This window comes from Lampetra planeri, chromosome 2 (genome assembly GCF_965212315.1).
Source record: "Lampetra planeri chromosome 2, kcLamPlan1.2.h2, whole genome shotgun sequence".
Lineage (NCBI taxonomy): Eukaryota > Metazoa > Chordata > Hyperoartia > Petromyzontiformes > Petromyzontidae > Lampetra > Lampetra planeri.
The window spans coordinates 12,991,603-13,044,228 of NC_136108.1; the positions used below are offsets into that span (position 1 = coordinate 12,991,603).

Genomic DNA, 52,626 nt, shown 5'->3' on the forward strand with positions numbered 1-52,626 from the left:
AACTTTCCTCGCCCAACGACGATTGTGCCTGGGACTTAGAAACACGTTTATATTACCGTATTCAAATAGAACGTAACCTGCAAGCGAACCGGGCACAATGGAATAAATTGATTTCTGACGGACTGGAAATTGGACGTTTCCTCCATTCACAGCCAGTAACAATCAGCACTTTACCGTGAAATAAGCACTTCCGGCGGTTCCGCTACTGGACGAGGGCCTCCCCACGCCGTGCCGATTATGGGGGATCATTTGACCATTCTCCACCATGCTGACGAATACAAATAGATTACGGTGAGCTATTTCATGTACGCTACTTGAAGGACCGGCACAAATCAAACCCGTCTCCCAGTTCTGGCTCAGCAGCAGGGTGTCTCTCATTTGCCTTTGTGATTCGAGGTAACAGTGTCAATTCCACATTCCCATTGCTGGGGGAGAATCAAATCAACGTTTTTCAAAGCGGGTACCGACTTTAACGACCCCAGAGATAAGATAACCCGATTCGCCCAACCTGAGTTTTTAATTCCATCCATAGAAACTATGAACTATTTGAAGCTATTTTTTTTTAAATCAGCCAAACACTCTAAACGTACGTTTCTAAACGTGGAGAGAAAAACTGGAGGACCCGGAGAAAAAAATCTATACGACCACGGGAAGAGAGACAACGCAAACTCCAAATATACAGCAGCAGGCGTCAGTGTCGGGATCGAACCCACGACCTCCTGGGTACCAGGCGAGGTGGTTGACTAAAATCCCGTGGTGCTCATTCATCATCCTCCAATAAATGTTGAGCAGAGTCCACTCCAGCTGGGATTTTAACTGAAGTCATAAAAATAACCTCCACTAAAGTCGCGCGACGTTGTACTGGGGTGAATTTGACTGAGTTGATCGCCTAAGACGAGTTGAACTTGCAACCAATTCATAAGCTGAGCTAAAGAGTGTTTTGAGCTCATCGTCTGCCACGCTGACGCACGCAAGTAGTAAACAAACATTGCACGCTGAACATTCTTACTGTTCAATCTTGATTTGAAGCTTTCGTGACTGCAGAAATCCACACTCTGTGGTTCTTTCGGTAAAGTCGCGTAGCGCTTGTGTTGCGATCGAAACGTCGTGATATATTATTTTTCATTTAATTAAATTTTTCTACCTACGTGACTTTACCGAAAGAACCAAAGAGTACACGTACCGTCTACCTCGTGTACCACCTGCAGACTCGCGTGGAGAGAAGTAGTGTAATTAAATCTATAAATATCCCTGCGTATGGTGTAACTGAATCTGTAAGTTATTTTATTGACATTTAACAGAGCATGCTTAATATGTCAACACGTGTGCAGGCTGCGAGTTACATAAAACAATGTCACGGAGGAATGCTGCTGCTGCTGGAGGGAACAAGAGAGCCGAGGCAATGACTGACGACTGCGTGGTTCATGGCTCTTACATGGGGGGGGGGGGTTAGTCAATGGCCTGCACCAACAAATTATACCCGCGCGGGGTAATTACCAAGCACGTGTCACGGCACAACACACGGTGTGCTCTGTGCAGGTCCCCCCCCCCCGTATAGCCTCACTCGCGTGCACGTGCACGCGCACTCCGACCACGTTCACGCGCGGTCCTAAGCAAGCGCACACGGTCACGCTTTTACGAAAGTTCACACTGACGCACGCACGCACGCATAGATATTAACAAGTCACACTTACACGTCAAATATCCGCCACCCCCCACCCTCCACCCCCACCCTCCCTAGTGGCGATGTTTACACACACCACCAGGTATTTATTTGAGGCTGAGTCGATCTAGGAGAGGCCCGGGACCGATTCAGATCATCATCACTGGTGTTGGCCGTGAGCGGGAATCGAACCAGGGTCGCCGGGTTCATAGCGCAGCGCGCTAACCGCTACACTACCGCTCCCCACAAACACACACAGATCACACACACAGCTACACACAGATACACACACACAGAGCCACACACACACACAGCTATACACTCACACGCGTCCGCACCACGCTGTGTCAATGTTAGCCCCGTGCTCCTGCGCCGTGCATGCGTCTCTAGGCGTGCCTGCCTCTCTTCGGCCACGAGCAGCGCAGCTCGGATTTGATTTACTGACACATTCCTGCGCAGAAATGCGCCCGAGTAAAACAAAGCTGACGTCTTAAGTGCATTACTGTCAGTGCCTATTTGTCCTCCTCTAAGAGCGCCTTGCATTCGAAGGCTGGGCAGCCGCCACCCTGCTCTGATGATTGTGATGGTGTTGCTGAGATGGTGTTGCGGTGATGATGTTGATGGTGTTGCGGTGATGATGTTGATGGTGTTGCGGTGATGATGTTGATGGTGCTGCTGTGATGATGTTGATGGTGTTGCGGTGATGATGTTGATGGTGTTGCGGTGATGATGTCGATGGTGTTGCGGTGATGATGTCGATGGTGCTGCGGTGATGATGTTGATGGTGTTGCTGGGATGATGTCGATGGTGTTGCGGTGATGATGTTGATGGTGTTGCGGTGATGATGTCGATGGTGTTGCTGGGATGGTGTCGATGGTGTTGCTGGGATGGTGTCGATGATGCTGCGGTGATGATGTTGATGGTGCTGCTGAGATGATGTTGATGGTGTTGCGGTGATGATGTCGATGGTGCTGCGGTGATGATGTTGATGGTGCTGCTGGGATGGTGTTGCGGTGATGATGTCGATGGTGCTGCGGTGATGATGTCGATGGTGCTGCTGGGATGGTGTCGATGGTGCTGCTGAGATGGTGCTGCTGGGATGATGTTACTATGATCACCCACGATTGTACAGCAAACACCACACCCTTTCACCCCCCCCGCGCCGTCACCCCCGCTGGCACACGCGTGATGTCACGACGTGCACGGCGGGCCCTGTTTCAAACCTCGTGACGCACGGGTCCCTGGGACGTTAACGTGCCGCAATTATGGGCGCCCATAACTCACGCCGCGAGAGAATGCAGCTCGTTATTTTCTCGGTTGTTTTTCTTCTTCTCCTGCTCAACTCCGCGCGCTGTATCGCTGCCGAGCTGTAATGTTGTTCCCCTTTGAGAAAATGCCACGAGCCTCGCATGCTCGCACAGAGTGTGGCGCATCAAACGAACACCTTGCCCAGAGTTATTCTCCGTTCATCACTTTTTGCTCGATATTTGAGTGCGCTGGGCGGTCCGGTGCCTAATGACACGGTGCAGAGCGCGCACGTGTGTGTGTGTGGGTATGAGTGTGTCTGCATGTGTGGCGGTCAGGGCGCTGCGCTACGAACCTTGCGAACCGGGTTCGATTCTCGCTCACGGTCAACACCAGTGACGATTATCTGAACCGGTCCCTGGGCCTCCCATCAAATGAGTACCTGGTGCGATGTGTAAACATCGCCACTGGGGAGACAAAGGCGGCCGGGCGTGGTTTTGACCACCCACCCCATCGTGTGCCGTGCCGGCCTTTATAGGTGCTCGCTAACAGCAATTGCCCCCGACAGTCTGTAAAGGCTACACGGGGGATCTTTGTGTTTGTTTAGATAGCGTACGGGAAGACACCTGCTCCGGCTGCAGGGATTTGGCGTCTGTTTGAGTTCAGGTTGTACGGAGCACCTATATAAAGGTCGCGACCTTTACAGCTGAACACACACACATTCATACGTACGTACAAAACAAATACAATTATGCACAGTTTATTTTGTCAATCCACTACTGGATGAAAGCCTACCCACGCCACGACCGCAGAGGTCATTTGACCATACTTCAGCACGGTGAAGTAAAGGGAGTGAGGGGGGGGGGCAGGCAGCATCAATGGTTCTGATATTTCTCGCCGCTGGTGTTAGCCGTGGCCACGGATTAAACTCGGGTCACCGGGTAGAGCAGTCCATTTACCACTAGGCCACCGCCTCCAACCATCCATACGTGATGTGAAGGTTTTTTTTTTAATATAATTGTTTTATTGGCGTCATTCATGCAACTCGCATCTCTAAAGCCTGCAAAACGCGTAAAGCGCGCACCTTTTCCCTTGAGGCGCGGGAAACCACAGACGAGCAGAGAAGCAGCCAGAAGAGCCGAGAGTAACATCTGCCCAAGCTCTGCGATCCTATGTTGGGATATTTGGCCGACTCCAATGGAAAAGGCGACGACTGGTGGAAGAGCCTCCACTAGAGGGGGCTCTATAGCGCCCATCTAGAAGGTGCAGCTACACACACGTGGATGACATATCCTGCTTGTTTCAGACCAGCAGGTTGTGTATAAACATTAACTACCTCGCCTGGTATACAGGAGGTCGTGGGTTGGATCCCGACACTGACGCGTGTCTTTTTAAATCCTTTATATTAAGTTCGCTTGCTTGCTTGCTTGCGTGCGTGCTTGCTTGCTTGCTTACGACCGTGCAAATCTTTCGGTCGTTTTTTAACCCACTTCCCGTGATGCAATCGAGCTGACATTTTCCACACAGACTCGTTGTACGAGACAATTAATGTTCGTGAAAAAAAATTCCCAAAATTTTACACTTTTTAGGCAAATAAAATGTATTTTACATATATTCAAATAGAACTCATTCATGGCTTTGGCTGAACGTCACAGTGTAAGAGCCCAGAGCGTAACCCCTCCACAGGCCGTGGCGGAGTAGCGCAGTTGGTAGCGCCCTCGCTTCCCATGCCAAAGGTCGCGGGATCGATACCCGCGTCCTCCACAGGCGAATATATTTTTAAATCCTTTATATTAAGTTCGCTGCCACGCATATAAAGAATTTATAGTGAAAAACTTTGTTTTTACGGGTTATACTTATTAAATCCTTTATATTAAGTTCGCTTGCTTGCTTAGGACCGTGCAAATCTTTCGGTCGTTTTTTAACCCACTTCCCGTGATCCAATCGAGCTGACATTTTGCACACAGACTCGTTGTGCGTGACAATTAATGTTCGTGAAAATTTTTTTCCAAAATGTTACACTTTTTAGGACAAAAATATTATATTTAATTACCAATTGCTTAATGGTGCAATGCAATCATTTGACCCATAGGTGGCAGCCATCTCAAGCCAGAGGACGAGAGGGACTCGAGCCGCCACGCATATAAAGGATTTATAGTGAAAAACGTTGTTTTTACGGGTTATACTTGTTAGAGATTGCGGTGTCTCTTTTCCAGTGGTCGTGTGGATTTTTTTTCTCCGGGTCCTCCGGTTTTTGCCTCCACGTTTAGGCAAATTCTTCACAGGTTTCGACTTTTTGACGCTCCTCAGCAATGCGCTGCTGATGAGTTTCATACACAGAGGTAATCCGCCGACTGGTGTCAGGACGGGCCGATGCCGGCGCTCAACGGAGAGTCAAGAGTTTAAGAAGAAATGTTAGTCCGCTGATTGACTTAAATCTGTGAGGCTAATGGGCATAAAAAACGTAGTTTCCATCGTTGAGGTTGATCAGCTCCATGTGTTCTCACACAGCGTGTGTGTATGGGCTGAGGCTTGTACATTCAGAGCTATGTGTATGTATGTCGAACTTATTTCGCACCGTATGTAACCAACCGTGCTAATCGGAGGTGCGGGCAACACAGACAGACACAAAACCGCATGGAGAGACATACACCCACGGATAGACACAAAGACATACACAGTGTATGAACACATACCGTACACAGAATACATAACGTTGTTGTGAATACGTTTGGAGAAAGTGTACATCATCATCAGACTCGGCCTTACAATATGTTTGCTTGTCAAGCTAAGAACAGAAACGTGGTGCGGTGACTCTGGGGGGTTATCATGGCCGTGTCGAGGCACAGAAACGTCTCTTCTGACCCCCGAGGTTCGAATGCAGCTTTCAGTCACCCGTGATTAGAAACTTAATTTGGAGCTTTCGTGACTGCAAGAATTACTCTTTGGTTCTTTTGTTAAAGTCACGTATAAAGATAAAAATGTTATCCGTCTCTCTGTTGTATTACATTACATTTCTACGTATACTAGATTTGTGTTTTCTATTTCATTTATACCTGATGATGATTGCTTGTGTTGCAATCGAAACGTCGTATACTAGTATTTAATTTATTATTTTATCTTTATTCGTGACTTTACCGAAAGAACCAAAGAGTCACCCGTGATTAGATCGGCCTCTCGGGCGTGGACAATTTCTCGTCTCAGCCCGTTCACCAATAAGCGTGCACACACACAAACACAAATATGAAATTTGGATTCTAGATTTGAAGCTTTCGTGACTGCAAGGATTCATATTCTTAGGTTTTTTCGGTAAAGTCACGTAGGTGACTTTACCGAAAAAACCTAAGAATATGAAATTTGGAGTTTACCGTAATTCGGATTTGTCCAGCTCTGAGAGTGCCAATAACATTCTTCATCTATTCATAGTAAAATAATGCAATGTGTGTATATGTTTATCAGTTGTATCGATAAACACGAACGCTTTTTGCATATAAGAGGCGTGTCCCGAGAGTGGGATTAGATCAATTTAAATGAGCAATGTGCCGTCATCACCGGGCCGCCGTGCTCTCACACAAGGTGATACACTGCTCACTGCAAGGGCCCTGCAACGTGACCACCTGAGTTACAGTCACGGCCATGGCTGCCAGGTGACGGCAGTGAAAGACGCCTCGTGCTCTGCCGTCAGGCGCTGTCACGAATCGCGTGGTGAGCAATGAGCAGCGCGGCGCTTACCACGAAATGAGGCGATCAGGGCGCGCGTAATGAGATAATGCGCGATGGAGAGAGAGAGAGGAGAGGAGAGCTGTCATTTCTCTCGTTAAGCCGGGGGTCTTGCAAAAAAAAAAGCGGAACGCGGTGCGGTGAATGCACTCGTGCTATTTTGCCCCTGGTCTAGGCTCTCTAAAGCCACTAATTTCTCGGACGTAGATTGGCAGCACATATATTTACCGAAGTTACAGCCTGCTCCGCATGCAGTGGTCAAACACGTTTTCGCACGTCCAATCTTTTTCGGGGATAGTGTTTTTTTTGTTAATGCGACATACATCTCACGGGTGGCGCAGAAGCGCTCCACTTGGAAGTGTTGAGCTATCTGGCTGTTGTCGATGGTTGTGGGTGCGAGGAGGAGGAGGAGGGGGGGGGGGAGTTGTTGTAACCAGCGTCAAAATCAGTGAGATGTCGTCGTTCTTTATAACGTCCAGCCTGTGTGTTTTTTTTTCATGCGGACTTTCACCACTTCCCACAAACAGATTATAGGGCGCGAATACGGGGATCACGCAGACATAATCACAGCTCCGCGGACAGCTGTTCGAGGCAACAGGCGGACGTCGCCTTTGAAGTCAAAGACTCCAGGTGATGATGGCTGATGACAAACGGGCACGGTGACGGCTGTTGCGAGCTGAGGGCGGGAACCGAACGAATGCAAAAAGGCAGCGGTGGTGGAGGCGGTGGGGAATTGGGTCCCCAGGGCTGCGGGCCATGCAGCGAGTTTGTCTCGTGAGTCAACATTCGGCGAGGAGCAGCATCAGGTTGCCCCGACCGGGAGCATCTCCACCCGCTCACGTGGAAGAGCGAAAACGTGCGTGGGTGGCTGGGTGGGTGCGTGGGTGGACAGGCGAGTGGGTGAGTAGATGGGTGTGCGAGTGAGTGGACGAGTGATTGAGTGAGTGCGTCCGTTGCGCGTGTGCGTGAGTGGATGGGTGGGCGGGCGGTTGAGTGGGTGGTGAGTGATTGGGTGGGTGAGTGAATATTGGGTGGTTGAGTGAGTAAGTGCGTGAGCGAGAAGTTGAGATAGAGGGCGAGTGAGTGATTGATTGGTCGAGTGAGTGAACGGGTGAGTGGGTGAGTCAGTAAGTGAATGAGTGAGTATGTGGGCAAGTAGGTTGTGGGTCGGTGAGTGAGTGCATGAGTGAGTGGGTGGTTGAGTGGATGGGCGAGCCAGTGAGTCCACAAGTGGGTGAGTGAATAGGTGGGTGAGCGAGTGGGTGAGTAGGTGGGAGATCGGGTGAGTGCGTGGGTAGGAACACGTGCTGAACTGTTTTAACAGTAATCCAATATTTGTCCTGTTCAAGCCAAGTCAAGTTTATTTGTTTAACCAGGAGGTGAGAACTCAAGAGACCAGAATGAGTCTCATTTGCAAGAGTGACCTGGGTCACCAAAATAACAAAAGGAAAACAAATAACAGCACAAGCAATGAAGGAAATGCGAATGCATCGGGCAGCAAGCACATAGGTCGCGAGTTATCGGCCTCTACGCCAGTCTGCTGTTCTCAAATCATCTCGCTGAGCTGTGCGATCTGAACCGCGATCAGTCCGGCGTGATCATTCTAACTTTGATCCTTGTTGAGTGCACTACTTTGCGTGCTACTGTTGAACTAATGTTGACTCGCATTGTGTTTCTGTGCCGTTTTCTGTGGTTCCTGGATTTATTTCCAACCCCCATGTGTGCTTTGGTACATAACCTTTCTCGGGAGTTATGCGTATGCTCTCTCACAGCAGGTTTCCAATTTTCTACCTATTGTTTTACGTATGGCTGTCTCTCAATAACCTTGATTTATCCGGTACATGACCATTAAAATCCTACCAAGGCTTGTGGCCTTTTGGAAATGTGTGTCCGTATTTTTTGTCGTAGACCCTGTATTAGTCCAGGGAAATCTCTGCGAGTCTCAAGAATAGTTCAGCATCGGCATGCTACTTCACACCGTACATAAAACAATCACGAATTGGCTGAAAACATCTTAATATATAGCGGACCGCAGAGCTTGGGACAATGTTGGCGGCACGTCGCTGCGCGGCTGCTGCCTTGCCGCTTGTCTGTGGTTCCTCTGCGCACCTCTGAGTCGCTTTCTCGCTTTTCGACAGTGAGTGAACACTTTGGGGGCGGCGCGTTACAAGTTGCAATTGTTATTTACCATGTGTATTTTAACAACAACAACGAGAACAACAACAAACAAATCTCAACAACATTCGTCAAGCTCACTGCCTTAAAATACTATGTAATAATGTCTTACTGGTCACGTTGCAGGGCTCTGGCCCTTCTTCATAGCACGTGTCCTTTCTAAAAGGCGAGACCTCGACTGAGACCAAACGTCTCTTTTATTTCAAGGGTGCATGGGTCACAGCCAGGGGAAGGTTTTGCGTGGGGGAAAAAACGCGTGTCTAGAAACATCTCCACGTAGACGAATGGAATGACACTCCAACGATCCATGACGCAATCAAGGCGACAACCCAGTCGCTGCACTGCCACCTACTGCCCACCTCAAGTTAGGAATCTGGCGGCATGTGATCTCTTCGTGACCCACCAACCCCGCCACCGACGCCCTGTGTGGTTGTAGGCGTGTGCCGCCACCATCACCACACGCTCGGCTTACGTTTGACGTATCCTTGATCTGACTGGACCCGGGCGCTCGTGCTGATTCTGTGCCGGGACTGGGCCGTTCCTGGACCCTTCGCAATGAGCCCGATTCACAGTGACCGTGGAAATGGCATTTGTGAACAGGGCTCTTTGGCCACATTTAGGGAAAACGGCCGTTTGGGGAGTCCTTCAGCCAGCAGTGAATTCATCCTGCCTGATGATGACGACGCTGCTGCTCAGATTCACCCTCCGTCGCTTGAGTTTGGCTGACCCATCATCATCATCATCGCCATTGACTTTATTTCACCAGGTGAGAACCAATTGAGGCTACAATTTTATTTTCTAACGTGCGAGTTGGGTAAACAGTAGACATAGACATACAGAGCCAAGCGATTTCAAGCAGATGTTCTGGTAAGAGGTAAAGGGGCAGTCCTGCAATTGCTTGCTCAAGCCACTGCTGGCAGTCGGGCCTCCACTAAAGAGAGCTTTAGAAATTCCCTCGACTGGGTATGTTGTCTACTCCTTCACTCTGATGTCTCGTAAGAGATGGGAGTACGAACTCTTTATCCCACCACACGCCACCTGTCGATCGACTAACAAGAGAACTTTGGCGAGTTTAAACTTTTTTTCTGAAACATGTCAATGGTTGTGTCAGAATGTGTGTGGGCGTTTGTGAGAGTGAGTATGTGTGAGAGTGTGTGGGGAGTAGGAGTGTAGTGGTTAGCGCACTGCGCTACGAACCCAGCCACCCGAGTTTGATTCCTGCTCGCGGCCAACACCAGTGACGATTATTTAAACCAGTCCAGGGCCAACCCTAGGTCGACTCAGTTCCAAATGAGTACTGAGTGCAGTGTTTAAACATCGCCACTAGAGAGACAAAGGCGGCTGGGCCTGGTGTTTGCATCCCACCCCCTCATGTGCTTGCTGGCCTTCAAAGGTGCTTGCTAGTAGCACTTTCTCCAACAATCTGTGAAGACTATACGGTGGTGCTTTGCCTCTGTGTGAGAGTGTGGGTTTGCAGGCGAGAACGTCATCATCGCTTGCAGCTGGGGTTGGCATTGTCCCCCCCCCCACCCCTTTTCCTGACGCCAAAGGGAAATTGGCGAGGTTTAAAAATGTAGCTCATGCAGCTGCATTGGCTGCATTGGGTATGCAGTCCAGACTTCCCCAGAAACACTGGCTAAGGGAGGAGGTGTTATGGCAAGCTGAGAAAAAGAGACAGGCCAACTCCCATCCATTTAGAACATCCCATGTTCGAGAATGAGGAGGCTTACCGCAGCCTTCGTGCAGAGGTTTCGAGAGCCATCTGGTCCTGCAAGGATAAATGGTTGTCGCGGGTTGGTGAAAAGATGGAAATTGCCTAAGCAGCTCGCAATCGCAAATCACTTTTTTTTCAATTCCATCAAAAATATCATGGAGTGCCACACCCATTACCACCCTAAAGTGAAATAGTGGTGATCCGATCTCTGACCCCAAAAAACAGGTTTGCAGATTTGCTGAACATTTCTGTGAGGTCTTGGGGGAGGGGAAACTCCTCAGTTCAGATAAAAACATCGGGCAAGGTGGGTTTGATCCTGCTGGGGTGCCAGTGCCTCAAATATTAGAGGAGGTGGTGCCACTTCCTGTGAGTGGCTGACTAATGTGCCATCTGTTGAGGACGTGCGAAAAGCAATCGAGAGCCTGAGACCAGGTAAAGTGCCGGGCAAAGATAACCTCCCAAGCCAACTGCTCACGGAGGGTAGCAATCATGGGCAGGTTTGCCCTATATTCCATTATGATAACTGTCTGGACCACAGGGCATGTTCCGCAATATTTAAAGAATGCTCTGGATGTGCCCCCCCCCCCGCCCATTGTCCATCGGTTACCTAACGGCGTGTGGAAGTCACCTGCCTACGATCCATACTAGGATTATCCAGGCTGTATTTTGTAAAGAACTTACAGATCTTTGGAAGATCTGGACAGCGTCCCATCAGTGAGCTATCCGGTAAGTAAGGCTACGTTGGCTAGGGTAATGGAGCCAGCATGCCTAGCCACCGCATGCGCAAGCAGCTTGTGTTTGGCAGATTGAGGGTGCTAAATGGACGCGGCATGGGCTAGAGAAAAGATGGGATGATGTGGTACAGGAGGATATGGAGCTGATGACTGGCACAGGCGATATCACGATTGACATCTGCCAAGATGATTCGTGAAAGACGTTCCTGGGCAGTTAGAGTCAGTCGCTCTCCAACAACAATTGAGGATGGAGTAGCGAAACCCACAACAATGAGCGGAGCACCGGGTGGCTAAAATAAAACAAGCTGGCACAACGGGGAGCACAGGTGGTGCATCTGTCAATCATCTCAGCGAGTCAACCTATAACAACTGGGTTCGTCCTGTGACCTCTTGCTATCGAACCATCGAAGCTTCGCGTGGCATCTCAATATGCATCTGGTCTGGCAACTGCGCTGCGGTGATATCACCGTCACTTAGTGGCGAATGGCAGCTATTGTTATTGTACCAGATTGGGGGTTGAACCAGGTAGAACCTGCCCGCCCTCGAAGCCACGCAGCCCCGCGCGCGTGGGAAAGGGGCGCAACTGTGCAATTTTGTGCAAATTGCCGGTTTTCTCTCGCATTGACGACTCCATTGGAAATTATTCACCTAATTCCTGCCCGAGCACTGCTAGCCCGTGGCGTGTGGCGGTGTGCACTGCGTCTGCTCCCATACTTAGTCGCTGTTGTTGAGATGTCACTTCTCATCCGCTCCACTGAGTCTCAGGCTGGAGCCGACTGCGTGAAATCACGCGAGGCTCTGTTGTTGCACTTAATGTGCAGAGGGTTCTTTTGTTGATGCACACGGATAATTGATTGCTATCTATTGGGCGATGAAATGTCCCAGCATCTCAAAAGTGCATCACATCTCATGTCAATGTAGTTTTTCTTTTTATTAGCATATGTGCCCCCCCCCCCCTGATGGCAGCTGTCCCTGGGTGGCACAAAGGTGAAGCAGGCATCGGCCTGCTAAGTGCGAATTATACATTTGGAAAATTTGAACCGCGACTCACTTGGACCACTTTTGTTGCATTGCGCTCGATGATGTGAAACCACAGCCGCTAAATCGCGAGACGTCGTGTCGAACAACACGCGATAGTACGACCCGAAAACACGAACGGGAGAGCAATGCCGATGATCCTCGTAGCAAGAGTAGCCACGCATGCTCCGGGCCCCGCACTTTCAAGGGGCCCGCGCTAAATGCTTTCAAGCTATCAATTCCGGTTCAGTGATTCTGCACTTGTTCTATTACTATAGTACTATACTGCCTTCAATTTTTATGAACGACTGGGTGTTTAAGGTTGCCGATTTGTCGTATTATCTGGCTGTATAGCAAATTTAAAAAATACAATTACTTTACTATGCAGGTAAAAAAATGTGTTTTAATATTAAAAAAAAACTAAATTTAGGGCCCCTTTATAACATATGCTACAGGCCCCGCATTATCTTAATCCGGCACTGCGTGAGAGTGGCGACAACCCACACCGTGCGTGGCCTTCTGGCGCGGCTACGGGCGCAGCGAGGCGCGCGTGACCTCTTAATGCAGCGAGGGCCACTTTTGTTTTCAAAGACAAAATGATCAGAATTTGAGATGATGACAAGATTGTGTAGTCTGCGTCCGCCGATGCGTGGTATTTTCGCCTCGCCAAATATGCGAGGCAAAATTGGCGATTTTTTTTGGGAGGGGGGGGGTAGCAAATGAGGGTGGGGGGCAACCCCCCTGAAGCTCTCTCCAGTCAAGATGTTGATGGAATCTCGGCAGCTTGGACAGGTCCACGTGTGTGGAAGGGATCAGGCTGGGGGTGGAGCCGGGCGAGGAGCCTTGGTGCAAGCCGCATTCATGGTCTGAGCCCCCAGTGCGTTTGCTGCCCATAGGGGTGATGATTGATCGAGTTCACAATTCGATTGTACGAGTCGATTGCATCGTCTTGTTTTCATTTGTCCCGTTTCTCAAAGAAACCGTTGTGTTCGATTCACGTACAATTATTATCATCATCAGGAGCAGCAAAGGTCAATCCACTGCTAGATGAAGCCACCTCTGCTCCCCAACCACCAAGCTACCGAATTCGTTCAAACATTTAATAAACATACCATCTTCTTGGTTCTTTCGGTAAAGTCACGTAGAATGGAAATAATAAAATAATAAAATAAAACATAATAAAATATTTTATTATTTCCATTCTACGTGACTTTACCAAAAGAACCAAGAAGATGAATCCCTGCAGTCACGAAAGCTTTAAATCGAAACATACCATCATTGACTGTTATGCGCACGATTCAATGCACGTCTCGTAAGAATCGATTTCAATCGAATGATCGTTACATTTCAAAGTAATTGGATCACGTAGATGTGCGACGCTTCCAAACCCCCTGGACTGCGAGGTGTCACGGAAGCGATGGCACAGCAAGTGGGTTCGTGAGCCCATCTGTGATGAACCGCACGCGTTATCCCGTAACACGTGTTTTTTTTCATCGACGCAAGAATATCGATTATAATTTGTCGTAATTACAGCAACAACACACGACTGCAATTTACAGCCGTCTCATAACACAAAGGATAATGTTACAACTATTCTCTGGGTGCTCCGCTCTCCTCCCACGCGTAAGACACTCCTGTAAGTGAAACATTGACCAACCGTCGCCAACCGTGCAGCGCCCGCATGTCGACAAACACATTCCATAACAAACTCACAAAAATCTCAATTCATAGAAAATCCTTTGGGTGGTAGGACACGGGGACAACCTTCCTGAAACCGCCGGCACTGCCACGGCCAAATGGTGTGGTTTGGTAGCATTCGGCAGCGATAGCGTTTGCCGGTGTCTGTTGTTGTCGTTCCCCCCCTCCCACCCTGACCCTCGCCCGAGCCCCATCTCGCGTGCTCTTCGGCCGCGGTTCACGGCGTGTGACAACAGCAGTAGCAGCAGCAGCAAGCAAGCAGCCGGAATGCTTTGCCAACGACTCGGCTATCGCGCAAAAAATCCCCAGCGTCACCGCGACAACATCCGACTCGGCGGATGTCGCACGCGGCTCGGCACTGCGGCAGTTGCCTGGTCCGGCGTTTGATGGTGGCGCTGTAAGGATGGAGGTGGCTGAGATGGGTGGTGCCGTTGTGATGCTGCTGGGATCATGGTGGCGCTGTAAGGATGGAGCTGGCTGAGATGGGTGGTGCTGTTGTGATGCTGCAGGGATCATGGTGGCGCTGTAAGGATGGAGGTGGCTGAGATGGGTGGTGCCGTTGTGATGCTGCTGGGATCATGGTGGCGCTGTAAGGATGGAGCTGGCTGAGATGGGTGGTGCCGTTGCGATGCTGCAGGGATGATGGTGGCGCTGTGACAATGGATCCTGTTGTATGATTGATGATGATGATGATGCCGACACTGCTACGATTCGGGCATGATGGACCTGTTAAGATAGGAATGAAGATGACGATGATGCAAATATGCTGGTGGAATGATGGTGCTGTGATGCTGCTATTACGATGCTGTGACTATGATGGTGCTGGAATGTCAATGATGATGAAACGCTACATCGTGAGGTTGGGAAAACAGTTGATACGAATTCAAAACAGTTGATACGAATCATGAGTGCAGCACGGCAGGAGGACCGATTCAGTTGTCACAATCGCACATTATTCTGTGTAGAAGTCACTTTTGTGTACATTATTACCTTATCTCGTGATTATAATCCCCAATAAATTGAAGAAAATAACGATAAAAGGGACAATACACTCAAAGACAAATCAAACTCCCAGGGTCCTTTTCTGCTCACACGTGCCTTTCCTGGAGGGAACTCCACACACTCCCATGACGAGTGGAACAATCTTTATCACCGGTGAAATCTCTCACAATGGTGCAAATGTTATCCAACCTGGTGAGATGAAGTACAGTACTGAGTAGACTAACGACCAGGAGTTGAACTCGTACCCTCCTGATCGTGAGTTGGGGATCTAACAGCTGTTACCCTTTCAAATAGTATGGATCTATCACGGGTTAATTGGCCGTAATGGATTTTGAGAGAAACAAATACTTTTTTTTTATCAGGCATCATGGAGGCAAATGTATTTCTGACTCGTCTGGCGAACAGGAAATACTAATGGTTCGTCAGGAATTAAATAATAATTTGGAGAAAAAATGGACAAGAGGGGTGAACGAAGAATTTGTGAAAGGTACATTAGAGGAATGCGCGTTCGTGATGGGGAGATCTTGGGAGGAAGAGATCTGATCGGGCTGGCGAGCTCTGTGTACGGGGAATGGAGACGTGGGGAGAGATCACGTGGAGCGATGCTGGTTGCGAAGGTGGAGCTGGAGTGAGGCGAGAGACCTGAGAAGGTGAGATTGGACACACCTGGATGGAATCAAGGCAAGAGTTGTATAGAGCTAACATCGCAAAGTTGTACAGCATTGTCAGTGTTCATTAAAAACAGGTGAAGTTTCTCCATTACATTGCTTATTATTTCAGAATTTGCCGAAGCTTGAAATGCTGGAATCTGGCTCCCCTTGGCAGGATAATTTGATGGCATCTGACATTGTCAGTGATCACACTTTCACAGCAAACTGACGAGACGTCTCAAGAAAGCGTGCACCATACAAGAGGTGCGTGCATTTTAATAAATGCAATGCTGTAACATTTTCTTTTAAAATTTTAAAAGACCTCCCATTCACTGAGCAGTGACATTGATGTAGTCACCACCCTTTATCAGTGTCAACAGCAGTAGCCCCAAACTAATGTTTGGGAGGCCCGAGGCTTAAAACCCAAGTGCTTTGACTACCGCCAGTTAAATTCTTTTTACATAGGCTATTATTTGTCAACGCCTGGTCCAAGTCGCATTTAATTTTCTCGGCTCACGATCTCCCGTTGTCCCTGCAGGCATGCTGTGGACACGTCCACCAAAGGGGAGGTGGAGAGTCGATTGGAAACACTATGTAGTTGTCTTTTAGCAGAAATAAGTCGTTGCGAAAACACTGACATCTACTTATTAAGCAACTAGCTCGTTTGCTCACCATACACATTCACTTTGTCAGTGTCTCCCTGCCCCTATGAGACTTGAGCAGTGCAAAAAAAGTAAGAACCTGTGTCGATGCACAGTCAGGTGGTCACGTTTGTAAGCAACTACCTGGTAATGTTTCAATAGTGGAACTTTTGTCAGATTGCGAGTGGTTTAAAGATGTAGGGCATTCTCTCACTTCAAAGGGTGCTACTGCTCTTAAAGATGATAGCGATGTCTTTCATATACCACCCCATAACACCGGGGCATCCCAGAGCGCGTAACATCTCATCTCAACATATTTGAAAGGGGACCCCCCAGTACCACATGGAGTTGTGGGCACAAAGTAACTCAGCACGTGACCTGCAATCGAGGATTGGTCCGTCAGTAGGAAGCGATATTTAAATTGATTAATCTCCGCATGACGATAGCACAATTGAGATTTAAAAAAATATGGGGAAGTAAAAAAGACAAATGAAGAACACCAGTGTGCGTTTCACACTGAGTGGTATTTATTTGTATTGAGCCTAATGGAATCATCTATTAAGTTAACCCCATGCTGAAATATGAACTCATTCTGGATGCCACAGGTTAACACAGCTCGCCTTAGTGATAACAAAATCCAAACTATCACACAATATGTAAAATTTATTTGGAAATAAAACACTTGCAAATGGAATACATAATATAAATGACGAGGCATTACAAACAAGTGTATTAAATTAAATGTTATTTTTTTTGTGTTTCCACTGCACCATTTTCAAAAAAAATTTTACCGATCATCATGGGCAGTGCCTTACCTGTCACCCATGACATTTATAATTACCACAACTTCTTACAAATTCAAGATTAGTTAACTCAATTTTTGCAGCAAATTTAAGGTTTTCATTCCAAAGGATAGTTTGCATCAATGCTGAACCTGTATTTAAAATACAAACGCATGTCACATTGCACCGTCAGTTTAAATAATTACACCTCCTATCAATACATATATGGACAGGGATTTCTAAGTTTAGCTCAGGATATAAAACAGATGTCATTCACATACGCATGAATACACGTTAGATTTTTTTTACATAGTACTGTCGACCAATGACATGCTCTAACATGGTTACAAGACTTGTTTGCTTATATAGTAAATGAATACTGCTACTGGGCACATTCAGTTCACGACTATGGCATGCACGACGATACTGAGGGCACCGTTTGCTTAACCTCTAGCGCCCCCTCGTTGTGCTTCGGTGTGGAGTCACGGGACACACGGGGACTCAATTTGCGTGGCGCAAGGACCTTGCAGTGCGTATTCCGGCAAGCGGCGGTTATATTTTGTAACATTTCAAGGTTATGAAGTTTTTGATCTTATCTAAAAGCCAATATGTCCAATATTGTGTTCGGCGTATAAATACTACCCCTTACGAAACAAGATTTAACTTATTTTCGGGTTTTGAAATACATCTTTGTTGGCTCAATTGTATCCCAATTGTACTATAGGCATCATGCCATGCGATGGAGAACCATTCAAACCATTGCAGGAGATTTTAATGAACATGTAAAAACGAATCACTGTGACCTGCTCTTGAAATCTCTTAAGTTACCCCGTAGCTACACTAGAGGGCGACACTTCCCCACCTGCCTTGCTTGAGCGAAATTAAGTGTCACCATTTGTTGTTGTTCCTGGGTAGTGTTATTTCCTCATTGCTTATGCCTCAAAAGTACAGAAAATGGCTATTATTACCCACAAATTTTGCTTTTGTGACCAGGACAGTGATATTTTGAAATGTACCTGTTTTCAATGAGAAAACGGGCGAATTTTTGTCTTTTCGTTCACATAAAGTCAGAAAAAACCCAACATGAATCTAAAGTAACATTTATTTATACTAAAGTAATACAAAATTTACTACAAAAGATTTAGACACCAAGGCGCACTACCACAGGCGGGACTGGCCACAGCAGACCGAGTTCTCTGGGGAGGAACAATCTCGAATTACTAACTACTTAGTAATTTTTGTATCACTTCAGTATAATTACATGTTAAATTTGATTCATGTAGTTTTTTCTGATTTATGTGAACGAAAAGACACAAATTCGCCCGTTTTCTCATTGAAAATAAGTAAATTTCAAAGTATCACTGTCCTGATCACAAAAGCAAAGTTTGTTGAGAATAATAGCCATTTTCTATACTTTTTAGGCAAAATCAATTACGAAATAACACTTACGACCCAGGAACAAAAATTGTGTTACATAGTGTAATCATTGCATGAGATTGGAGCTGATATCATTTCATTTTCAGGACTAGATGTTAGCCCAAATGAAGGGCAAAACCAATGAAAATGTGTTTTATTAGTGCAGTTATTATATAGCCAGACTGAGACCATTAACCTATGACTGGCTGCCCAGATTCAAATCCAGAAACTCAGCAGGGCCACCTGAGCCACTCGACTACCTCAAAAAATAAATGTTAACAATGTGGTGAATGTATCAGAATGTAATGGTTGGAGGGGTCACCATGAACCCATATAGTAATACAAAAACACGTATATGCACGATTCGATTAATATAGCGATCTTCAAAATTGATGCATCGTTACTCCTGTTAATTTTTGACGGTAAAAAAAAAGATTGACGATAATACATTATAGCCTGATTCACTTGTTGCTGAAGTCATCTTCGTTGTTTTGCTTCATCTGCCCATGGTCACATAAACAACAATTCACAATGAAAGTGTTTGTGTTAGATCGCGTAAGTATGAATGTGTCGTAACCCTCCACCACCTGACACAGCCAATTAGTAAGGGATTTGTCAGGTAAACAAAACGCTAATTAGTTACTACTTCAGCCAACTGGTATGTTGGAGAATAAATCCAGCAATATTGGAAAAGCACCAAGGTTATGTATTTTGGCAGTTTTATCACTCAATGAATATTAGCCCTATAGTGCTATCATAGCATCATCAATTTAAGTGGGTTTGAAATAAGCAACACACATTACCAGGCCACACAACGACCATATATGTGGTTACGTTAGGGGAGACACAAACAAACCCCCTTGAACTACGCTACCTGATAACTTCAAGTCTCCTGAATTAAAGTGAATAATACTTTTCAAAGTGCAAAAGTTAAATACCAATCCTGAAACCGTTCAGTAATTCTACACAGTACCAAAAAATGGTGAGACGGCATCTTTTAAAAAAGGACGTCATTCAAAAGCACAGGATTTTCCGCAAGTATGGAGAATTTTTACTGGCGCAACAAAGCACGTGAAATATTTAAATGATGCCGATGATGAAGTGAAGAGATGGGCCATGTGGCGCATCCTTTCACAGTAGCTTCTTGATTCGGCGATCCGCTGCATTGATGCGCGAGGTGGTGCGGTCCACCAGCGAGCTTGTGTCCTCCAGAAGTTCATTCTGCCGCTCCACCTCAGCGCCCGACTCAAGTGCCAGTACCTTGATGCCTGTCAGCACCTGGCGCAGCCGAGTTGAGGATGTCAATCACTGTCATTGGCTACATTTAGAATTTCATTCAAAACGCCTTACACCCTCTCAAAATGTTCGTGAGATGAGCCACTCCAACTGTTAATGTGAATAAAATGGCACACCCTTTATATTTAAATTTAACATTTTTACACCAAAACTTTGGCTGTCGCGGGGGTTACATTCTTGCAAATATCCGCAATCTGCAAATCCGCGATCCGCAAACTCAAAGGCATATGAGAAAAATAGGGTTTGGTTCACAGTTCATAATGACACATTATCTCAAACATGAAATGGGAAGTATGATTAGAATTGTTTGTTTTAATATAATGTACCATAATATACTGTACACGTAAAAGTAAATCCGAATATAAAGTAAAGGTTAATGACATGTATAGTCAATATTAAGCAGTTTAATACCTGATAAAAAATACTTACTATGAATGATGATTATGGCGTGTGAATTCTTACTCGGGATCGCGAGCAGAGGGAAATTAGTACAGTACTTATTTACGATGCACACTATCGGAAACTTGTGTTCAACCGCAAATGGTCGAGCCATTGGGGCACACTCGGCAAACTGCACCTCAATAAATTTGGTGCGAAAGGTCAAATCCGCAATGGGAAATTCCGCGATGAACAAGGTTTTGGTGTATAACTAAATCAAGTTTACAAACGACATTACTGTTTGTTAAATGCATAAAACATCCTTTGAATAAGATGTCACAGGACTGCTTCTGAAATTTCTTCAGGGGACCTTTAACATACACATTAGGGGCAGCACTTTGCCATAACACAGAGAGCGGGTTAATAGGTGGCTCGCATGTTTACCTGATTCAGCTGGGCTGATTCCGCATCACTCACTGTCTGCCCTTTCTGCACCTGAACTTTTCCTTCAGCTTCTGAGGCTTCGTCATCACCACCCATGAGGCCACCCAGCCACCTGCCAGCTGCAATGAAGATGAAGAGTCGTATGACACAATGAGGCTAAGCACGCGGTGCCCAAAGACCAACAAATACTTTATACTGTACTGTATTCTCATGTAAGCATATGTAGCGTATTCGTCCATCAACCAGAGAATAAACTCGCACCACTGATGTGCTAAAATGTACGTGTAATCGATTACTTTATATGGTAAAAAAAATCATGTAATTACATGATAACGCAAGTTATATAACACATATACATATTTCTGCTGGAATCAACAAGTATATTTTCTGACAGAACGTGTCGTTTTCACACAAACCTGTTTGAATTAACTTGTGTCCAGATGTTTTCCTCTTGATAGTAGGTGCCGGACCCCAGGGATAAGTGGGATATGCAGAGAATTTTTCCCGGTACTGCTGCTCCAGCACAGGGATGGTATTGGTTATCTTGGCAGAGAGCAGTAGGAAAACAACATCAGGCTGCCCAATAAACCGCTGCTTGACAATGACTTCGTAAGGGCTGAGTGCCTCGATCTCGTCCACGTCACTTCGCTGGTACATGTGCACCTGCCTTCCGGCCGCGTCCTGGACCTCCAGTGCCGAGCAAAGCACGGCCAGGTGACCATGATGGAACTCCGTGCCTCGGCCTCGCGAATACATCACAGGCACACGCACTATGAGCCCTGTGGCTGCATCCTGGTGGCCTCCTCCCGGGCCAGCCGATGCTTCTTTCTGGACATGCCTCCGCTCGCTGCCATCCTCCGAAGTTTTAGTCCAACGGCTGAAAAATGAGGGCCCCTCCAGCTGCGTTAGAAGCCGATCAGCTATGCAGAGATCAGCGTTCATCTTCTGCAGGTTCTGCCCGATCCCGTCCAGCTGCTGCCCTTGGTGGTGCAAAGCTTGCGCCGCATCTTCCAGCCGGCGCTGTGAGCCCGTGGCTGTGGCCACCAGGTGCTGTCCCAGGGCTGTGGAGGAAGCAGAGGCCTGGGAACCACCCCCGAGAAGCTCCTCCCTCCAGAAATGCTCGAGCACGTTGAAGACAGCATCTCTGTTTGGCTCCAGACCCGACAGCCAGTGGCAGGCAACGCCGCCCACGTGTGTCAAGGCCAGGGCACTATACACCAGGCTTACAGTCGTCTTCTTTATCTCGCACAAATCGGCGAGGCGCGTGGAGAACAACATCGTGCTGTCCTTGTTCGCGTAAAAGCATAGGCGCCCTGGCAGGAGGCAAAAGCGTCCGGGCACCCAACGCTTGTTGGATATCAGGTAGTAGGACCCCCGCCACGTACGGATGGGGCTTTCCATGATGTCCTGGAAAAAGGAACCTAGAGTTATTTTGCTGAACTGGCACTTGTTGTATATGTTGGTTATCAAAATTTGTTATGTTGTATGCGTGCGTGGGTGAAATTATTATGTTGTATATGTGGGTTATGAATATTCAGTGAAAATAATAATAATCAAATAAAATTTGGCCAAATGTGTAATTATCCGGAAATGTTAATTTATGTAATTATGCACATTTATTTATGCCAATTCGAGAGGTAATCGTAGTAATTATGCGAGTGGGTGTAATTATGATAATGCAAGTCGTTATGATAACCAGACCCCGCCTCGGTGACGAGGGTGGGTTATCGATCGGAATAAGGCAATTAATCGTATGCAGTTATGCAGGTGTGGTGTAAGTATGCAAGATTAACTTAGATTAACTCGGCATCGTTGTCTAGGTTCGTCTCATTCTCGCTTTAACATTCCCAGAGTGGGTATTCGTGGTTATATTTTAGGTCCCCGGTTCACCCCGTTATCGCTTTAACATTTACTGAGTATGTATTAGTGTGTTTATTAAGGTCACCAAGTTCAGATCTCAACGCAGAAGCAGATCTTATGCATAGATTTCAGGAAAGAATCACACAACCACTTTGATTATTAATCAATTTATTACTAATTCACCCTCAACTATGATATAGTATGCGAACTCTCAATCCCGGAACGTCAACACGGCATCAATACAGCATCATCAACGATTGTCTGATTTCACTTTGACAACGGCACATGGATCCCGCATAACACGATGGTTGTTAGTGAGAGAGAGAGTCGTTAAAATATGCAAATACTATGCTAAGAAAAACCTTAACGTTAATGAATGATTATACTCAATATTGTTCACGCAGTACCGCACTCCTTATTGATCATACGCAACCCTTATCACGTTGTTAGCACCTTGGGTCACGGGACAGTTGAATATTCTGTAGAGGATGCGAGTACGTGCGGCGATTATGACTGAAAGATACTTGAAAGATTATACGGCGATAAAAAAACACAATCAAAAACAGTTATTATTCTTAAAGGCACTAATCTCAACAGATACATCGGCAGGTTATCTGACAACAGAATGGCTCGGAGTAAGGGCCTGCGACGGTGCTCCTTTTCCGAAGATCGTTATTTTATACCAAGTTTACTAATTGGGGACCAGATCACCTGATAAGGATCTGGTGGGCCACCACTCCCCACGTAAGCGTGGCTCGGCGGAAGGAGGTGCCAAGAATCAATTCGGATTGATGGATCTGTTGGGAATTTATGCGATTAAGAGTACAGCCCACTAAATATTAAAGATAAAAATTATGAATACACTTATAAACGATGGATGGCCATCACTCGGTCTCGTTGTGATGCCTTCACAGCCACGGATGGCTTATGGGTTCGAGTGTGTTTGAGTGGTAAGAGTTGTCTTGAATAGTCAGTGTTCGGAGTCGGTTCTTTATGTCAAACAGACGCCTGGTGGTCGTGTGGTGAGGGGGCGGTGCGCGTCATACGTATCAGTCGCTCCCCTGTCACCGTGGTGAATTGGTTCGGATGCCCGTTGATATGCTGTCGCAGTTCGGAACCCGGTCGGTAGGTGTCGCCCACAGCTCGCTCGCAGCGTGCAGTGTTGGGTCGTCGACCAGGGTGAGCACGGAGCCTCGTCGCCAAACCGCGACCGTCACCACTCCGGCGGCAGCAGAGACCTCCGACTCGGCAGAGGTTGACCCACGCAGGCCGAGTTGAGCTGTCAAGCGGGTCTTGCCCGCCTGCAGAGGAGATGGGGAGCCGCTTGAGTCGAGCCCCGAGAGCCGGCTCCGGTGAGCCGATCGAACTCGGCTGAGTCCCAGACGAGCTGAAGAGTCGAGCCGACCCGCTGGTCGCAGCTCGCTCCTGAGTCGACCCTCCCGGTCGAGCTGAAGATGAGTCGAGCCGACCCGCTGGTCGCAGCTCGCTCCTGAGTCGACCCTCCCGGTCGAGTTGAAGATGAGTCGAGCCGACCCGCTGGTCGCAGCTCGCTCCTGAGTCGACCCTCCCGGTCGAACTGAAGATGAGTCGAGCCGACCCGCTGGTCGCAGCTCGCTCCTGAGTCGACCCTCCCGGTCGAACTGATTTCCAATACTCAGGGTCCTTTCTTTTATGCCGAAAAATCCCTTTAGATCCTGCCCACAAGGCGGGGTTTCTTTCGATTTACTGTGTCAGGATCTGTCCGAAGGTAGGTGTGTCCATGTGTGTGTCCGTACGTCCGTATGTCCTTGTGTGCATAAGTCGTCTCTCTGTCTGGGTGCGATATTATCTCTTGTCTGGCCTTCTTCATGAACCAAAACACAGACGTTACAAATCGTCTCATAGGCGTCTTTGTCCGTGTTGCACCACCTGGAGGGAGGGGCAACACTCCCTCCGACCCTCACCGATGCACAAAGAAACGGTTAAAAAGTTTTAAGTTAACATTTGTCCCTTACCATTTCACAGTTATGATTCTGTATGTAACCTAAGGTCTGTCGTTTCCCATCGTGGTGCTTGACTCAAGTGGAGGTGTTTTCCCGAGCGTATACACACTCCTATCCCGCGCTGCGGGGATACAAAGACGGCCGGGATCTCCCTTTCTCTCCGACCCTGGGTTTAACATCGCTCTTTTATTATGTATTTTATATTCGACCTGGTGGTGATTCATCCCGCATATGCTTCGGGTCGAGTTGTATAGAAATTATTAAAGTATGGAAATAACATTTCATATCAATAACTTTAGCCTACCCTGTTGTTAAATTCCGACTTTAACGTTACTTTAATAGCAATACAGAATAATTGAGCTTTTTGTCTTAACTAGGCGAACGCGAACTTCTGGTGACCCCCGCAGCCTGTGTTCAGCTGGGTCTGCATCCTTGAGAGATACACAACACTCTTATTGTCGTGGCCATCCAACCTTCTGCTCTGGGAGTGTTATTAATTTCAGGACAAAGGCCCCCTCACGTTCAGACGTGCAGGGTTGTTTAAATCAGCTCCCTCCCCTGTGCACACAGCATTGAGCTGGGTTTATCTTTGCTCCCTCAGCTGCAGGAGGACAAGGCGTATTTCTACCTCCTCCCTGTGTGCACGTGTTCCAATTAGCTCGGAATCCCTAAACACACAATCAGTGATGATTCCTGGCTTTCTGTGGTTGTGATTTAGACAAAGGCGCCTCTGCTTCCTTTAATTGCCTTTGAGTTGACACTGCCCTATTATTCGCCCATGTGCTGAGGTCATAGAATTCGTTTTGACTTCAGTAATATTAACATTCAGTATTGAATTAGAAAATGGGCAATGGTTCATTGATGTAGCTCGCAGCCTGGTCTCCAATTTGAGCGAGCGCGAGGATCGATAATTTAGCCTACTCTGTTGTTGAATTTCGAATTTTGACGTTACTTTAAAACCATGCAGGATGGTTGGGCTTTTTGCCTTAACTATGTCTGGCTGACTCTCCCACTGTCTCTGCCGCCTGCACGGGTGCCATGTGCCCGTTCATCAGGCCTTATCTTTCCTTGAAGCAAGGTTGCAAATTCTGCCATCCTAGCCCTCCTCCAGTTCATTACTTAACAACACCTGGTGTTTTGCAGTTTGCTGCGCTTTGGTGTGTTTTCATTCATTATATATCAATTTTGGAAGAAGGTGTTAGGATACAACACACTACCGAGATGCTAAGTTCAAATATGTGTTGCAGCCACCCATGTTTAAACGGGCCTCTCAGGTCCAGCGAGTTAATGGTCTCATCTTCAATGATTGTACAAAAATGATCATGACTTGAATGTGTTATTGCCTAATGTGGCATCTATCAAACTCTGATTACAATACAAAAAACACCTCAACAGCAGATCATATACAAAAGTGCACTACGCTTTGAATAAGAGACAATTGAAGGGCGAACATTAGTAGTTCTGAAATTCCACCTTCTAGAAGCCATTCGGTATACGATGTTGATGTCAAAACGCTTCATGCGGACTTTCCAAATGGATATGGTCTCTTCCTATGGTAATTCATAAAAATACACACAAGCTTAGTCACGTTATCTACCAACGTTATTCACGTTTCTCTGGCTCCATTAAAATGTTGTTACTCAACGTTCCTGTGTAGTCAACAAGCAATTACAAATGCTGGCAGCAATAGTAGGGCAATGTAAGTCTGGCTTCAACGATTCTTTGTCCCAATGAGCTCTCATCCAGATATACAGGTATCACTATTCATATTACGAATGGATGCCTCCTCACGCAATGTCGGCTGCGGAGGTTTTTTGACCACACGGTGGTACTTCACCATTGCTGGTCAGTGCGGCCTCATGCAGACCCAGCACCGTTTCAGATATCACTCGGCATTTCCTGTTTTCCAGAGCCGCAGCAAGTACTGCGCCACCGTTCCACCCACTCATTATGCTGCACTGTCATCAAAGTCTGTTAATGACGAGAACCCCTGGACAAGAGTAAAAGCCCATCATAACAAAAACAACTGTACTGTAATAAAGTAAACTTTAATAAAGTACAGTTGAGGGGTGGCGCGGTCAGGGCCGGATAAAGGGTTATGAGTGGTCTACGGCCGATAGGAGGGCCTTTTGCACTACATATTACAAAAACAAAATTAAGTCACCAACGTACAAATTATCAAATGTATTCTACTCAAAATAACTGCATCATATACATCACTACACCGATGTAGTAAAAAAATACGTTTTCCCCCCCTTAGATTTAGCTGTAAAAAAGTCATCAATGGTGTAATCGCAATTCAAAGACAAAAAAACCCATTTCCGATGGCCGTGCTACCGTGTCGCTTTGCTCCAGCGCTTCAAACGTGGCACGGGAGGGCCTTAGAGAGAGAGAGGGTCTACACAACCAAGGGACATTAAGGGCCTTATTAGCCTCATGGTTTAACCTGGCCCTGTGAGCAGCAGTCAGTGTGTATTTATACTGGGAGAATCCGAATAGCTATCAAGCTCTTTTTGCACATATGTCCAATAGGGGACAGGTCTGAACGTTACAACAATGCAAAACACAATAGGGAGTGAAACGTACAGTATAGGAAAGGTAAACAAATCACTTAAAATATTTATACAAATACAACTAAACTATGTATTTTTTCTTACCGGGTAAAGCCCACTCAGCTATTCGTTTATATTTAAGTCAGCACACCGCTATAAGACATTGACCACCCGGAGTTTGATTTTCGATCACGGCTAAGTTCAGTGGAGAATGACGTCAAATTAACTGATCACTGGCGACCTCACTGACCACAGTGGGCAATATTCGAGACGACCCGCAACTCCCCATGTACCACAAGTGCGTGGAGAAGAGACCCTTCGTCCAGCTAATGGATCTATTAAAGGAGGGCTGTGGACCAATAAAGATGCGGGTAGATACGACTGACAGTAACTACGAGATGTGCACAACAAATATCCCCCGACATATCGCGTTAAGAGACTATTGGGGGCAAGTGCTGTGAGCGAGTGGCACCAATGAAGGTCGGCACGGTGGCACACGAGGGGGGCGGTGGGTGTCCAGCACCACGCCCGGCCGCCTTTGTCTCCCCACTGGCGATGTTTACACATCGCACCGGGTACTCATTTGAGGCTGAGTCGCCCTAGGGGAGGGCCCAATGGACTTGTCACAGATAAGCGTCATTGTTGGTGTTGTCCGTGAGCGTGAATCGAACTCGGGTGGCCGGCTTCGTAGCGCAGCGCGCAGCACACACGCACGGACGCCACGAGTGCGACTTTCATATACAAATGTAACAACACAATATACAACAACAAACCCTGGGCGGCCGTGAGATCAACCATGAGAGACGGGGCGAGCCTCACCCCACACACACACCTGCTTCTCTGTCTCGCACGGCGAGCACGCACGCAAGAGCCTCACTCGCACATCGAGTCGACGCGTCCTGCAGGTGCCCTCCGATCAGCACGGCTGGCTACGTACGGCACGAAAGAAGTCCGACATTAATACGTGCCTCCGTGTCCTTCGCCTACGTTGACGAGCCGAGAGTGTGGACGAATAACCACGGCGGGGTCTGCTACGCCGCGGCTATTACGAGCCCGTTCTTGTGTCGAACGGCGAAGTTACAAACTCGACACGTTCGTCAATGGCACTGCCGTAAATAGGAACAACAACAACACGAATAAGAAGATCTATTTAGGTAAAACGGCGTGAAAATTCTCCTTTTCTCTTCATGCGCAAGGCGACGCGGCCCCGCGATGCCCTCTCCTCCCAGCGGAGGCGTCATCAGTGCGGGACGAACCAGACAGGGGTTGTGGTTTTCAGACAGGGGTTGTGGTTTTCACAGACAGGGGTTGTGGTTTTCACAGACAGGGGTTGTGGTTTTCACAAACAGGGGTTGTGGTTTTCACAAACAGGGGTTGTGGTTTTCACCACCCCTATCTGGGGGGTGGGGGCAGTGTTTGTGCCGCGTCAGACAGAAGCAATTCCTCCTGCAGCTGCTGTGGCTGGCGGTGGGGTTCGAGTCCTGGGGGTGGGGGTGGTGCCGAATCGTCGCTGTTCGTTTAAAGGGCGCCTCCGATTTGCGGTGGATTAAAGTATAGGGGGACGATTATTTGGTGGGTTTGTTAGGTGCAAGTACCGTTTCTGTATCGCGTGTGGCCAGGCCCGAGTCTGCAACATTAGCTAACAGCTGATTGGGCCTTTACCTGGTAAAATAAAAACTAATATTTTAATATTTTATTGGTATTTTTAAAAAGTAAATTGTTTACCTTTCCTATGCTTTGCGCTCCGATCGTGTTTTTTTATATTATGTTCTGCCCCGCCCCGACTGACCATCTGTGAGAAAGAGCTTCATATCTCATCGGATTCCTGCATTTATAAATATTCTGATTGTAATGTCCGTTTCGTTGTGCTGTATGTTGAGTTTACACTGAGCTCTTCAGCTCTATTTCAGAAGCTACCTGGCCCTTAATGACAGCTCAACGAAGTGGCTTATGTGGCAATGTATAGCAAACACTCTCAAGAACATGCTATACCATAGCAGGTATTCTTTTCTAGGCACAATGTTCATTTCCATGATTCCGTTCAAATTTTTACATCACTTCGCCTTGACTGCTTCCCTCGTATATATTTTCAATTGTTTAACGAACCTGTTGTATAGATACTTAAGAAAAGTATCTATACCTTACTGTATATAATGTGGCATTTCGGGCAATGTTCTTCACGGTACATGATTCCTTTCTTCATGTGTGGTGAAGGACATTACTTGAAACGTCACCTTTTATATGAGTTTCCTTTTAAGGCTGTGTTATTGACGAATGTGAGTTTTACTTTCGTATTTCTGCACTAGTGCCAATGCAGTATCACCAAACCAACGTTTCATTTTTCTCATTTAGATAATTTGCCCTGTGTTTTTTCTTCTGCTCAGCTTAAATTTCACTTCTTCAATCACTCCCTGCACAGTACAGTCGTTAATTTCCATTCGCAGTTGCGATTTGTCATAACTCTTGCGTAATTCCCTCTAAGCCTACGGTTTAAAAGAAGAAAAAAACACATCACGTCCCAAACACACATCTGGGCGAGTCGTTATGGCAACTGCAAGAGAGAAGCGGAGCTGAGCCCCCTAGGGAGCCCACGTTATGTAACACCAAACACTGCAATTTGGAAGCCCTCTTTCCTCCCCCAACGGTTGCTGCCACTCAAAAGGGGCCATTCCTTGCCACGCGGTTTTGGTGGCGCCCTTGGCGAGGCATCTCGTGGCCATCTTACAAGAGGGGAGTGGGGGGTGACCTGTCTGGATTTTCACCGGTTTCAGAGCGGGGTCAAGATCGGCATCTGTGGCGGAGGCTCGTGAATGACTGCTGGGTAGTTGGGAGGCATTTTTGTTTGTTCCCTCCAGCAACAGCGGAGGACAGAAGGAGCGACGGCTCACAAACGAACAGCAAGTTTGGCACAATTGGAGGGGTGGGAGACACAGATGGTTGCATCTTGTCACTCATCTCATTCAGTCAACCCATGGCACCTGCTCGGTCTGACCCCCGTGACCTCCGGCCAGCAGAGAGCCTTCGACACTTCACGTTGGCCTCAAAGTGCACCTAGCCTGGCACAGGCGCCGTGGTGACGTCGGCTAGTAGCGAATGTCGGTTGTTGTTTTGCAGCGACAACAACCAAATCTAGATTTAACAACCAAGGAAGCCACCAGTCCCATGACTGCACGTACCCGCACACTAATCAGAGCTTCCTTTGCTTGGCACTGGTGCTAAAACGTTGCTCCTCGGTCGTTTTAACCAAGCACGGCAGATAAGACAGTGGGAATATATTGCTATTATAGTACAGTGTAAACTAAGTTTAATTTGACGTGTGGAAGTCAAATCACTTGTGTAAGGGCGGTAGATGTATTCTTTCCCATGGGGAGCGGTGGTTGCGTGGTTAGCGCGCTGAACTACGGACCCGGCCACCAGAGTTCGATTCCCGCTCACCGCCACCAGTGACGATTATCTGAACCGGTCCTGGGTCTCCTTTAGGTCGACTCGACCTGAAATGAGTACCTGGTGCAGTGTGTCGTAAACATCGCCACCCCCTCGTGTGCCGTGCCGTGCCGGTCTTCGTTGGGTGCTCGCAAACAGCACTTGCATTATGGGGTGGGCATCTTTATCTTGATTTGAAGCTTTCGTGACTTGCAAGGATTCATACTGCAAAACACAAATCGCTTTTACACCGTAGCCATTATTATTACCGAAAAAACCCAAGAGTATGAATCCTTGCAGTCATGAAAGCTTAAAATCAAAGATAAATGAAAATAACTCAATTAAATCACTGATTTTATTTATTTTCATTTATTATTTTATTTTAAAAAATGTACCTACGTGACCTTACCGAAAAAACCTAAGAGTATGGATCTTTATCTTGTATTGTTCACTTAGCCAGCTAAGGCTGGCTACGGTGTAAAAGCGACTTGTGTTTTGCACCGTGGACACCACTGATAAGTTATTGTTATCGTCATGTTTTGCAAACGACGGAGGTGTCTCCCACATTCAAGGCCCCTCCTGTGGCATCTTGCCACGAATTCAAAGAAAAGCCTCCTTCGTCTCGAATGTTCCGCTCTGTTCATGGTGATCATGAATTCTGCGTGAAACAGAAATAACAAGTGGCCCCGAAGTAAAGCAAAATTTTCAATTCACCCTTTAAGAGTCTTATGGTCTATCAATTAGTCAAATTTACAGGCGTTCTTGTCACCCCATCCGGCGGTCACATGTTGGAAAACAACCACTCTTGCATGCAACCTTTTAAATTCCAACATCCTTAAAGAGGCTCGGGGCAAATTCACGTCGCAACACAATTCAAACTCTTTTCTGTGCTCAATGTGTGTGTGTGCTCTATGTGTGTGTCTGTGTGTGTGCTCTGTGTGTGTGCTCTATGTGTGTGTCTGTGCTCAATGTGTGTGTGTGTGCTCTGTCTGTGTGTGCTCTATGTGTGTGTGTGCTGTGTGCTCAATGTGTGTGTGCTGTGTGTGCTCTATGTGTGTGTGCTCTATGTGTGTGGGTGCTGTGTGTATGTGCTATGTGTGTGGGTGCTGTGTGTGTGCTCTGTGTGTGTGTGCTCTGTGTGTGTGTGTGCTCTGTGTGTGTGCTGTGTGTGTGGGTGCTATGTGTGTGCTGTGTGTGTGTGTGTGCTCAATGTGTGTGTGTGTGCTCTATGGAGGAGGCTCGTGAAGGACGATGCTGCTACTGGGCAGTTGGAGGCAGTCGCCATCCAGCAACAACGCAGGACAGATGAACGACGCTCACAACAACGAGCGGAGCGCCGGGCGGATAAAACCCAACAAAGTTGGCACAGTAGGCGGCACAGCCGGTGGTGCATCCCACGGTCATCTCAGTCAGCCAACCCATGGCACCTGCTGGGTCTGTCCCGAGACCCTCCCTCTCAGCGAGCCTTCGACAACTTCACGTGGCCACAAAGTGCACCCAGCCTGGCACAGGCAACGTGGGGACGTCACCGTCACTTCGTGGCGAACTGTTGGGACATTGCTGCTCAATGCCCTCTCCCCTACGCAAGATGTCCGCGACGCAGCCTCCCTCCTCCTCCTCCACCGCCGCCGTCGTCGTCGTCACGACCGGGTTCGGGCTCCACCCCCAATGGCTCCGAGGAGGAGCCGTGACGACGGCGATGACGAAGGGCGATGGGGGTGGGGGAGGAGGAGGAGAGGGAAAGGGGACGCAGCTCCGCCTTGTCGGCGCCGGGAAACGCGATCGCCCGGAGCTCGGGCAGCTCCGCTCCCGGGCGGCGCGGCCTCCGCTGCTGCCCTCCCCTCTTCCTCTCACCCCCATCATCACCATCATCATCTCAACATCTCATTCAACCAGCTCCTCCTTTCATCGTCTCTTCTCCACCGCACACCACCCCGGGTCTGCTCTTGACGACGCAGTCATGGCGCGATTGGCGAACGCCTAAAGGGGGTCACGCTCGTGTTGACCCCGGGTCGCTCCGAGGGGTTGGTGGTGGTGGTGGTGAAGGTGGTGGTGGTGGTGGTGGAGGACCGGGTTCCTTTTGGACCTGGTTGGTTGAAGGTGCTGCTGGTGGACCTGACTGGCGGTGGTCCTCCTCCTGCTGCTGTTGGTGGTGGATCTCCTGGTGGATCTCCTGGTGGTGGTGGATCTCCTGGTGGTGGTGGCTGGACCTTGTGGTGGTCCTCATCCTCCTCCTGCTGCTGCTGGACCTTGTTAGTTTGAACCCGGCGGCGGTGAAAGTGCTGCCAGGTTTGGACCTCTTGTAGCTGGTAAAGTTGGTGGTGGACCCCCCTCCACCCACGAGGTCGTAGTGCTACTGCTGCTACTGCTGCTGCACTCTGCAGCACAGTCTTGTGCAGCTGCAGCACGACACTGCACCTCCTCGACATCTCGGGTTTCTTCTGGTGGACTTCCCACCGTCTTCACACCAACAACCCAATCCCCCAACACCACCATTCGTTCCTCACCATCCACCCTGGCCATGTCGTGGTCACTCAAGCTGGATGACCCCGATGAGTCGGGCCTGGTTCATGACTTCGACGCCAGTCTCTCGGGCATCGGACAAGAGCTCGGGGCCGGCGCATACAGCATGAGGTGCTCGCACAGAGAGCCCAGTCTTGTGTGTCTACTACATGTGTGTGTGTGTCTGTGTGTGTCTGTGTGTGTCAGAGAGAGAGAGAGAGGCCCTTTGTTGTCTGGTGGAAGCTTTGTCTCATCTTACATAATACAGTAGTAGTAGCCATTGGTTGTGTTGCCGTGCCGGTCACATCCCACCTCGGTCTCTCTTGTGTGAACACTACACGAGTAGGTGAATTGTAGGCTGTCATCCCCGTGTCGTTTTGTGTTTAATTACGTCTTGTTTTAGTTTGCTGATTGGTGGCTGGATGCGTGCGTGTGTGTGTGTTGTGGGTGTCGGAAGTTGTAAGTTGATGTGTTTTTTGAGTGGTATTCTGCGTTTGTTGGGGCCGGTGCATTTCTTCCTCGTCTGTGTCACTGGAGTAACGGGTTTAGAAACTGCAGTAGCAATTGGCACGCAAATGATGCAAGACGCATGGTGTCTGTGTTGTGTGTGTGTGTCACACGGTGGTACCATTGTTGGTCATTCTTGGGTTGGAAGAGAAGCGAGAGACGACGACAAGATGGAAGTATCTCTTCCTTCAACACGTGTAGCCAGACAAGCTGCCCCGTACCCTTAGAATATATATCCAGCACCAGCAGTAGGAACTTATGAGATGAATCCAGCGATAGCCGCTACCACATCCCAACTATTACACATTTACAGTCCTACATGAAGAGACACCTTGCATAGCATAAAGGATATGTTGGCCATCGGTTCTTCTATGCGGGTTTTTATGTGGAATGCACAGTGCCAATGCGGCCCTCCTCCCTCGTTGCTTTTTCCTGTGTGTGGTTGTTGTTGTGTGTGTGTGTGGTTGGGTTTGTAAGATGGTGGTGGTGCGGTGTTGATGTGTCTGTGGATGTGTGATGATGGTTGCAGAGTTGCGATTTGCCATGCTTGTTTGGCCGTTGTGTGGTCATTTGATTTGTGTGGATTTGTGGCCAGACTATGGCTTTTGTGGTGTCATGGGGGAGGGGGGGGAGATATTTGGTTCGGTGGTTGGATTTGATGTATGTACATGGTGAAAACTGTTTATATAAATGTGGTTGTGCATGTGCAGGAGATGGAAAGATTGAGACTTTGATTTAGCACCTGGAAAGAGTGCCTGGTTGCCTCTCTTTGCACGTGGATGATTATTCTCGTGTAAATGTTATTCGAGTGTGTGGCTTTGTCTTGTTAGGCGTTTTAGTTGGTATTGTGGCAGTATGATGCGTGGCGCGACTGGATATCGTGTGTTAGGTTTGTGATTGTGTGTGCTTTTTGTTTTTGTGCTACTAGGCCTGTGAAGACCGACCAGTCCCTTCGCCCTCACCTAGTTGTGTTCCCGTTCCCTGAGGCCATTTATAGGGAGCAGGGTCGGGCATGAGCCCTCCCTTCCCATGCCAGCCTCAGTGGTGGGAGATAATTGCCTTTGTTCAGATAAAAAAAACACATCGACAGCATCCCCCTGCCTCATCAGCACTTGCAGTAAAACAAATAATGTGCCAGAAAACTGGATATTAAAAAACTAAATTTAGTGACGGAAAGTTGGCAGTTAAGTCTCTTAAGCACACGTGACAGGGCTAAGTTCACCTAAAGCACTTTTATAGACGACGGAGTGAAGTCTACTCAAAGTTATACGTCAGCTTTTGTCTAAAGTGAGATGTATCTTGACTGCAGATGCCTAATTTATTTACTAAACTACTTGATGGGTGTTAATTTTGTAACAATCACTGATGGAAGTAATGCTTTTTATCAACTGCAGTTCTTATCCAATACCATAACACACAACGTCTAAAACATGGCCAAACGTTTCGTGTGTTCCCACAATTCCATGACATTTTTGACGTCTGCATATAGCCCTCTTGACCATTTGGGTTGCAGTATGTAATATGCAATTGGTAATTACTCTGGCGTGAGACTGGATATTTTCAGCATGAAATGCGATCTACAGACGTAAGATTAGTTTCATCACTCATCCGTAACAGGCAGCAGAGCGTGGGGTACACGCGGGTGCCTCTTACGTAGAGGGCTCTGGAAAAACCTGTACAGCTCTGGGAGGACATGCAGCAGCGCTTAGTAATACCGCGCAAGTGATGCACAAATGGCCCAGGAGCTGCTACCGAACATATGGCCATAGATTCGATTTAATTGAGATACCTGCACGAGTTTCATGTGCATTAACATTTAATTAAAGACGCTTGTGTAGTGGGAAAAAAATGTTGGAAACTGATTCTTTGTTTTAGCCCATCAATGGTTATATATTTTTTTAAAATTGCACTATTAATACATTTCGCAGGAGATGTTGCAGAGCATTTTAAACCGACAATTGGTTAAGAAAATATAGTTGATGTTTGTGGCCAATGCGTTGATATTCTTAACTTACTGGCATTTGTCAATCCACTGTTGAAATAAGCACACCGTGTTTGATCATACTTCACCACTCCGGTCACTGCGGTGTGAAGAGAGCCCAGAACCAATTCGGATATTACTCACACAATAATGTTGGTCATGGTTGAGAATTATACTTGGGTCACTGGGTTAAAACCACCATATGCTAACTACTGCACCACCGCTCTTCCACATATAAGTTACATCTTCAATGAGATTCCTTGTCAAATTCTGAGAGTTATTTCTTTGTTATGCGGGATTGGTCTGTCGTGTTTAAGCTGATGTCGGTCGCAATGTTTTGTTGTCCTGACCGACACTCGGATGATACAATCTCAACAGGGTTGGCGGGAATGTGGCCTTTGGCTGCCGGGATGTCCTTGAAAAGTTTTTGAGACATATCTTACGAAATCGGGTTTAAAAAAACACCTATAACCCCACATATGTTTGCAAATAGATTTAGAGTAAAGATTTTTTTAAGTACTTTTGTTAAACTGAAACGGTGAATATACTATGTACAATTTGAAACGTATGACTTGCCTTTTTCTGTGTATCCGACAAAAGATTTGTATGGTATCAGCGTTAAAAGGTGGCATGCAAGCTAGCAGGGCTCGTTACGCTCCATTGCCCGTAACCCAGGTTCAGCGTCATCGTCCACCTGATGAAATCTCCACAACCGCACACAAGATGAAAAGAATGAAGTTGCCTCACATTGTGTTCCATTACCATAATCCTTATTAACCAGACCAAGAAAAGTTGCACTTAAATGTCACGTGTTCAAAGGGTTCATTGGTATTTTCTATGTTGCTCTGCACCGACCATATTGGTTTCATGAATGCTTGTCATAACCATGAGTTTTTTCTGTGTAGCGATGTGCTGGCTCTTCCTATCTTCAAACAAGAGGACTCAACCCTTTCAAATGAGGTGGACTCCAAGCCACCCCCATTCCAGTACGTGCTGTGTGCTGCCACATCCCCTGCCGTCAAGTTGCATGATGAAACGCTAACCTACCTCAATCAAGGTAACTGGCACATCCCATAACCACCAGGCACGATAATGCTTAAAGGAGGAATTGACTTAAGAAACAAATATCTCCTGTTTTAACTTCCCCATGCCACATGTTCGGGGCTGTCTGAAATGAGTGAACCTTGGCTTATTAAAGTGAAGACTTACAAATGATTGGCAGCCACTATAATAGTACTCTATTAAGCTCAAAGCATTTGTTAAAATGTATGGGATTAATGTCACAGTGACGTCACTATATTGACAAAACGACACACATCATGATTTTAAAGTCTTCATGAAGCTTTAGACTCAACTAACACATCTGGATCATACAGGCTAGGGACACGTCTACACTCTTAAGAAATATTCGTGTTGTTTCTTTAGGCAATTCAGTATGGTTCTGTTACACATGAAATATTACGTTTCTAAGTCGAGTTATTAAACATTTACGTGATTCTTTATAAGGTGTTGAATTGCACGAAATATACTTTCTATTCGTAATTGTGTAGTCGTGTGGGTCCTGTTTGGCATTGGTCATCTGACGACCATCATTGCATGTCAGTTATGAGCGCTTAGGAAACCATAGCGCTAGTACATAACATTTACAACGTTTTAAAATGTGTTCACATGAGTCCATTCTGTGTACTATCCGTAATAATTAAAGTATGAATCAACCGGGGTCTTGCACAGTTTCTTAATGGTTCTTTTAAGACTCATAATCCTCCGCATAAACTAGTTTGAGGCATTGGTTCTTAACTGGCATATAGTTTGAAAAAGGACACCCTGACATCTGATGGCTATCTTGCATGTAACAAGTTTAATACACTTTAGGTATGCACATCAGGAAATATCCAGTTAAGTCCAGATCACTTTGGATAGAAGTGAACAGCCCAAGATGTGGAGTCATCAATCAGGATGGTGTATGCAATAGCTCACTTTGGTATGTTGAAACGTGTTCCCCACAACAGGCCAGTCTTATGAGATACGCATGCTGGATAACCGAAAAGTGGGGGAGTATCCAGAAATAAATGGCAAGTTTGTTAAGGTAAGATTTGCATATTTTTTGTAATGTGTAAGTGTATGCAGTGTCCCATGGTGAATAGATGGTTTAGAATATGGCATTCTAAAGGCAGTGACCTCTCTTTACACTCTGTGTTAAGCTTTGACTTTGTTAAGACAAAGTTCTCATTGTGTTTTACAGTTGATTTTTGTTCCATAGAAAGGGTTCTATTTTACAGGCTTGTATACGAAAATACTAGCGATTAGCAGATAAGTCACCTGAGCTGCATTCACATTTAACAAAGGTGACACCATAAATGCTCATCACTGTCTTTTAAACATATGTACTCTAAATAATGTCACATTTGTACGTGTATTGTATCACCCATGTAGATTGAATGATGGCAATTAATTGGAAAGTCAAGAGTTCAAATCTTAGTTGGGGGGTTGATTCAGCCCATCATCCATCTGGTGTCAATAAACGAAGAACCACTTTGTGGGGAGGTCACCAATGATTGTAATTTGGATAGACTCACCCCCATAATAGGAATGTGAAAGTTACATCACTGGCTCAGCTGTAAACAAGATATGTGCACCACCTCAATGCTAATTTAGGCAAGAAATCACTTTGATGGACTCTATGGATATTATTTAGTCTTTAACTCCCCAGTGATGTGCAACCAACATAGATAGTTTCATTTAAAGGATTGTATTTGGACCAGTTTCAAAGAAGACTTATGCTGATGAATAAGACGGAGCACTTGCTGTGTATTATAATATTTTAAGTTCTAAAATCAACATTGATTGTTTGATTCTAGTTGGCAATATAACATTGAACAACGCCCTGCTTTCAAATGTTGCATGTGTTGGTGCATGTGCGTGTATGTACGCATTTGTGACCTTGTTGGTACCGTGATTGAACAGAGCATAATCCGCGTGGTCTTCCACGACCGGAGACTGCAATACATGGAGCACCAGCAGCTCGAGGGCTGGAAGTGGAGCCGTCCGGGAGACCGCCTGCTTGACCTCGGTGAGAACGAGAGCAAACCTGGGGTCAATTCTATATTCACAATTTCAGGAGTATTGATAACTGAAATGGCAACTACATTGTGATTGGAAAGAATTACACGTTAATAACAATATGCTGCAGGATGAAGGCCTTTCCATGCCTTTCGTTCATGGGGTTGTCAGATATCATTCCTTAATGAATTGCCAATAACACAATTACGATGGAAATTGTCTGTGCTCCCTGCCTTCAACCCAAATTCACAGCAACAAACAACAGCCACCATTTTCCACTGTGGCAGTGATGTCAGACTAGCGCCTGTGCAAAGCTAGATGCACTTTGAGATCATGTGGAGGCTCTTTGCCAAGTCATAGGACAGACCAAGGTGTTAAAGGTTGACTTGACTGAGATGGCTGGCAGATGCGCCACCTGTGTGCTTCACCTGTGCTCCCCACTGCCAACTTTCTGTGCTTTAGCCACCCAGCACTGCTCTTTGTAAGCTTCGTTCCTGTTCCCGTTGTTGTTGTTGTTGGAGGGTGACTTACCTCCAACTGCCTATTAGCGTCCTTCGTGAACCTCCTCCACAAGTCGAGCTTGAAACAAATTCTTTGTCATTGGCAAGTCAAATCGGCTCCAAATCTGCCCATACCATGTAAGCCCATCTCTTTTCTAGCCTGTGCCATAGCCATTTATCTCCCTCAACGCAGAATAGCTTGCCGGAGGCGCTCAAGGATCTGTAAGCTTCTCAAAATATAGTTTGGTTGAACCCAGGATGAATCATAGGTAGGCCAGCCTGAATGTTTCAAGCAAGTACATGTTTTCCTAAAAGGGGTCCACGTTTCACAAACGTAGATAAGAGGGGCAGAACGTTGCCAACCCCAACTGGAAGCGGTGATAAAAATTAACTTGCAACTTTCACAATCCAACTGAGACCAGGTTATTTTAGGTTTAAATTGGGTCCTCGGTGGGTTCCCTCCATTGCAGTGGAAGCATGGCAGGTGCATCTTATGATGGCAAGCTAATGATTAGTTGCCAGGTAACCTCCATGGTATGTCCTGGTGTCAAGGACATGAGCTCACATCTGCTGTTTCATGAGTAAATCGTCCAGTAGAAGTTTTTTTCTTAGACGTGGCATGCGCTCATAATGTTGTCTGGATGCACCAAAGTCAGAACAGCGTGTTCGTTTACAGGGGCCCATGGATTGCACATAAGCCTTATTAGCCTATTACAATTGTTATTGAGCTGAACGGGCTCATGCCTTCCAGTTAAAAGGCTGAAAGGCCAATGCTTATCGCTATTCTCATGTTGTGCTGAGTGCTACCACTGGCCTATCGAGCTGGTAACCTCTCCACCTTTATAAAAAAAAACACGGAGAAAATTTAAAGATTGTGCTAGAGGTCCCAAGGGGAGAGGCATCTCTGACATCTTCTGTCCATATGGTGTAGCCAGGTTAATGAACCCCCTGACTCAGGGTTCCTCCAAAAAAACAGATCACTGTGGCTGGCCACATGACATATTTGACCGCCAGCTGGAGCTTGGGAGAATAGAAGCTTCCGTTCGTCTATTAGAATCTGGACTGGTATCACCTGAACCTCTTGAACGTAGGTCTTGTGGACTGATTGTGGATGGATAGTCCTCGACTTGGCCCTGGTTACTGTAAAACAAACTTGGAGTGGCTCTTTTGAATAAAATAATATAGGTGTGGGAGCATGACAGTGAGATTTGTAAAGCCCTAAGTACAAAGCTATTGTGGCATTTTGACTTAGAGCTTTCGTGACTGCAGGAATTACTATTCCTGCATAGAAAATAATGTTATTTTCTTTGAACCTATCTTAGTGACTTTACCGAAAGACCCAAAGAATATTATGGGATTGCTTCCACATGACCAGAGGCAAGAAATTATGTTGGGTAGTGGTTTACACTCCCACTAAAGATGAACATCAGTGGAGGGATCCAGGGAATGCTGATGAGTCATATGGCTTCTTAGACTGTGTCCCTGTTGTTTTCTAAAACTAGCGTCATGGATTGAGTCATCTTATTTTGGTGACTTTAATGCCAGAGTAGGTCATGGCGCTAGCACTTAACACTAGTGACTGCAAGTATTCTAAAATAATTTTGCGATCAGCACGGCATGGGGGGAGGCCCTCATCCAGTAGTGGATGGACAACTTAACTGCCCACATACAATTTTCATTCACCCTTGTGAGCCCTTCCAGGCTGGCCTTTTGGGTCCACACTTTAAAAAGTAGGCATAACGATCTTACACCCCTCAGAAATGTCACGAACTATCATCCTAGATCACAGTCTGATTCAAAATATTATGTCTCGTGTTGAATATCTCGTTTGCATTTAGAATTGTTTGGTCTCGTTTATACTTTTTTTGTTCACGCCTTAAGCCTGATTGTAACATTAGCAGAATAATTTGCCGATAAATTACATACATTGTAAGTGATTGCTTCTGGGATGTACAATTGAAGCATCTATTTGCAGCTTAAGAATATATTTCAATCAATGCATCGTAGTAAAAAAGTCTATTTCATGAATTTTGTTGGCATTGCATCTGAAAGTTATTTTCACTGTAAAATACCTTTTTACAGTTGTATTGTTAACGTGTGAGACATTTACTTCACGTGGATAGAACACGGAGTACTTTCCTGTAACAAATAATAGACACATTACACTCTTGTAAAATAATTGTCCATGTCTGTAAAAAAAAACACAGGCGCTTAAGTGGAAAAAGAAACACACTTTATAGATTGCATTGACCAAGCCTCACCATCTACCAGTAGATCAAACAGTGTGCTCTGTTCATTGTTAATTAGCTGATGCATGTTGTATATTTGTTATGTACAGTATGTCTATTCCTAGAATCGTAGTAATTGTGGGGTATCTTGGAATAACGTGATAATCCACAACATGGCATTGTCTCAATGTAGGCTTCTATTGGCAGTTGTCAGATTAAGTGGATGGAAAAAAGTGAATTGTTAAGTTCCTTGTGTGGTCGTCTGTGGGGAAATTAAGCAATGGAAACTGTCAAAGGTGGTTTGTTAATGGTTGGAGTGAAGCTATCATGGGTTATCTTAAAAGTATCTGTGGGCTATTACGTGTTTTTTAGGACACTCCTCAAAGGGGAATTAGTCAGAAGGCAGTATGAAATATTGAGATTCTATTAACGAGTAAATGTTTAATGTTTTCATTTGTGATTAATTCCACGCTGAGCTGCATGTGTAGGTCTATCTTTTTGGATGGAATGTCTTATGTGTAGCTTATTTAATTGTTATTAATTTTATAATAAATGCGCTTATTAAAATATAAATAAATAATGTGTACATGTTGTTCAGGTTAATGGTAGTATGGGTAGGGTAGTATGGATAGTATCTATTTTCGAAGTATGTATATACATTTTTATCCATTCTGTTGATTTAACCCCCCAAAAAAGTAGTGCTAATGTCAACAACAAAGTGAATTGGAAACCTGGCAACTGTGACAGAAATCTGCAGGATGAAGCCACTTGCTTTGTCACGTTAAACGAATGCGCGACCATCTTGTGTGCTTCACGAGGGAGCTTATGCGTTTGCGCCATGTGGGGTGGACACTGCGTGCAGACGTCCCGCTGTCAGTGGGCATCATTGACCCGCGGACAAACCCCTCCCAGCTGAACACCATCGAGTTCCTTTGGGAGCCCTCCAAACGCACGTCGGCTTTCATTCAGGTATGACGTGCGCTGCTTGCTTAGCGAAAGCAAATTTCCGTGTTTGCTGCGGGTTAGGTAAACACGGGCTGGAGGATTGGTGTACAACTGAAGGGGGATGTGCGAAACCCTTCTGTTTTGACGATGCAAAATTTTCTTCCACTTGCTAAAATTGGTGGCCTTGCATGGATGTATTTATTTATGCACTATTCCCACTCTGTCTTGTAATCACTGTCTGACAGCGCTCCAGTTGTCTGCTGCACATGTGGTGTGAAGCTTATGATAAATGCAAAATTTGATTCAAAAGACCAGGTGTATTGTGAACAGCAAAATAGCTGACTAGAATTTATCATTAAATGGATTAACTTGCAGGCAGTCCCTGGGTTACGAAGGGTTAGGTTTCCGAGAAATATCCGTAACCCGAATTTTCTGTATGATGGAAACTGAACAATTTTCCCATAAAATGAAGATAAAATCCCATAGCCGGAAATAGTTGTGCCTCCCCTACCGTTCCCTCGTCCTGTCGTCCGTTTTCTATCGCTACGTGTATCGTATCGCATCGCTGTACATGTGCTCTGCACTTTCTATGATTCTTTCATTTCATCGAATATATACCCTAACACTACCCATCATTAAACTAATGGAACAGAAAGCAGTCACTTCCGAATGTTTACCATGCTTTCGGCTAGGCCTAGACTTCACATACATGCATACACACACGTACACACACAAAGGTGGAGTAGGCTTGTCTACACACAAACACACATAGATACACACAGTACATGCTGTACAGAAAACAATGATGTCATGTGACAAAAAGAAAACAATTACATAACACTACAAACAATTCCATTTTCCTTAATCCTAGTGAAGCTCGGGTTCGGTGAAGGTGGGGCTTACGCCTCACGGAAGGCGGCCCGCCTTAGCGCTCGCTCCGCGGGATTCATCCGCAACCTCACCGCGTTGCACTACTTGCACTTATGTAACTAACGCAGACATTTCCGCATATAGATTTATTTTTACATGATTTATGGGAGCATTTCTTTAAAGTCGGATTTCCGTAAGTCAGGTCTTCCGTAACCGGGGAACTGCCTGAAGCTTTCGTGACTGCAGGAATCCATACTCTTTGGTTCTTTCGGTAAAGTCACGTAGGTAGAAAAAAAAAAATATCACGACATTTCGATCGCAACACAAGCGGTCGTCTTCTGCTGGATTATTTTTTCCGCCTGAGGACGACTGCTTGTGTTGCGATGGAAACGTCGTGATATATTAATTTTTTATTTATTTTATTTTTCTACCTACGTGACTTTACCGAAAGAACCAAAGAGTAAATATTAATTCTAGATTTTAAGCTTCCGTGACTGCAAGGATTCATACTCTCTGGTTTTTTCGGTAAAGTCACGTAGGTAAAAATAAATATAACATAAAAATAATAAATGAAAATAAATCAATTAATTGATTTCTTTTCATTTATTATTATTATTTTATTTGTATTTTTACCTATGTGACTTTACCGTTAAAACCTAAGAGTAGTAAATATTAAGAGTGCAGCTTTTGTGAAAAATCTACAGCATTGGATAGGACAGCTCATGCACATTTGCAGTGATTCATTCACCCACGTGCTGTAGAAATTTCCTGCAAACGTCTCATTGGAGCATGCTGGATGCGGCGTGTAGGGGAGCGATTAAATGTTTAAATGTGTCGGTGCCAGGTTCACTGCATTAGTACGGAGTTTACCCCCCGCAAGCACGGCGGTGAGAAAGGCGTCCCATTCCGGATTCAGCTCGACACCTTCAAGCAGAACGAACACGCGGAGTACACGGAGCACCTACACTCGGCCAGCTGCCAGATCAAAGTGTTCAAGGTATGTACACCAGAGACTGCTGCGATATGCCAGCAGTTGTCACATTGGCACTTTAATGCCTAGTTTTCCACAGCTGGAGGAAAGAGTGCAGGTACGACGCTCGCTTAAGGGCGGGCTCCAAGAGTCCTTGAACCCACAGCAGCTCAGCCTGCCTGAACTTTACATTACAGACTCTGGCCTCTGAGTTCCCTGCTTTACCCATGTTGCACGCTTGTAGCTGGGTTGACCTCAGAACCAGTCGTGATGTCACATGGTCAATGTGGAAGCAAGACGTACTGTGATGCGACTCTCCCAGATGAACTTCCAAGCCGTCTCGGCACTAAAAACCGCACTTCATGAAATTCTTAAGACTATTTGGGGTTGAAATAGTCTAATCTAACCAATGAATATGCTAATCACAGAAGAAGGTCGGGTGGAGAGGGTGTGTGGGAGGGGTAAAGTCCACAAATCCCCATGCTGCATCGGAACATGGCCAAGATTCTGGGCTGGTGCTGGGCTTTATTTGATCTGCAGTCATTTTCATACTTGACACTTGTCTCAAATACTCCTATGTACTTCATGAGGTGCAATATAAACAGTAATTGATGATGAATGCCTGGTTCATAATAGTCGTAGAGACTCCGCATGAAAGAGACATTTTTTTAATTCTATTCTTTGAAAGATTTTTTCAGACCGAAAGCTCTGCTTGCCTTGTTTCAGCTGTCAAAATACATTATGATTAACAAATTAACACTGTTGAATGCCCACTGCTGTTGTGTTGTTTGTAGCCTAAAGGAGCAGACCGAAAGCAAAAGACGGACAGAGAGAAGATGGACAAACGCAACCCGCCCGAGAAGGAGAAATACCAGCCCTCGTATGATACGACCATCCTGGCGGAGGTAACTGTGCAGTGTGATCAGATTTTTTGCGTGCCTCTTGAACCGTCTCCAGGACTGATTCATAGCACCGCTATTCAGTGCAGTTTCATTCACCAATTCATGAATGCTAATAAGAGCAGTGTTTTATGCTACCTTGTTATTGTGTCAAGTTAGTATTCTCTTGCTCAATCAGCAATAGAGACGCCCATCTCTGCTGACAGTAGTAAGCCTGTGGTAGAAATACCATAGTTGTATGGCAGGATGACAAAACGGCTTGAAAAAATTGTTTTATTCATATAATTACCACAACTTAAGCAATTTCTTTACAATTAATTTTTACTGAGACCGATCAATGTATTAACGTTTGCACAGTTGTATATTATGGAGTAAAATTTTTATTTTATTGCATTGAAATTAAATACGCGAATCTGCGACAGTGTTCGCCGTGGCCTGACAACTGCTACGTCAGCTCGAGTCCGACGGACACACCAGCCTTCACGCCCGCCCACTCCACCACCTTCTCGGTCACGGAGAGGTGAGGAACCCACTCGCTGCATCCTTCTTCCCCGCCGCCAGTCTCCTATAAAACCCCCCACCCGTTCCCTTGCCCCATCTCAACTTTTCCTTCCCCAACCCAGCTGCGGGCTCATCTCGACTCGCTCCTCTTTTTTTTTACCTGGAGCTTTCCCCTCTCGCTGCGTGCTCTTCCTCGTCCTAGTTCTCCTCTTCATCCGAGTTTTCCCCTCTCCTCCCTGCTTGCTTTGCTCAGCTTTTTTTAGTCCTTTTACAACTCGTCTATCCCCTTGTGTATTTGTGTACTGCAGCTGTAAAGGCAAAGAAAGGTAATGTTTTGTATTACACAGTTCAGCTCTGCTTATTCTCCATCATCATCTGCCATTTTTTTTGTCCAATTAACAGGGAGATAATAACGAGGTTCAGTATAATTGGATTATTTGGGAGTTTAAGCCACTTTTACATTGGTGGTCATCATTGGCCGCGATGTACTCTCGACGAAGGCATCCCTACATCATCTCCATCCATCGTGGACTTGTGCATGACCACACCTGTAAACATTTTGGCAATTAAATGCTACACGATAATTGCCTGATGATGCTGGATATAATTACCAGTGAAACATCGTATTCAAATTGTACATATTGTGGATTTACTCTCCAACACACCAGTGGGTTGAAGTAGTAACTAATTGGCGCGTTGTTTACGTGGCAAACCTTACTGGCTGTGTCGGGTGGTGGAGGGTTACGACACATTTATACTTCATAGGACCTCCTTTGACAGTGCTAAAATATGAGAATAGGTTTTCCCCTTTTTTCTGGCAACAAAACAGTTGTGTTAAGATGTTAAAACACCACACGGTTTCAGTTTGGTGTTTTAACATCTTAACACCTGTTTTGTTGCCAGAAAAAAGGGGAAAACTTATTCTCACATTTATACTTACGCGATCTAACCCAAAAACCTTTATTTTGAATAATATTGGTCGCGAAAGCCTACGTGTTAAACCAAATTACAGTACGTTAAGCACAGTATTATCGTGTACCATTTCATTACTTGAGTTATTGTAGCCATTAAGACCGAACAGACTATAATTGGGTGGCTGCCTTGCCAGGTAAGTAACCTGATCAACTCACACTTACCACGAGTAAAGTATGATCACCCCACCTTGTCTGACCATTGCAGGAGTATTCTAGTTTCCTTTGACGTCATACTCTGCTTACCTTGCGAATATTTTCAAATATCTTGAGCACTGTTGTGTTATGGACAGCGTATGTGTTGATTGTTCCATTGGGCTTGTTTCCTCTTAGCAACTCGCCTTCACCAACGCACCAAGTGGAGCAAGTGTTGGTTGTCCCTCCTCCGCTCGTGGATGTAAGTGTATGAAGAGGTCCACGTGCTGCTGTGTTGCTTTATCCTGATGTGAAAACATTTCGTGACCGTGCACGTGTGGCAGGCCCACGGCTGGGTTATCCAACGCTTTGGATGCACAGGGTTCGTGGATCGCATAGATGTCCGAAACTCCCAAATCCCGCTGCATCACAAGATGGCCAGGAGTCCCTAGTACAGAAATCTGGCTTCGTCGACTTGCTGCACACGTTTGCGTGTCATTCTGGCATGTGTGTGGCTGGTTTCGTTGGGGCATTCTGATTTTATCCCACAATATAAAATACCGAAAATCCCAATGTAGGACTATCTCGGAAAATGTCCGGAGACTCGGCAAGTTTTTGTTGGATAAATAAATTGTTGATACATTTTTGATTTTGTATTTAGGTACAATGTGTTTTAGTCACTTTGTGTTAGGTTTTTCTAAAATTGGAATGTTAATTTGTATTTTACACTCATAACAACACTTTGTTGTCAATATTTGACATTGTTGGAGAACAGTGCTTTTGCCCTGATGTGTCTCATTGATTTCTCTCACTGGGCTGCTACATCTCTATTTATTGCTGCCATGCCTTTAATTTGCTCTACACACTGATTCACTCTCACCTCCTGCTCCCCATTCAGCCATGCAGCTCTTCCCAGCGGCTGTTGTTCAACGCCACAATTAAGGAGACGAGCCAGTGGCTGCTACAGAACCGATTTTCTCAGTTCAGTAGGCTCCTGAGCAACTTCTCCGGTGAGTGGGTGTGCAGCCACTGCTATATTTAAATCTAGACTGAAGACTCATTTCTTCAGAACTGCTTTTCGTGTTTACTTTGTTGTCCTTCCCCCACGCCTCCGATTAGCACGGTTGGCTACGTACGGTGTGAAAGAAGTCCAACATACATACATACAAAATTTCGATTTAAAGCTTTCGTGACTGCAGGGATTTATCTTTTTGGTTCTTTCGGTAAAGTCACGTAGAAGGGAAATAATAAAAATTAAACATAATAAAATAACATAATAAAAAGACGCTGTCTTTCCGACAGCCCTGTTCTTCACCTGAGGACGGCTGCTTGCGTTGTGGCCGAAACGTCGTGAGAATTTTATTTTATTATGTTTTATTTTTATTATTTTATTATTTCCCTTCTACGTGACTTTACCCAAAGAACCAAGAAGATACATACATACTATCGACGCATTGCTTGCCGTTTCAAAGGGTAGAACGAGAGCTGTAGGGTGACTTAGAAGAACCCTGCTCATTCATCCTGTCCACGAAGAACCAGATCCAAGCGTTGAACTTCGCGTGCTTCGGGCTGCAGTTATGACTTGCCCAGTGATTTATTTTTGTGAATGGTTGACGTTTTTTCGATCGTTACATTACTGTTGCCATGGCAGTAACGGTTGTGGCATCAGCCCAAGCTGCATTGTTTTCCGGACGTGAACAAGTTGAGCGTTGCTTGTCCCTTGTGTTGCCCAGGGGCCGACTTGCTGAAGCTGACCCGTGATGACCTCATTCAGATATGCGGAGCCGCAGACGGGATTCGGTTATTCAACGCGCTCAAGGGAAAGTGAGTGCGCAGAGTGGCATTTCACTGGACTCGTCACTGTCACCCATTCACGTTGGAGCTTGAAAATAATAAAAAGCAATTGACAGCTCTTTATCTATCTGCTGCTGGGTGATTGCCTCCTCGCAGCATGTCGATCGTGAAGGTTGTTTGATCGTACCTCACTACACTGTTCAGCGCAACCCAGGACTTGTTCCGATATCACTTGTCACTGACGTTAGCGGCAGTCGGGAATCACGTTCAGGTCACCGCGTTCATAGTGCAGTTTGCTAACCACCGTCACCACCACTCCATGCTGTGCATCATTGAGGGGTGTCCTGGAAAAAGTTGATGAGCCACGTAGATTTTTCAAATAGAACACTTTGCAATTCACTTTTGATAGTTTATATTGTATCGTATCCACGCAGGTTTTTGCACAGTTAACTTAGTAATTGACTGTTTTATCCATTAAACAATCAAATAAATCCATTAATTTTTAATGTACACAGGTGCGGGAAACCACAGACAACGACAAAGGCAGCCAGAAGCTGTGCCAACAATTGCCCAATTTTTGTAGCCCGAAATTGGAATGTTTAGCCAACTTCATTGAGTGCTTATAATCTGCATACTCTCAACGATATCCTACCCTTCCTGGACAACAATGAGATTTCGTGGATGATCTATTTTTTTACCAGGACTACTCTCAATTTGTCTATAAATCGCTGCTGCATCTCTTAGAGATCACATTCTTTTAGGTTCAGTACAATTTAGTTGCATTTATGCATGGGACAAACATAGACTTTTCTCATTTGTATGTTGATTCGTGTTGCAGAGCTGTAAGACCTCGGATGACGATCTATGTCTGCCAAGAATCCCAGCAAGGTAAGCAAAACTGGTCTCTTAACATACCACGGACCAGTCAACAACACCGGCTGATTTTGTTTGCTAATTAATGTCCAATGTAACCCTGCTTATTAGTAAGCTACATTAAAGGGAGAGAGCGGAGTCTGCGTGGTTTGGAATTGCGTTGAGCTGCTTGTATCTCCCCTATGGCTCTCTCCACGCAGTGTACCATGCAATATACCTGGATGAGTTGACAGCGATGGAACTGTCGGAGAAAATTGCCCAGCTCTTCAACATTTCCCCGCACCAGATTAGCCAGATCTACCGGCAGGGGCCCACAGGCATCCACGTCATCGTCAGCGACGAGGTGAGATACCTGACAAATGTCTGCTATGGTGGTGGTGAAGCTGTCGGCTGAGTACAGCGTTGCAGTCGCTGTTAAAAACGCACACCGTTTTAAACACACATTGGGCCACCGAGGTTTAACTCCTGCTTTGTAGGAGCCCTTCACATGGTTGGTTTACAATTGGAATAATCGTGACATTTAAAAAAAAAGATTTTCTGTGAATAATTTGTTTGTACGAGTTTTTTTTTACGTCTTGTTCTGCCTCAACTGTTCAGTTCGTATTTATGCGATTCTTATGCACAATTTTCATGACTATAACGATCAATATATCTTGCTTTAACAACTGAGTCGGTCATTCTGTACCTATGCAGGAGATAGGGATGGTGATTCCAACAAGCTTTTGCACATACTTGAAAAAGGCCATGATCCACTTGTGAATTTTTAAAGGGATTTTTGTTGCCAGCATTTGTCAACAGAAATGCATTCACTATAGGCAACCTTGGCAACTTGGTATGTCAATGCAACAGAGTTAACGAGTTTCCAATAGCCAATGAAAATCGAGTTTGTTCAGAGTGTGATTGAACGCTTTATGGGCTACAAACTGCAACCTCGGGCAGTGACCTCAATTACTTTCATCTGACTGGAATTCACTATCACAGTTTCCTGCTACGAGGATTTTGGGCAACTCGTTTTTGAAATGTATAAAACGATGCAGCTACTATTGCTGGTGATGATTGCCAGCAACAATTGTCCTGAAATATTCCTCGTGTATCGTCGCCTTTTCATTTGAACTGAGATCTCATTGAAGCATCTTGCGGACATCTTACAATGCGCGTATAATGAGGAGACGATGCTTCATTATCGGCTTTCATGATCGCTGTCATTTGTCATTATTCTAAGTCATCGTGTTATTTACCATCGCCTGTCAAAAGCCTGACTTCCCACCTGGATTGAGTTACTTTAATGACAGCTTTGCTTGCATATTCAGTGACAACTTCAGTTAAAGTTTTTGTTTGTTCTTACCAATGCATAGGTGTCGGCAAGGGTGCTGTGATGGTGATGTCTACCTTTTTAATCAAATGATTTGCTTTTTTTTAAACAGATGATTGCCAACTTTCCTGAAGAGTCGTGTTTTGTGATCAGCACACTGAAAGGTAAGGATGGTCTAATCAGCATTTGTTGGTAAGCTTTACAGTCTTGTATTATTTAATAAATGGTGTGTGCGTGGTCATGTATGGGGTTGTAACCATGTATCTTGTAAAGTCACTTCTTAAGCTCGTGATAGATGCATCAAAAGTTATGTGTACTAGTTAGATACATTTTAATTTCTATCGTGTGTCAAGAGTAAGAGATGCTGCCGTGGTGTCAGAGTTGGTGCACTGAACTTGCAGTCCTTAGGCCGCTGGTTCATTCTCCTGGCACCGACGGTTGTAACAATAGGGAACATTTCTACCCATCAGTATAAATTGGTGCACCCACATTTTATTGGCGGTTTGTGTGTGGTAAAGTGGGTACGACCGCCTCTTTCAAAATACCATTTCAGACAGGCTCTCTAGCTCTCTCAAGTGGAGGCCTTTTCACCAGCATTGCTTTGAGCAAAGCAACTTTTCAATCAGTTGGACGAAATTCTACAGCCTCAGGAAATGCATGTGCGTTGCATGAACACACTCATAGCTGCGGAGGTGGCTTCCTGTTGCGTCTCTCCACAGCTGAAAACAATGAAGGCTACCACATCGTGTTGAAGTGAGGAGGCGCTGCTGCAGCATGAGGAGGAGGAGGTGGTGGGGCAGGTGGGGGGACTTCCTGACACATGGCTGCGAGACAAGAGAAGCAACCATCGTCTTGCAGTGACGAGTTTCGTAGCATTCAGTCCCGTACTCACCCTGAAGAGAGAGAGAGATCCGTCCATGCGTACACTTAGCGCGTGAAGCCGTGAAAGGCGCGCACTGCCGCGAGAGGACACACAGAATCATTCCACAGTGGAGAAGGCCAAGCCTCTGATGTGTCCGAGCTTGCGCCGGTCTTCCTTGGAAGCGCGCTTGGCCTTTCCGCTTGCAGAGAGCTCCAGAGTGCTATGCAGTGCAGTGACACCTTGCAAGCCAGGATAAACTGAAGTTCAGAACCCAACGACTCGTGTAGGGGTGGATAGGAGATCAGGGTTAGGCGAGGGAGGGGAGGGTGAGGAGGTAAGGAGGGGGCTATACATCGGAAAGAATGTTTGGATGTTTTATTTTTACGCCTTCTGCCACATTTCAGCCTATTTCCTTGGTCACCTTGGTTGGTAAGCATAGTGATACAATGGGGGCATTTGGAGGAATACAAGATCAATGGCTATGATTATGTTGGGGCACATGTCGGACTTGTAATTTCAAGTCTTCCCTTTGCTAATATTATGTCTCACTGTTCACTCTTTGTGCATACACCGAGAGAGAGAGTGTGGGAAGATACCCGATGCCTTTTTAAAATTCTGCACAACCTTCAATGTGTTGCCACAATGATGGTTATTGTTCTGGTATTCCACATCATCAGTGCCTTAATTATGTCATTTTGCTTAAACCGCAACACATTTAGGGGAATCAGGAGTATTCTTTTAAACCCACGTTAGTGGCTACACTATCGTCACAAAATACTGTTTAAATGCACTATCTTTTGTAACATTCCAGACTTTTGCCCAGTCTGACTGATGGTTAAGCTTGTGTACTTGTGGGTACATTTGTTTGTTTTAGAGGGTTTAAAATACCGAAAAGAGCCCTTAAAAACCCCTGTACCTTGCATCTTGATTTCATGCACAACCACGACAAACCCTGTGTACTTGACGTAACAGCCCCTTTTTTTTCAAGTTATGAGTGCAAGTCTGGTGTGCAAATAAATGCAGGCATGTTTTACCCGATTTCCAGCCTCCTTTAGCATGATGGGAATTTGATCTCCAACATCGACATGTTCAACCATAGGTGGTCACGTTGCTGGTCACACCAAGGGTTCGACGAGACGGAAGTGCAGTGGCCTTGTTCCGGCATCTTTAGTGTCGACGAGCAGTGCCGATATACAAACTATAGATGCAAAACGAGACCGTTGCTTGGCGTGTTAAAGGTATCTTTTATGCAGCCCGGTACGTTCTGTAACTCGACCAAGTTGATGCTGGGCTGCAGGAATGGGGATTCTCCTAGATGGAATAT

General features: G+C 46.0%; 2 protein-coding genes across 5 annotated transcripts; one reads left to right on the plus strand and one right to left on the minus strand.

Moving 5' to 3' along the window:
- Positions 1-19,485: 19,485 nt before the first annotated feature.
- SNAP47 (synaptosome associated protein 47) lies at positions 19,486-28,071 on the minus strand. 4 transcript variants are annotated; one of them, XM_078607794.1, is made up of 4 exons: positions 27,938-28,071; positions 20,992-21,982; positions 20,576-20,694; positions 19,486-19,735 (listed from the first exon to the last, which is right to left on the minus strand). In XM_078607794.1, exons 2-4 carry the CDS (start codon positions 21,974-21,976, stop codon positions 19,589-19,591), a joined length of 1,251 nt encoding a protein of 416 aa, XP_078463920.1. In that variant the 5' UTR covers positions 21,977-21,982; positions 27,938-28,071; the 3' UTR covers positions 19,486-19,588. The 4 variants fall into 4 exon arrangements, with proteins under 4 accessions (XP_078463920.1, XP_078463929.1, XP_078463947.1 ...); XM_078607803.1 differs by lacking the exon at positions 27,938-28,071 and adding an exon at positions 27,789-27,919; XM_078607821.1 differs by lacking the exon at positions 27,938-28,071 and adding an exon at positions 27,802-27,885.
- Positions 28,072-32,131: 4,060 nt separating this feature from the next.
- On the plus strand, positions 32,132-52,335 carry LOC144728383 (transcription factor CP2-like). Its single transcript, XM_078607783.1, has 15 exons — positions 32,132-33,026; positions 36,288-36,439; positions 37,392-37,468; positions 38,347-38,452; positions 42,033-42,139; positions 43,830-43,982; positions 44,750-44,860; positions 45,277-45,374; positions 46,660-46,723; positions 47,360-47,471; positions 48,195-48,285; positions 49,094-49,143; positions 49,329-49,471; positions 50,553-50,604; positions 51,160-52,335. The coding sequence occupies exons 1-15, from the start codon at positions 32,914-32,916 to the stop codon at positions 51,195-51,197; spliced, it is 1,467 nt and encodes a 488-aa protein (XP_078463909.1). The 5' UTR covers positions 32,132-32,913; the 3' UTR covers positions 51,198-52,335.
- The last annotated feature ends 291 nt before the right edge of the window (positions 52,336-52,626 follow it).

Excerpts from the sequence above, each read along its gene's own strand:
- SNAP47 (XM_078607794.1), bottom strand. The coding sequence starts at position 21,976 with ATGGAAAGCCCCATCCGTACGTGGCGGGGGTCCTACTACCTGATATCC. Across the intron at positions 20,695-20,991 it reads ACACAAGTTAATTCAAACAG|CTGGCAGGTGGCTGGGTGGC; the intron begins GTTTGTGTGAAA and ends TCTTCATTGCAG. Across the intron at positions 19,736-20,575 it reads AATCAGCCCAGCTGAATCAG|GTGCTGACAGGCATCAAGGT; the intron begins GTAAACATGCGA and ends CGGCTGCGCCAG.
- LOC144728383 (XM_078607783.1), top strand. The coding sequence starts at position 32,914 with ATGTCGTGGTCACTCAAGCTGGATGACCCCGATGAGTCGGGCCTGGTT. Across the intron at positions 42,140-43,829 it reads GCACGTCGGCTTTCATTCAG|GTTCACTGCATTAGTACGGA; the intron begins GTATGACGTGCG and ends TGTCGGTGCCAG. Across the intron at positions 47,472-48,194 it reads GCTCCTGAGCAACTTCTCCG|GGGCCGACTTGCTGAAGCTG; the intron begins GTGAGTGGGTGT and ends TGTGTTGCCCAG.